Below are 71,512 nucleotides of genomic sequence, written 5' to 3'. Positions count from 1 at the left end.
AAGAGCTATTAGGTGTAGTTCCATTAAAATTCCATTCTATCTTATCTTCTGCTGAGAAGATAGAAATGTTTATTAGAAGCTAAACATTTTGCCAGCATTATGCATATTTCAGAGCATGCAACACAGATTTGCAGTTTTAGGCAACAAAGACTTCAGACTGAAAAGTGATGGGTCTCAATATATACAAGAAAGGCATGATTACCCATTATGGAGGAAACTGGAAGTAATCTCTCTTGTGACTAGTTATAGTTCTAATTCACATGTTAGTGCCCTAACTAGGTCTGAAAACTCCAGTCTCTGTTTGCACTGCAGGTTAGGGGTTTCACTGGTGTTCCTGTGTGACAGCCTGGTCCAATGGGCAAGATTTACCCTTTGATACTGCCAAGGTACAAATCAGTGCTTTAACACACCTTCACACTGACTGCAGCATAACTTTGCATCTTGAAGGACCCTGGTTACTGGTCAGGAACTTGTTTGTCTGGTTTCTGCCTCCAGAATTGTACAAGTATTCTATGTTTGTTAGTGATTAGGGACAGACATCTAGAAATCAGATACAGTATCATCGTGGTGATGATATATCATCCTATCTAGCTCACTTTGCACTTCATAGATTCAGCTCTTAGAGATCATAACATGAACACTTCCACATCTAACACAAGCCTTACTCGTGTTATTTGTCTGTTTAGTACTTCTCTTTAATAAGTTGGGTGAGCTTTTTTGAAAAATCAGATTCAGTTGTCACAACAATTCTTTATTTGTTTAGCTGGCTTAACATCACCATGAATTTAATTTAATTCCTTTGAGAATCATCTCTTGATCATTGTCTTTGATCAGAGGAAAGTAAACGTGTTTTTCTCAGCCTAAGCTCCAGTGATGAGATGCCAAGAAATATTTCCATGCACTCACAATCTGGGAAGTGAGATAGGCATCCCTGTAAGTTATTGCTATAAAAATCAGTTACTGCTGTAAATTCAGCACTCTACATGTTGCCAGGGTGGACTCACTGAACAGGTCAAAGCTGCGTGGTTCACTTCTCCTCAAACAGGCATTGCTTGGTCTTGTGCATTGCTGAAGGATAGGGCTGCCACAGCCAAAAGTACCCAGGCTCACAAAGGTACCCCTATTCCAGCTGTTTGGTGTTCCACAGCACCCAAAATGTCTGCAAGTCTGACCACAGAGGCCCATACCTGCAGATGTGGTACAGGTCAGGACTCCATGCAGCACATGTGAAAGCTTGCTCGTTGTTTTTCCATGCAAATCTGCCTGAAAAAGAATAGAAACCTGACCCCATCCAATGGAGCTTTCACTCCAGTCATTGCCTATTGCCTGCAGTCAAGCCTTATTGCTCCTCTTCCTCCTCCCTCCCTCAAATGCAACAAGTGCAACTTAATTTTTTTTTTCCTAGTACTGTGATGGGGATGATATTTCAGAATCCTGTGTTGATGCCTTGAGGCCTTATTTTAATACTAGCCTAAATATATTCTTGGGCATTTTATTTTGTACCTGTATTGTTCTTTTTTTAGAATAGCCTTCCCTCCCCCCCTTTTTTATCCTCTGACAAATATATTTTCCCTTATATTTCCTTATATTCTTCTTATATTCCCTTTTTTAATATTTTCACACCAAGATATTTCCAGTAAGATAGCCTTCTTCATCCTCTTCATTGCTCTAGCAGTACCTCTTGCTACCTGGTCCAGTCTGAAACATTCTTTTCCAGACATATTTGACCATGCTTTACCACTACAGATTATGAAGATATTATTGCACTGCTTTCTCTGCATCACAGGATCCTTTGCCTTCTTGCATAGAAGTCTGATTATATCACATGACTAGTATACCTAATTATTTTTGCTCCTCTGCTCTTACAGAAATTTCTTTTGGCTCATTAAGATCATCACTTTACATTATTTGCTAAAAATTCCATCCTATTTCTGTTACTGCAGTCCTCGAGGTTGTGAAGGTCTTCCTGCGTGATTCTCCAATCCTCTTCTGCATCAGAAATTTTTTGGTTTAGCAGATTTTTCTTCCTCATTCACCTCCTATTTTTTGTGCCAAGATCATTAATGAGAAGATTAAATAAGATTGTTTCCAAAGTGAATCTAGGAAACTCCATTAATAATTCCCTTTCTCCTGACAAAGACTCCTCTTCAGTCAGTTTCTTGTATACTTTACAGTTCATATGTTAGTCTTGATTTTCATCTTAATTAATATTATACAAAATACCTTCAGGAGTCCAGCAAGATTAGGTCTAGAATCTGTCTCTGTAAAAACACAAAACCATTTTATCAAATAAATATATAAAACAAGTCTAGAATAATTTATCCATGATAAGTGGTGTACTTTTATGCTACTTCTGAGCCTTCTTTATCTTTTGTGTCATTAAATCCTGATCATTATTCAGCTCAGAGATACGTCATTTAGCAGCTACTGAGCTAATTTATTCTCTTTCTTGGTTAAATCTAAAAACTAATATTAAGAGATTGATATCTCTATTTTATTGTTAATAAATTAACCCCCAAAATATTTGGTAATTCATTCAAAATTAAAATGCTAAAACAAGAAAAAAATATTTTCTAATATTTTGTTAATAATTATTAAAGTGTCTCAGAAATGTTCAAAGAGGGGAAATATGAAAACTGTGAAACAGCTATAAATGTTATTGTGGATGGCATTAAGAAATTCTGCAAACATCATATAGCCAAATTTCAATTAAGGACCATGCTGTTATCTCACTGTGGAGCCCTACATGACTGCCTTGTCCCCCAGTATGAATCAGACTCAGCTGTGACATTGCACGTCCTTATAATAAATTTCAGCATTGATGTGTTTTAGATTCAGAACCAGATGTAAACAGCAGGTGACCCAAAGAGGAGGGGGTTAGAAGAATTGGTAGAATATTGGGATGGGACTTAAGCTGAAAATGTGTAGATTTAACAAAGAGCCTTACTGAATTTAATTGAACCTTACTTGCTCTTCCAATTTGATTTAGTTCATCACAAAGTTTACAGGTCAGACACAATCTGAAGCAGCCAAAAAAGCATTTTATGATTGGTGTAAAATGAGTCAGGCTGTGTACCTTAGGCCATTGGTTCAGAGGTGCTGCAGAGGAAGTGTCACCTCATGAAGCACCCCTATGGCACATGTTAGTGTTCCTTCCCACGAGCTCGTCCCACAGGTACTGACGTGCTGTCACTCACTTTTGGTTTGTCTGCAGGATTCAATACAGTCTTGTACCACTACAGAACATTGGTATGTTTTATGCATCAGAAATTAATGTACACACCGAGATAAAGTAATCATGATTAAGTAAAATCCTTAGCTGTTGGTGGCTCAGAGCTGATTTTGTGACTATATGCCTGGGACACAGGATTACATGAAGTCCAGAGCTAAGAAAAGTCAGCCCAGACTGGAGGGGGAATCCATTGCCAGGACATATTATTGTAACTCCTCAGTCTTAAGTGCTACAGCTAGATGATTATTTGAGATGTAAAATAAGAAATACAGCAAATAAAATGTTTTTGTGAGAAGTGAAAGGCAAAATTTAGCCAAGACCTTTATTAGGTGCATTTGCAATTGAACTTTATGCTGTTTTGTAAAGGCCTACCTTTGTCCTAAGCACTGATTCTCTGGGTGGGGAGATTTCAAGGTTTTAATTCCAAAAATAGCATTGCCTTAAATGCTGGGAAATAAGCTGCATTGCAGGTTTGGTAAATCTGAAAGTTTTGTTCAGCCACTTAGTCATAGCTGCCCCCTCAAGCAAAGAGATAGCAAGAGAATATTTTTTTGAGAAGGTGGGTCTAGAACAAATATAATGACCTGAAACTGCATGGGTCCTTTGTATCTTATAAAAGAAGCAGAGGTAAAAGATTTCCTATTGTAGAGTATTATAAAATTGCTAGAGCAAATAAACTGTACATAATGATTTTGACCTCATGTAATCAGCAAAGCCCCATTGACTTTAATGGAAAAACATTCATTTGCACTAGCAGAAGAGCTGAGTGGAAGGAGGTGCATTACTGCTTGTCTTGTTAATGTGGGTAATTTTCCTGAAATAATTCTCAAAAATAGAGATTATTAAGGGTTTGTGTTTCTTTTGTAGCTCCATTCTGCAGGTCCTTACACTTTCAGTGCCAAAGCTGTAACAGTACTACTGCACAAAATGTAAGGAACACATTCCAGAAGGGAGCCTGAATTTATTGTATTTTTTTTTCTTGGTTTGGATGATTCCTCACCAGTCCTGAGGCACTGGTACCTCAGGAGAGCTCCTCTCTCCAACTGCTGGTATGTATTACTTTGTGCACTTTTATAGTGTCTACCATGGGGGCAGAGTGAGGTACCTGAGAATTCAGCAGCATTGAACAGGACAGTCAACTCCCTACCTTTTGCAAAGATTCAGACATTAACCTGATTGAAGATTTTTTTTTTTTTTTGAGTCCATGTTATTTCATGTATCAGCAGGATTTGGCCCTACATGTCACAGTTACTGGGATAATTGTGGACAGATCTGGACATGGCAGTTAGGATAACACAGCTGAGATTCCCAAGCCCAAACTAATGTTTTGGATTTGGTTTCATAGCTTGGGAATGAGAAATTTTCATCGAAGTGCAAGGACTGGCAACATTTCCTAAGCTGGTTCAGTTTCTGTTTGCAGAGCCACCCATGTGGCTTTGGCCACGTGTAAAATTCTCACTTAGGCTGGTTCACCTGTTCACCATCAAATCCACCCACTCAGATGCAAAAATCCATAAGTCAAAAGGCATTAATGTGGAAAAAGAAAAAGAGAAACTCAAAGCACCGGTGCTTTCTTTCCTTCTCTCCAGTGCTTTCTTTCCTTCTCTGTCCAGATGGGACAAAAAGCATCTTTAACACTGCTTGGTTCTTCACTGAAGAGCTGATCCTGAACCTGTTCATAAACATTACAAGTATCTCTCTGTCTGACCACATGCAGTACAGGTCAGGGGCTTAAATACCAAACATTTCAGTTCCCCACATTGCAACACGAGGCTTGTTTGTGCTCAGGTACACAGTTACAGTTTTGATTTCTACATACAAATATATAATCTCTCATAGTATCATATTATCTTTGCCTTGACTATGGGGCTATTGCAACTCAATAAAGTGCTAATGGAAACCCAAATGTTATTTCATTAACTTTCATTCCAGATTATAGCCTGGCCTGGGCAACATCACAAAGTTGTGCTGGCTAGAGGCTGATGGACAAGTGCATTTGTTATCTTTAGCCATGCATGCTTTGTGCAGACTCCCTTGTCACACAAACTATCCCAGCTGAATTTGTGCTTAGATGGGTTCAGTGTGTTTGCTTATTGGCATGTCCTGTCCATCAGTGAAAACCACTGCACTAAAACATCACAGCAGAAGCCACAAAATTTTTCCTGGTGTGCTTACTGGATTTTCACAGTAGGGTGCTTTACTGTAATGTACCTGAAGTGCAGGATGAAGTACTGTACTAGCAATGCCACAAGAGGTTTCCTGATTGGTTTGAGCCAACCTAAAACTGCACTGCTGCTAAAAAGTGTGCTACCCTTAATACCCTCTCTATGCTCTTATTATGCCAGCCTAAGTGAAACTGATCCTTCAAGAAAAACAGGCAAATTGGATCAGCTCCCTCACCTCTCTGCCCCTGGGGCTGCACTGAGGGAGCACTGGGACAGCAGAGGCATGGGGCATGACATGGAGAGACATGACTTAGCCCTTAGCAGGAGCATGGCCTTTGATGTGTGTCCTGGTTTCAGCTGAGATAGGTAAATTTCCTTCCTTTTATAGCTGGTACAATGCTGTGTTTCAGATCCAGTATGAGAATAATGTTGGTTACACACCGATATTTTAGGTGTTGCTAAATGGTGCTTGCCCCACGTCAAGGATTTTTCACTGTTTCATGCTCTGCCAGTGAGGAAGCACACAAAAAGCTGGGAGGGAGTACGGTCAGGGCAACTGACCAAACCAGCCAAAGGGATCTTCCATACCACAGAATGACCAGTATATAAAGTGGAGGAGTTACTTGGAAGGGCACTGAGTGCTGCTTGGTGATGGGTTGGGCATCGGCCAGCAGGTATTGAGTGATTATATTGTGCATCATTTTTTCTAAAAAAATTTAATTCTCTTTATATTTTACTTAATTTGAAGTATTAAACTGCTCTTATCTCAACCCTGTGGTTTTACCTTTTTCTGATTCTCCTCTTGACCCCACTGGGGTGGGGGAGTGGGGAGTGAGTGAGCAGCTGTGTGGTACTTAGTTGCCAGCTGGAGTTCAGTGATGATAATGAGCTTAATCCAAACTGCACCCTTGGTTGTTTTACATTCATCATCTCCAGATTGAGAGACCTGGTCTGTCTGGAAGCATGGGCTGCAGCTCAAGTGCTGGTGGTTGCACTGTGGGAATCAGTTCCTCATGAAGCTATTACGATAAACCTGCACATCTTGGCTGCTTGCAGTGAACACCATCAGTTGAGTCAAGCTGTCTCAGGAGATGTTAACTCAAAAGCAGACAGCTGGAAGAAAAACTGCAGTGAAACTGAACAGTGAGTGCTTTCTGTGGCTGCACTTTCATCCATGCCTCTTATTGCAACTAGCTGTCCAACACAAATTAAAATTAACAAATATCTCCATCTCCATAGACATTAAGTCAGAAAAAGAGAGCCAAGGAGGTGATTGGTTGGCCAGCTAATGTCTCCATGGCCCAATTTTTTGTTTTCTGACTACCCCTCAAGTCCTAATGCCTCTGGCTCTGCAGATACTACATAGAAAGGAACACATTTGGATGTAAGGTAGAATTATTTTTTTTTACTGGACCTCTGAGCAAGCAGGAGTTTGAGACCATAAATGAAACATAGGATGTATCTTAGGATGGCTACTCCCATGCAGCTGTGCTGTAATTTGAATGTCAGAACAGATGGAAGCAGCTTTGCTTTTGAGTCAGATATCATCACATTTGAAGAGATGTTCCTGGCCATTAAATAATGCCTCAGTTGGTTTAATGCTGTTTGATGGCATCTATCAAACAAAGATTTTTCTCTAGTAAACATGTCAGAAGCAACATGTTTGGGTTTTTTTCTTATCTTTGACCATTTTGAATGAGACCGTTTTGGTCAGAAAAACTGTTAGAATGCTGATCAGGTAAGGTTCACCTGATATGTGCAGGAAGACAAAGAGCACACAGTGTTTGGCTGGCACGTGAATGTTGCCTCAAGCAGAACATGTTAATGGTCATCACATCATCTCACACTGCAAGTGATGCCCTACTACTGCTGGCATTCAGAGGAAGCACTGGGAGACATCTAAGGTTTTCAGAGAACTCAGAAGAGTGTCTCTTTCAAGAGTACAACAGCAAAAAACAGTGACCAAGAAGCCAGTGAGGAGCAGAATAGGACAACAGAAGACTGGATCTAAGACTGAGATTAAGAAGAGACAAAAATGGAATGAGCTGATTACACAGAGGACCTAAAGGTTTGGGAGTGAGGGGAAAGTAGCAATTTTACAATAAGCTGGAGGAAACAGACAGCTGCCCTCAGTCAAGACCAAAGGAAATTGGCTTATGGAATGGGGTGGTCCAACAAAGAGAAAGGAAGAGACAGACTGGAAGGAGAATAAGATAACAGGAAGGAAAAATGGTAGCTATTAAAAAAGAGGGGAAAATAATCAAAAAGAAAAACAAAAAAAAATAGGATAAAAGTAATAAGATAACAGGGAACAAAAAAGTAGTAGTCCCCAAAAACACTGATACATACTGAATTAGGCAGAAAGTGTTATTCAGTCTGGTCTGACAACATAAGCAACACTGTGCAGTCCTTCCTGATACCCACTATTGTACCAGTGACAAGACACAAGAGCTGCTTTGTCTTCCCTGCCTGGTGCTGTCCTGCTGGGGCAGAGCTGGCCTTTGAGGAATGACGTGTATGAGGTCAGTCTTAGCAAATCTGCATTTTATCCTTCTTGGTCGCACTTTCATCAACAAGGCCTTATTTATACTGAGGAGTTCTTGTCAATTTTACTATTCCCTAGCTGTGACACGCAGTACCGTAAAAGGTCTTCTGGTATTTTTACCTCAGACTCATCTCAACATCTGACACAAAAAGAGCAATAACACTGCTTTGGAGAAGTCTCCCATAATGCTCTTACCACTGCAGTTACTGACTGACAGAGTTAAGGCTGTCGTGAGGCTGATATCCCTAAGCATTCTTATTGCCCTCCACAGCACATGGATTAAACCAGGCAGCTCTAAAATTAAAACCCTGATATTTGACATGGGAAAACAATCTCCCTGTTTTCAGCTGTCACGTTACCAAAATGGTTTTTCTTTTTCTGTTATAAAAATAAATTTTGTTACAATAAAAAATTAAAGAATTTTGTGCTGTACTTGGTACAAGTAAAACCCTTAGTATGGAGCAAAGGTGAGGCAGGAAATTTTGGCTTTCTCTTAAAAAAAAGACATTAAGAACTGTGAAGAATGATCAAAAAGAGTTCTCTGAGAATGTTCTCTGAAAAACTCCATGTTTCAACTGGTTTATAAAGAAGGGACTGGAGTTTAGGGAAAGAGATGAGTTCAATTGTTTTAAATCCAGAGTAGGCAGCTGATGCTGATCAGTCTGTGACTTGTTTATAAACATTTCTATGCACCCCTGTGAAACAGGGAGAACTTCTTTATAGGCTCCTTCCTAGACAATCCTATAGGAGCTATGGGAGATGCAGTCTCCTTTTGCATCCATTTCTAATGAAGAATTTGTGCAGATCCATGATCTCCAACAACCTGTTACAGAAATATGACAATTAAGTTAATCCAAAGAAGAAAAAAAATGTCAATATGTTCAGAGCTCAGAATAAGTGAATTTTACCTGTACTGCATAATATATTCTTCCCCTTATAGCTTCTTGGTGTTAGTTCAAGGCAGTGGTGAAAAATGAGGCTTTAGATAGCTCAAATTTCTGCATCAGTGTAACTGCATATGGCCATTAAGTCATTCATGGCAGACAGTGTCTGTAATGCCATATAAATAAATTTTAAAAAGAAAGAATTTGATTCTTTCCTAGGGAAGAAGTGTGATGAATTTCATTACAATATAGCTTCATACATAGAGTCAGCATCTTGCACAAGGAGACCAGGATTTTTAAAACTGCGCAGCAAGCCTTTTCTGGGTCCCTGCAGTCTGAATAGAAAACCACACATCCTTACTATTTGCATATGTCCCCATTATGCTTTGGAATTCACAGAAGACTACTCCACACTGAGGAACAGATATTTCTTTTCTTTTCTTATGGAAATTACTGTTCTTCAGAGTGTCTAGAAGTTACTGAGCAGTACTAAGCTATGGTTCTCTTTCTCTTATATAATATTATACAATTTTTTTCTGTCTTTCTTGTTCTTTTAATCCTACATATCACATCCTCTTTGTGTTTCTAAGGAAATATGATCAGTTTGATAGTAATTTTTTGCTATAAAGTGATCTATCTCCATAACAGGTAAAAAGCCTCTATTGCTAACTGAGCTTTTTAGACAGGTTTTATAAGGTTTTGAAGCCTTTTTCTCATTCAGCCTTAAACTTTTGAGAACATTACACTTAAAAGCTGAGTTTTCATAGAAATAAAAGGTAAATATTTATTAATTTTTTACAAAGTGTAATAATCTGCTCTGTAAGAAAAAAAAAAAAGAAAAGAAAAGAAAAAAGAAAAAAAGAAAAAAAGAAAAAAAAGAAAAAAAGAAAAAAGAGAAAAAGAAAAAAGCACCACCATAAAACTTTAATGATATGGGTCCTTAATACAGTTGCAGTTAGCATCAGTAGAGAAAATTGAAATGAAGTAGGTTAGGGAATAAAGTTTTTTTATTTCAAAGACAAAACAAAACAAGGAATCAGTCTGTTACTGAGATACAGGAAAGCTGGTCCTTACAACCACAGCTGGACTGCAAGATGCTGTAATTGAGCTTCACATGAAGTACATGAGGTAGTTTGGAGGAAACTTTGCGTAATTAGATTTAGAAAGAGAAGTCGAGAAACTTCTCAAAAAGAAAAAAGTGCATGAAGAATAGCTCCTCACACTTAAAAAACCCCCCCAACATATCAGCTAATGAAATACCAGAACTACAGTTCCTGCCTATATCAGATGCTTGCATCTATTGAATCACTCCATGGTGAGTCATCCAGGGCAGACAGTACTATATGACATGATGCTATGGAGTGGGAAGACTGAAGATCTCCCCAGCGATTCTTTGATAAAAGCCAAATACTTCTTAAATTGTATGGCTTCTGATTTTCCAGGGATAACACGCTCAAACACAAAGGAAATGCAATTGGCTGGATAAACTTCGGCCGAAAAGAATTCCGAAAAAATATGGATATAGCACCATCTACTGACATTACGGGTCTTCGCAGGGGGATGTTTTAGAAACGGGGAGACCTTACAATAACGCGGCAGAATTCCCCTAACTTGCACAGGTTCGGTTCCTCCTTGTATTTACAGCTCTGCAAACTCAAGATAATGCCGATCCTTGCCTCAAGGGTTTAGCAACTGAAAATGAAACTAAGAAAACATGGTATCTCAATAGAAAAAATGAGAAAAATGGGAGGAAAAACGAGACCAAAAATGAGTATCTGAGTGAGTCAAGGTGTGTCCTGGAGCTAAAGGAGGATGTTGCTAGCAAAGGGAGTGAGTTCTCAAGATGTCATTTGAAAGCCCCAACACTTTTCTTCTTTTTGGTTTTGAACTGCATTCATATGGGCCATCCATACAGTTTATTAGAGTCAGTGGAACTCACTGTTGAAAGAGTTTCCCCCTCCTGTATCCCATGTAATTTCCGGCTGGTGAGATAAGTTGACAGGACTAAAGGCCTGCTTGAAGACCAGAGTTGGTGTAGACAGCCAGGTGTGTGGAGGAGGGTAGGAATGCGTCAAACCAAAAGACTGTCAGATTGTCTCGACTGCACCTTGTAATTTCATTATTCCTAGGTTATATTTAGTTCATTAACTTGATTTAGATATAGAAAATAGTGTGCAAACAGCCAAGATGGAAACATGTTAGGTAGGGTGAACTCAGCTCAGTCAAAGAAAACTGCTGCTGGAGCTGCAGAGCAGGTTTATTGTGTCTTAACAGAAGAGCATGGAGAACCTCTTCTCCCACCTCCTAGCCAGGGTGTCCCCATGACATATGCCATCTGTCCCTGCTGCTGAAGCAGAAACAGCAGGCAGCGCGCCTTGCTCCGCCACTGGAGAGCAGCATGGGGAGCAAAGCAAGGCGAGACATGGACCTGGGATAAGCTGATCAGGACAGGATGAAAGGTTAATACTTTTGGTGTCAACGTTTAGAGCCATAGCACTGCTGCTGTTTTGGAATACCATAGAATCAGAGAATCCTAGAATGGGCTGGGCTAGAAGGGACCTTAAAGATCACCTCAAAAATCAACTGTGGGCAGGATACTTTTCACTAGACCAGCTCCCTTATGAACCTCTGTACCAACCAAAACATGACCAGACCACACTCCCAGAGCCACACTGGAAAGCTATATAACCTTTTATTTTTTGTAGCTGCAACTGAGATGGTCATCCTGCTAGATTAATACTAGTCAGCTGATCTGCTTAGCTCTCCCCTGTAAGAAAAAATTGTGTCATTATTCCTTGTGAAGCACTTCCTCAACTTTTTGACATGGATTATTTGGTTCTAATAAAATGTATCTGCAGTAAATAATAAATATTAAGAAAGCAAATGATCTGTGACCGAATTTTTTTTTTCCATAAAAATAGATGTTTGCTGAGTGGAATGGTATACAATACTGAACCCAGAATGTGCACAGAACAGGATACTAATGCAGCTGAACACCCCAGAAATCAGTTTCCTGTGTGACTTTGTCTTTACGCCTTCAGAATGACAAAGTTGGTGTTTAACCAGAGATCTTTCATACTTCCTCCGTACTTCACAAAGTATTTTTATTTCTCAAATAAGTCAGTATTTTGGATGATGTTGCACATGCCTGCATCAAGACAGGAACAGGCTGTATACTTGAAAATTGTTTGAAGAACAGCTTTTAAAATTATTTATAAAATGCATATTCAAATGCATAAAAATGCACATGTTTCTCCATACTAATAACAATTTTCAGGAGATTATTTCCTTTTCTGAATCCTAAAGCAGCCTTCTAAGCAGTGTGGAGTTCAGAAAGCATTACCTGCACTTATATTGAGGCCAACAGGAACACCATTATTCAAGGTGCCGTTTCCTGATGGGCTTAATTCCACCTAAATACATGGTGCTGCTATGGCAAGTGGTGCTCCTATCCCACTCGTGCTTTTAACTATGGACTTGGCTAGGGCACCAGCTAGGATGGAAACTACGAATTTGTTGCGGTCTTAATTTGCAGGTGAGCAGGTGCCCTTCTCTGTGGGGGTGCAGCCCACGGGAGCGCTGATGTCCACACCGGCCCGCAGCCACACCGAGATCGGACTGTGCAGGTCATGCAACCCTGCTCTGAGGCTGCTTCTTAGCCGTTCTAGCCCTGATTCACACAAAAATGCAGTCTCAGGCATAGACTCCCTCCATGCTCGCATCTGCTTTAGTGTGCGAATGCTGACCTTTTCCGCTACATTAGACAAAGCAGCATCTATAGGCTCCACTCCTTAGTGTGAGACAGGCAGCTGCCAATCTTAAATCACCTAACTGCCCAAAAATCGAAGCCATATTATAATCCTCGTAACTTCACGCACTGTCATTTCACACCAGGCTTGCACAAAGCCCGTCTCCCGCACGAACGCTGGGCAGGAGCGCAGGGCAGGGCGGAGCGGAGGCCGCGGCCTGCGGACGGCGCGGCGGGCTCGGCGCGGCGGGCTCGGCGCGGCGGGCTCGGCGCGGCGGGCTCGGCGCGGCGGGCTCGGCGCGGCGGGCTCGGCGCGGCGGGCTCGGCGCGGCGGGCTCGGCGCTGCCGGCTGCTCCGCCGCGTTCCACCCAACAAAGCCGCTCCCCGCGCTCGGGCACGCCCAGCGCCCGCAACACCCGCTCCCGGTACTGGCCAGCCCAGCAGCGCACGGCAGCACCGCGCGGCTGCGGCACAAGCCACCACCGCCCTGGCCACGGCCGGCCCCGCTCCCCTCCCTCGCCCGCAGCCGCCATCGAAGCGCCGCCCGGCGCCCTCCCCTCTTCCCCTCTCTTCCCCTCCCTTCCCCTCTCCTCTCTTCCCTTCCCCTCCCCTCCCCTCAGCGGCCGCTCCCTCGCGAGAGGCGCCGCTCGCCGCCGCCCCGCCCCGCCCCGCCCCGCCCCGCGCGCCGCAGCCCCGCCCGGCCGCGGCTCCGGCGGGCGCAGAGCGCCGCGAGCAGCCATGATGGTGGGTCCGGGGCGGCCGCGGCGCCGGGCCGGGGCGGGGCAGGGCGGGCGGCGCGGCCGGGCACTCGCTAACCTGTGCGCTTTGTCTCCCCTCGCCCTCCCTGCCGCCGGCCGTGCCTTTCCGTGCCCCCTGCCTGCGCCGCCGCCTCTCCCCCAAGCAGGAAGGCTCGGACGACGGCCCAGATTTCCTCTCGGAGGAGGACCGAGGTGTAAGTGCCGCGGGGAGGTGTCGGGACCCGGCGCCTGGGGCTGGGCGCGGGGCAGACGGGGTCGGCCCCTCTTCGGGGGCCTCCGGGCGCTGCTGGCCCGAGCCCGCCGCGTGGGTGTCGGACGGAGGCGGGATGCTGGGCAGCGACCGTCCGGGCTGTCCGTCCGTCCGTCCGCCGCGATCTGCTCCTGGCACAGCCTCCCGCTGATATCGGCGTCTGTGTGCGTGTGCCCCTCATTGTTCTGCCAGCCAAGTTTTGGAAGGACAGTCGTGTCACGCTGTCGTTGGAGTAGCTGGGGAGGGGGTTGTGGCGGAGGTGGCTGTCCGCTCCCCGCGGCCCCGCTCTCCCGCTGCACACGCCCGGCGGGCCGGTCCTGCCAGGCTGACCGGCCCTGGAGAGCGCCAGGTTCCATGGCCAGCCGCGATCCAGGGCTTGGGGGATGCAGTCCTGGCCTCCCTTCTCCCTTCAGGCCCAGGGGGCTCTCCCTTAGATAACAGTGGGACATTTACATTGCACACACATGCTGCATAATAAATTCTTTATTGAAGAGAAGTTCTGTTGTTGGGACAGGACGCCACAATTACGTTTCTTACTGCGAAAACCTTTTCCTCTGCCTTTCTGTTTCTGGCCTTAGTTTCTCTTCTGACTTCTGTATCCATCTTTATTTAAGTTGCCTGCCTCACTTAAGCAACAAATCAGCTAACCTAGTATAATTTAGTCAGACTGATTATCCATGTCACTTAGTATCTTGAGAAAGACCAACTGTGAGCAAGGTAGGAGAGCAGCTTCAGGGTTGCTTAGGTTCCCTTGCCTGTTCGTGGTTATTGAAGTGACTGTATACAGCATATTATTAAAAATACAAAAATCTGAGAAACACTATGTTGGTATAATGTTTTATCATGCACACCATAGTCAGATGTTAAACTCGTTGCATTTTATGTTCCAGTTTATGGCCAGAAATTTAAAAAGGCATTCTGATATTGTATCAGGCCAATTCTGGCTACTGTAAAGCTTTTGTCTTTACCTATATAGCTACTTTACTAATGATATCAGATAAAAGAGAGAGGGGAAGTTGTAGTTGTTGTTCTTTGAGTATCTCAGAATAAGGACTGAAGAGCTTAATAACTGTGGAATTTTATTTACATAGGTATTTTACATGGGTTGTCCCTGGTACTTAGGAACAGCCTTTGATGTACACAGTTAAGTTGCCTTTATCTGAAGGTGCAGGTAGAATATAACCTGTGGATCTGACCTCCTGTGAAACTTGTTTGTTTGGCTGGTTATTAGTTTTCCCTCTAAGGCTACAGGTCGTTAAGCGTTCACAAGGTAATTTGAAAACCGTAAGAAATAATCTCTTAGCAGTCTTGTTTGTACTGCTGTATGACTTACCATCTCAGTTGGCTAAATGCAGTCTTTTTTTTTTTCTCTCCTGCATCTTCACCCAGTACTGAGGAATTAAACTAGAACAGTGGCCTTCTCATTTCCCTGAGTTTTTTTTTAGGGTTTCTTATTTTCAAATGCCAATCACTATGGGGGATTAATTTTTCTGTTCTGTCTGAATGCCTGGGGTTAAAACACAGGTTGTTATCTTCATGATTTTGTTTGTGAAGTTAATCAAAAGCAATATGGCAGACTGTTCATGGATGGATTTGCTGTGCTTTAATCTTCAAAACTGTAATACTTTTTGTCTGAGTAGGAGTAGTAAAAATAAGCATCTCTTCATAAAGTGATTTCATAGTTCTTATTTGTTGCCTTTCTCTGCAATTAAATAATGAGTAGGTCAAGCCTTTATTTGAAAGCTTGGATGGCAACTTCTCGTTGGAGTAATTGAGCTTTTAGTTTTGAAAATCAATACTCTTGCCTCTGTTGAATTCAGATATCGCTGTGACAACTGTACTTCTACTGCTGCAAGAGCATGTTTGTTGGCTACAGCTGTGTTAAGTTTAATCTTGGGGTGGTGGGATGAAAGAGGGCTGGAATTTATGCTGCTGCCACACAGAAGAGTAATTCTCAAACAATGGTGTTACACCATATGAAGCCTTTTCTGGAGAACTGTAAAACAGAGCACTGAGAATCATCTTTGAGGAAGTAGCAGTGGGTGGTCTGTAGAAGGAACTTATTATAAATGGTCTACATAAAACGAACTTGTGGGAATTGCTTTTCTGAATTTCACTTAGGAAATGGAATAGGATTGAGTTTGCTTGGTGTAACTTCGGTGCTGTTAGTATTTTGTGCTCTCTCTAACATAAACAATGCATGCTTTGTAAAGTGTAGTATTGCTCCATTAGTACTGCCTTGTGTATTTTATATCTATAGAATCGTTAGGTAACATTCAGTGGAAATGAGCTATCCTTTAGAACAGGTCTGCTGGAAACTTAATGCTGTGAAAACACTTCGAAAGCTTTTGTTGTGAAAGTATTCTTTGTCCCCTTGTTTTGTGTATTTGACTGCCTGTAAAGAATCAGCTGAAGAAAGGGTCCTTTTACTCTAAAATTTTTGAAAGAGCTTAGAGCAGGGAAGTTGCTGTTAATGGATGACATTAACTAGGAATGTAACACTTGGTTGTTTCCCTTGTCTGTACCAGATTCCTGCCATTATCATTTGAAATATAATTGATCCTTAAGCACGAACTTAGATGTTAAATCCTCTCCTTGCATTATGTTCTCAGTTAGTACTGTAACACCTCTTGGCCTGGGTTTTGGCTTCTGGTGTTTTCTAGATCCTTTGAATAGAACAGGGACTTTCTTGGTATAGCATAGGAAACTGTAAAGTAATTAAATCAGGTTTTGCTTTGCAAGTTGTTCAGCATGGATGTAGATAACATATGTAAGTGTAAAATTATTATGCAGTATTGTATGTATTAGACTTGGAGGGGGGTAAGATTAAAAGACTACCTTATTTCTATTTTTCCACACTTTAAGGTACTTTCAGTTTTTATCTGTATCAGACTTATTTTATTTTTTCATTTTCTACTTCCTTTGTCACTAGAAAACCATCCATTGGTGGCAGTTTTATTTTGGAAATAGTGATGCAGAGTTTAAGTTTGTGGTGTGGTGATGTTGTTTGTGAATTTAATTTCCAGTAATGCAATGTGATTCGTTGTGTCACATGAATACATTTAAAGCCCTTCAACTTTCTGATTGTCTTTGACACCTTTCATAAATGCTTCATTACCATTGCAGATGAAAACATTCCTTGTTGGCAGTCAGGCTGCATGGCATAACTTAACATATGATTTAACACTTCAAAACTGTTACAAACTTAACTCAGTGTAAATAAAACAAATAGACCTTTACAACTGTATGTCATGGGTGAAGTTGTCATATCTAGTTCTTAATTTTCTCAGCACAGATAGGACTTTGGTATCTGAAGTTGTGAATAGTGCATATGATAAGGCATTGCATTGCATTGGATATGCTCTAATGGCAAACTTGATCAGCTGTTATACTGAATTCTAGAATTTTGTATAGTACCACTTTGGAAGAAAAAAAAGGACATGTGAAAGTATTTTGGTAGAAATATTTGTGACTGTGAAAGATTACAAAAATGCCATTTAGATAATCCAGATTATTTTCTGAGATTACTCAGTCTGTTAATTTATTCTGGGGGGACCAGACGAAAACAAACAGTACCCCAGACAGGGTAACCACAAAAACCTTTTTACACGCTGAAAAATGTGGTGTCATGACATAAGGGAGACATTGGTATGTCATTATATTATTCTTTCCTAAATTAGATGGTAAGCACTTTGGAAACTCAGTAGGAGCTGGGAGATTCTGCCTCTAAGAAGCGATCTGCAAGAAACCATTGCGTGATAATACATACGCCTTTGTGTGAGGCAGTGACCCTCTAAACCTTGGCAAAACAAAAGGCGATGCCTGAATCACGTGTGTGAATATGTTACTGTGCAGTCATTTTAATGATTTCCAACTTCACTGTAAGGAAAAGCTATGTGTAAGAACTTTTGAACAGTTACATTTTGCTAGCCTTAGCAGAATATGCTAGACTGCATGGTGCTGGTTTACTTTAACACACTAATTTGAAGATCCATGAGTCTGGTTGCTGCTACATAGACAAGAGCTGTGCATGCATCGAGGTTAACAGCAAGACTAGAGTGGGATCTGACCACTGTGATTCAATAGAAAGGTAACTTTATATAAAAAACAAGATGTGGCAGTTGATGCTTCTGTCCTAGAGCTTTTCCAGTGCCTCACAGTGTTACCTTCAAAATCTGCTCATGTGTAACCTCTGTACTATGTGTTGAGAATACTTAGAGCATTTTTGTACTTAAATATTGACTTAAAAATACAATCCTGAAAAAAATGTGTGGAAAAAAAGTCAAAATCTATGTATGGTAAAACACTTTTTATACTGTAGAATGGGATATTTGTAGAAAAAAATGCAGCATCAGAGAAAATGCCATGTCTCAGTAAAGCGTATGCCTTGTGAGCATGATGTTGAAATATTTTTTGACAGTGTGATTGGAAAAGATTTCAGGGTTAGCATTAGTGCTTGTAAAAACATTCCAAATGTCTGTTGGTCATGATGATGAAATTGTCATGGGGCAGATTCCTCTAGAACAGCAAAGGGTGCAAGGGTGAGGGGACTTGAATTTCCAGTTGGGCTCTAGATGAGGTTGCACCAAGTACTGAAGCTTTTGGTCCAGTTACTGCCAAATACTGTGGTGCTCAGATAATATTTCAGTTTTGCTATATTAGATCATTGCCTTTTTTTTTTTTTTTTTTTTTTTTCAATGTGACTGGAATTATTTTGTGAAAGAGTTCAGGTTTCATGTCTTGTAGAAAAAACCACGTGTATTCCTTGCAATTTTGCCATTTCTCATGCTCGTTTTGAAGACCTCAAAGTCAGGTTTGAATGTTTTGCCTTGGGGCTTTTCAGAAAAAAAATATTTCCAGGAAGACTTAGCTCTGTGAAGTTCAGGATATTCTTTTAAGCTTTTTCATTATATGATGAGAGATGTTGAACAGAATAGTCTAAGACAGTGTGAGTAAATCAGGTCTATAACTGCTCTTGCTTCTTTGACATACAGAACCACTTTTCCCCTTAAAAGTACCTTTCCAATTTTTAACATCTTTATAATTATCTTTACAAGTATATTTACTTTACAAGTATATTTAGAGCAGCTTATCAGTTCAGAGGAATGGAGACGATAAAGAGAAAAACCTACCAAACTTGTTGCTATCTGTAAATGTACTTTGTCTTGAGCATCTCAATTACTAGCAAATTAAGAATCTACAGAAATGAAAATAGTGCACTAACAAGGCATACTGTTAAAGGAGATTACTATTTATTTGGTGGTTCATAAGGAGTACTACTGGAATGTCTTTTTCTGCTGTTTTTTTATTTTAAGTATTTATATTTAAAATAATCTTTTAATATTGAGGGGTTTTGTGATCTGTCTTCAGTATTGCAGCATTAGATTTGATTTCAAAGGAATAATAATGGAAATAGTTTACCTTTTTATTTTTTTTAATTTTAAGCTAAATATATTTTTCTTCAGCTTAGAGCAATAAATGTAGATCTCCAGACTGATGCTGCTCTGCAAGTGGATATCTCAGATGCACTCAGTGAGAGGGATAAAGTGAAATTCACAGTCCATACAAAGGTAAAACCTGGGTTTGTACATGCAACAGTTCTTAATTATGTGCAAAAGAGAAGTTTGCTTAAACTGTTTGTTGAAACAAAGTGTAACACAATCCAGAGGAAATGAGAAAGTAGAATTATCTCATGTTTATGAGACTGTTTTAAACAGCTTTTTAAATCTTAATTATCTTTCTCTTATGCACTGCAGCTACACAAAGTTATGTTCTTTTTTTTTTCTGTATTGATGTGTTATTATGCCATTCCCATGCTTATTAATTAGCCTATTTGCAGGTAGAATCTTTAATGTACATGAATATACTTCAGTATGGTTTTTTTAAATTTGATTAGATCTTGTTATAGTTTCAGATTCTAAAAGCATATTTTGCAATTGTATTACATTCAGGGATCATTTTAAATTACTGTTTATGGCTTTTTTGAGATTCAAATGTGTATTGATTGCAGAGTGACAGAATAATTGAAGTTGAATAAAATATCTGGACATCATTAATCCTATCTCCTCCCTCATTCTCACCATTAAATTAGAATGCACAAGAGGACATTGCTCAGGATTTGTCCATTTGGGTTTCGATTATAGAATCATTGAATCACTTAGGTTGGAAAAGACCTGTAAGATTGAGTCCAACCATTACTCCAGCACTGCTGAGTCCACCATTAAACCATGTCCCTAAGTGCCACATCTGCATGTGTTTTAAATACCTCTAGGATGGTTGCTCAATCATTTCCCTGGGCAGCCCCTTCTAAAACTTGACAGCCCTTTTGGTGAAGAAATGTTTTAATATACAATCTAAACCTCCCGTGGTGCAACTTGAGGTCATTTCCTCTTGTCCTCTCACCTCTTACATGGGAGAGGAGACCAGCTCCCACCTGGCTACAGCCTCATATCAGATCCTTATTGAGAGTTATAAGGTCAACCCCTGATTTTTCTCCAGCCAAAACACCTCCAGCTCCCTCAGCCACTCTTCATCAGATTTGTGCTCCAGAGCTGCCACCAGCTCTGTTCCCTTCTCTGGACATGCTCCAGCACCTCAGTGTCTTTTCTGTCATGAGGGGCCCAGAACTGAACACAGCACTCGAGGTGTGGCTTCACCAGTGCCCAGCACAGGGGGACAATCACTGCCCTGGTCCTGCTGGCCACCTTATTTCTGAGACAAGTCAGGATGCTGCTGGCCTCCTTGGCCACCTGGGCACAGACTGGATCATGTCCAGCTGCTGTTGACCAGGTTCTTCTCCACTGGGCAGCTTTCCAGCTGCTCAGTCCCCAGCCTATAGCACTGTCTGGGGTTGTGACCCAAATGCAATCCTGGCTCCTCACCTTGTTGAACCTCCTGCAGTTGGCCTCAGTCCATGGATCCAGCTGGTCCAGATCCCTCTGCAGATCCTTCCTGCCTTCTGGCAGATCAACACCTCTGCCCAACTTGGTGTCACCTACAAACTGACTAAGGGGCACTTGGTTCCCTCATCCAGATCATTGATAAAGATACTAAACAGAACTCCAGGATTAAATTGATAAAGATATTAAACATGTCAATGAGAGCAGACACTCTACAACCTCTTATGGGAACCCATGCCAATTGATTACTGCACTAAGATGAGGGTAATTATTGTGATGTGAACTTCTGGAGACTTTTTTGTTGTTCCCTCAAGGCTTTTTCTCATGTAGTAATGAAAAATCTTGTTTTTTGTTGAGTTTTTCTTCCTCCCTACCTCCTTCATTGCCATAATTCTACCTCCTTTTACCCTTCTAGAGTTCCTTACCAAATTTCAAACAAAACGAATTTTCTGTTGTCCGGCAACATGAAGAGTTTATTTGGCTTCATGATTCTTTTGTTGAGAATGAGGACTATGCTGGCTATATTGTAAGTACTGGTATTCTTTTGGTTTATATGTACCATTTTCTGTGGGCTGGATCAAAACTACTCGAGACTGCGTTTAAATGCACTGGAAACAGCAGGTGTTCAGTCCTTATAAAGTCAGATAAGCTTCTCTAATACTTCAGTTTATGCAATTATACAAAATTAATGGTTGAAGCAAGCTTGAAAGAAAGCTACAGTAGCTGTCGTATTTTCTTGCCCTTTACTTCTAAGAATTGAGTAGTTAAATTTGTCTCCAAGTGTATTTTTATGCCACTGTGTTAAAAGTGTGGGAGCGGGTTGAACTGTATAACTTGGTGGTATTGTTTCTGCAAGTTAATGTTTAACTTAGTTACAAGTTTCATGTTGCCTTTGTTTTAAGAGTTCTCATTATAAAGATCAGAATCATTTTTCCATAAGTAAGAGGAAGGAAAAAACAATTTAAATACCATGTAGAACTACAGGGAACCTCAGTATATAATAACTTATAATTTGAAGTTAATTTCAGGCATTCCAGGAGCAGAGGTCTCAAGACAGGCACTGTATGATACTGCATATTAAAAATGGTACTGCTTTTCATATGTTAATTGCAAATAGGAATATTTTTCACCTTGGTATGAAAGTTAGGTGTTTGTTTTGTGTTTGGGGGATGTTTACTGATTCAGAGGGTAAACAGATATTTCTAATTGATTACTGGTAAATTATAATGAGTATAATCAGTGATGGTCATACCATTCTTGAGCTACTCTTTTCCTAGTCGGAAAAGCTATTTGAAGTGACTAGACCTTCAATGTTGTCATAACTAATTTCAGCTACAATTTAAACATATTTAGTTCTTTGTTCCTTTCCTGGCACTGGTTCAGGTTTAGTTTGACTCTGATGTTTTCTCTTCAGTGTTAATATACTGTGATACAAAATTAACATAGACCCCTGTTGACTGGGGCCTTTGTTACTTCAACACATATGTCTTTAATGTCAGCAGAGTTGTACGAAAGAGCTAGTGCCTGCAAACAATAAGGAATGGTTTTCTTGGTTTAAAGTTTTGGGGAGTTAGAAATGGATGGTGTGAAATTCTTTTTTTTTTTCTTTCTTTAAATAAGAAATAATCCTTACCAAATAAGCTACACCAAAACTAATTAAGAATAATTTTTTCAAGTTTTAAGTCATTGTCGTAGGAAATGAAGTATTATTTGGATTCTGCTGTAATTAAACTGAAGCTATTAGTTAATACTTTAGTAATCTTCAATGACACTTGACCGAAATTGGTGTAGTAATGCAGCACGAATAACTCCTGAATGAGAGACTTTATCCAGAAATGCTGTAATGAATGATGAAAGAGAGAAACATGTATTAAAGAGCTGCAGGCAGTCTACAGTTCCTGTACTGTGAATGGGTGTTGTTTGACTGCAAAAATGAGAACTTAAAAAAAATTGGATTCAATTCCAGATTCCACCAGCACCACCCAGGCCTGACTTTGATGCCTCCAGGGAGAAACTGCAGAAACTTGGAGAAGGGGAAGGATCAATGACTAAAGAAGAATTCACCAAGATGAAACAAGAACTGGAAGCGTATGTAAACTTGATTACTACTTTATGAATTTATTTATATTCCAAAACTTTTAATGCTGATTGCTGTCCCATGTTTCTGATCTTACTGTAATGGTTCTCTGTGAAACACAGACTTGAAAATCCAATTGTTATATAACCAAGGTTAATCTTAGTGATCATGATCAGTGCCATTAGGAAAATTGTAGAAATAATTTCATGGAAGGTCTTCTAAAACAGGAAATAAATCAGCTTGGTTTTGAGCATTCCTTCATAAGAAAGAAAGTACTTAGATCCTGTTCTTCACAGAACATCTGCAAAGGGAGGAGATAACCTCTATCTTTTTTAGTTCTGGTGTTCCACGTTTGATAAGTATAATTAGACTTTAGGGTAATACACGCAGTGATTGGGAATAGGGAGCTGTGCATGTGGTTGGTACTGTAAACATAGATGCCAACCTTTTGTTCCCCAAGTAATATGAAGATTACTAGAAAATTCCTTTTTTGACACTTTTAAAAAAACATTTTTGCGCAAGGAGAATATACTTCCTGAAAATACTATTTTCTCTTACTATGAATTTAATTTATATTGAAATAACTGCTCTGAAGCTTCTTGTTCCATATTGAATTACACAGTGAAGTTTCTCCTTGCTTCGTCCATTTTCTTTATCATGCATTCACTTCTTTGATCTTTTTCCTGTCATTGGTTTCAGTTTTCAAGTGTATATTTACGCTGCTTCTAGACTGCTTCTATCAAGAGCTCTGAATTGGCAAGAAAAGTACATAGAACTCTTACAACTGCTGCTTTCTCTCCGAACTTCAGCTGCTGTGAGCAAATGTCTTAAAAAGCTCTGTATTAGTGAGATGTACAACATAATTTATAGCAGAGTAGATATACACTTCATATGCAGAAAACTGGAAATTAGCAGAACACTATAGATTTTAAAGAATCTGGTTTTCCAGCGGCCCTGATCATGATTCTCTTGTGGTCTGGTTAGGGGTTGGATAACACAGAAAACTTTGGGTTTCTTCTACTGCCACCTCCATCCTCTGCATCCTCCTTTTTTGTCTTCACTGAATGACTACTACTCTCACTGAGATCAAACATCTCCCAACACTGGCCCTGCTGGTTTGCTGGTATGTAAATCTTAACCTCCTTGCACATAGTGGAAGGAAAAGCACTGATTACAATTTCACTGTTTGACCTCAGAATGGGAAAAAGAGCCCTTTTCTCATTTTTAGATGAGTTGCGTCTTACTCTTTGAATTTGCAATACACAGTGAATTCTAGCAAACCTTTATTGATAAGAGTGCCTTCCTCTTAATTAAATTGCAAGTGAGTAATTGCTTTGAAGTTGAGTTGGCTGAATGGGGCAACTATGTGATTGTCATGGTTAAATGTGTTTTTTTGTTGTACCTACCAAATGTAGCTCTTAATTTCACTTTTAGAATCACTATGAAGCGAGACAACAATGTAAGCTTTGGCTCAAAAAGGCTAGGTGTTTTAACATGAAATAAAAGACTGTCTAAACAGCTAAAAAAACGACATAAACATGTAAATATGTAAGGAGGGTGCAAATGGGCAAGGGGATGGAGATGGGGAGGAAGGAATTTGCACATCAATACACAGTGCTAAGGGACTGTAGTCTGTACCTTAGTTTCTTGATTTTTGGGTTGCTGGGGAAAGGACAACCAAATGAGGTTACACTTTCAGCAAACCAGTGTCTGTTAGCTAATCATAATAAAATTAGAGTGTATTTGTTGACTCTTTGTTGAAAGTCTCTCTGTAATGTGTTGGGCTTCAAATTTCTCCCTAGTATTAACATTGCAGTATTTATTTATGTCTATATCAAGCATTGGAGTGATAAACTTCAATATATTGGCTTGTAATTTTGTACCTTTACCGAGGATCTCTTAAAGCTGCTCACTAGGTTTATCTTAAACTTACTTGCTTCATATGAAATTCTTATGTCTGTCTTATTTCTTGTTTTTAGTGAATATTTGGCAATATTCAAGAAGACAGTTGCAATGCATGAAGTGTTTTTGTGTCGCGTGGCAGCACATCCTATTTTGAGAAAGGACTTAAATTTCCATGTATTCTTGGAATATAATCAGGATGTGAGTATTGAAATCTGAATTACTGGCAAGAGAAATCGTGATGTGCTTTTATGGTAGGATGGAAAACTGATTAAGAGGGAATTACCTCCTGAAGCAAAAGACATCAATTCCTTCATGCCAGACATATTTGTATTGTAAAAGTTAGAAATTCATTTAGTCTGTAGGAGTTCATTTTCTGCCAGCTGGGGAACCAAATGCACTATATGCTTTAACTTCAGCATCAAAAATATTACTGGAAATCCAGTATATTTTGGATTAAAAAGATGAGCTTTTGGTGGTGATTTTATTTGACAATATACTTTTCCACTCTTGGAATTATTTTTATTTGCTGCAGGGAAAAAATTATGCAACAAAATGGAACACTAATTTTTTAGAATTTGGAACTGTGGTATAAATTCTATTGCTAACAAAACTAGAGAGAATTTCTGATGACATATTCTGATAATGTTAATGATGTGAGTGAAAATGTGGTTAAAGTTTTCCTGAGTATTGGACTAGTGGGGCTTTCCACATGTGACATACTGAATTGAGGTAATAGAGTACTTTTGGACTCGTAGCTCTTTGGTGTTGGAGACAGTGGTTGCTCCTATTCTGCAAAGAGTTTCAGTTACTTTTTAAAATTGCAGGAATCAACATTGAGTGGAAGAAATTATTACAAAGACTGGCTCAGCTTTATACAAACTTAATTGAAAATATGTTAGAGGTTCCTCTATTGCTTGATGTAGAAATCCTTACCGGTTCAGGCCCTCAATTTACATAAACTGGGAGAAGTTAGATGGATAGGAAAGCTGAGGAGGCTTAAACCAGCATGATCTTCTGGAAGTCAAAGATCTCCTATTCACCAAAGAGTGAAACATGGTTGTATCAATTCAACTATCATTACATCAACTCAGCTATACTGTGCATGATAAATACTGTTACTGGTAACTGAAACGTACATGCTGTACATTTGGTACTATCTGTAGGTGCTAGAATGCTTCTGATCTCTTTCCCTTTTTTTTCTCTAGAATGGTATATTAGGTGATAAACTATCTAGTAAATGAGGTAGTCTTCATTCTGTATGCAAGGTGCCCTGTCTCCATTAGTGCAGAGTATAAGAATAAACAGAGAGCAGGAAAACTGTTTTAGGTATAGCAAGTAGGTGTATGTAGTTGTGTTTAAATTTTTTTAAGCTTGTATGGCCTCCAGAAAATGAATTAACTTGATAAATTAATTTGTTTTTCAGTTGAGTGTTCGTGGTAAAAACAAGAAAGAGAAACTTGAAGATTTCTTCAAAAATATGGTTAAATCAGCAGATGGTGTCATTGTTTCAGGAGTAAAGGTGATTACTGCTTCAGATAGCAAGACTTAAAACATATTAACATTTGTCCTTTTTTTATGAAGCAGAATTTTACATAGGTACAAAAATGGGATGTTTATAGTGATATCTAACTTAAGAATTAGTGGCCAACCATGGGTGAGAACTTGTGGCCTGGATGCAAAATAACTGAGAGCTTTCTCGTGGCCTTTCAGTATTCTATGAAATTAAGCACCCTTTTTTTAATACATAGATAATTGATAATATGGTTGGGGGTTTTTTTGTTCAGGCCTGCCATTTTATAAAGTGGAAAGGAGAACTAGGTCTGACAACGGCTTCTGTTCAGAAGTTCCTAATGGAGTGAATTTTCCCAGTCCTGTAGAATCTGTCTCCTGTTTCAAGGAGCAGCAGTAGAGGTTATATGACTTTTCCTAGTAGATGTAAGAATGTAACCAAGGAAAAAAGTAATGAAAATCCCAATTTAATTCTTACTTTTCCAAAAGCTACAAGATCAATTTTATAGGAATCAAAAATTCTGCAGAGGGTGATTTTTAATCTCTTTTCTTTCTTGTGGTAACTTTCTGTTTGGTAGCAATTTTTAAAAGAGTTAAAAGTTTCTAGGGTTAAAGTTTTTTTTGAAACTGCTGCAAAGTGAATATAACCATTAATTATGATTTGGAGAAAAAATATAAAGTCTAAATAACTTTGAGTTTCATAAGAACGTTGTTCAAAGCCCATGTTGTAGGCTATTCCATGGTATTGAGCATCTATGTTATTTTAGAGGGTTTTTAAAAATAAGTATAAACCAGTTATCTCAAATGACAATACAGACAATATTAACATTTACCATAGTTTACCAAATTGAAAGAAGTCTGTCATTAAGATCAGTGTTCTGAGCTAGGAGTTCAAATCATCTTGTCTGAGACTGCAGCCTCTGTGCTACTGGGTGACTTTCATCCCTTCTCCCCTTTTTCTAAGTAGATTACATGTATTCTATTTTTCTGTCTCCCTTTGTGACCCTTGTTATTCCTTCATGTTTAGTTATATAGACCTTTAGGATATGTGTTGCAAATTCTTAATTCTTACTTAATTCTTAATAAAGCTTAAGGTCATTATATAAGTGGAGAAGAAATCAGTTCATATAAATGGTGTTTTAGGCAATAAAAACAGATGCATTTCCTGTCATAGCAACAGTGAAACATGTAACTTTACTCTGAAATTTCTCTGTAGAGAGTGGGTGAAATCCTCTTTTTTTAATTGTTCCCTTTTTTTTGTAGGATGTAGATGACTTCTTTGAACATGAGAGAACATTCCTTGTAGAATATCACAACCGAGTCAAAGATGCATCTGCCAAATCTGATAAAATGACAAGATCACATAAAAGTGAGTTTTTTTCCAGGGTGAAAATAGTACTGGTTAAAGTGTACAGAAGTTGTTAGTGAGGAGAAGTAATTTTTTTTGCATGTGAAAAGTGAATTCATTTCTCCAAGTGTAGCCTTCAGAGTCTAAAGTTCAATCTGGCTTTCTAAGTTTAGGCTTGCTGCAGTAGACTGGATGGAGTAAGAATGGCCTGGTGCAAGACTGAGGATATGTTTATTCTTCATGCTGTCTGCTTGAAAAGAAATACACTTTAAGTATTAATGTTTTTTGAAGCCTGACTCAGTCATTTAGGTGTAGAGTTTGGTAATATGGCAGTACACGTGACTTTATTCCTAGTGCAGTTGTTCTTGATAGGATGTGGTTGATTTGACTGAGTGCAATCTCTTGGCAAACCGGGCCGTTGCATTACCTTGCTAACAAAGTTACCTGGAGCAAACTCCTGTCTGGGCCATTGGTTCTAGACTAGGTTTCCATTTTTTAGCCATTTAGAGTGGAGACAGGAAGGCATACATTGAGTAGCTTGTTTTGCAGGATCCCTTTTCTTAATGAGACAAGATTTACCACTTGCCTATTGATTTGTCTTCATGAGCTGAGTGCTAGCCAACTTGATTTCTGAAAGCTCTAGATGGGCTTTTCAAGTGCAGCTCATTTATTTGAGAAAATGGAAAATATTCAGGTTAGGACTATTGTGTTTGATTTAGGATTATTGTGTTTTGAGAAACTCAGAAGAAATTGACCTCTGTTGCTCTTGCTTTTTAAGTTTTTCTGCCTAGATAAATCATAATTGATCTTCCATATTCTGTCTATTCCTTGGAGTTTGGGTCTGATTTCTAGATACTGTTTTTGCTGTCTACAGTAATATAGTTCATACAAAACAAGGTCACAAACCTTTTATGAATCTCCATTGATAAGATCTCTAAAATGGATATTGGATAAGATGTTGAACTAAGAATTTTGAGTTCTTCAGATGCTTTTCTTGCAGTTGCATGAACACTGAGTCTTTTGTAGTTTTAGTATCTATGCTAGAGGATGGAAAGAGTCAGTTATTGCTAAATGAGCTAAGAGCCCTGTATCTGCATTCAGTTCCCACCTGAAGTGGTTCCTGGTGGTTTTGGTTGCTTTCTTAAAATGAGAACTGAAATTCATTCATGATAATGAGGTGCCAAGATTTATTTACAGAGTGAGAAAGGCGTTTACATTGGTTGTAGAAGTGGGGAAATCCTTTGAAATGAGGTTGTAGAGGATCTGATGAGAAAGGATTGATCAAACTCATGACAAAGCTTTCCAGGCTCAAATCATGTATGATGTTTACTGACAACTTCTGACAAACTGTGAATTGGGACAAATGGCACCTTTTGAAATTCTGTCTAGAGGAGTAGAGCAGTGACCTGGGAAACCTGTTTTGGAAATGGGCAATGTGTAGTTTATGGATAACATGATCAACAGAGAGATGCAGGTCTTGCAAACACACTTGCTATTTCCAGAAGAAAATAAATTTTTATGTTGAAATTGGAGGAATAGAAGGGGATATTAATTGCTTCCTAATACCACTCTTCACTGTAACCAGCTGCATTGATGATGTATGGAGTAATGAATTATGTGGAAGCTAACCCACTCAATCTGTTAAGGTTGTGTTATTAAGAAAAAATAAGTCTGCTTAAATGCATATAAACTTCAGAAATAACAAACAAATGTATTTTCCTGTTCATTGCTTGGATCTATTAGTTTCCATCATTCATTTAGTTAATACTTTAAGCTTTTTTAAAAAGCTCTGTGTGAAAAGATTTAATTTTTATGTTTTTTATGTTATATAGCAATACCTAACTGGTCAAATTATGCATCCTTCTTAAAAATACTGCTTTTAATTTCATTGTTTAAAGTGATTTAACACTAATGCTACTTTAACCAGTGACTGCTTGTTGCAGATGTAAGGGTTTCCTAGAAATGGGGATGTGCTAGAAAATGTGTTGTGTATATAGTGCTGTATTTTTTGTAGCTTGGGATTTATAGTCAATTAACTGCTCTTAAGCACACAGACTTTTTGTTACTGTTAAACTGTGATTTTTTTTTCCAAAGAGTTTTAAAATAAAATTTAATTCAGACTTTAACCATTAAGTTTGTACATCTTCCATCAAAATAAAACCTAAAAAATTTGCACAGTAAATTCACCTAGCAGGTTCTAATTGCATAAAATACTCCTAGGTAAATTACAGATTGTGCAATTTGGTGACAGCACTGTTTTTACTGTGTGAAGTTCTCCTTCCTATTAAGTGATGTTATCACAATTTTATTTCTACTTGTGTGTTAAAGCATGTCCTTTTACCTATTTTTGAAGAAAGTAATTTCAAAATTTTCAGAAAGAAGAGGAATGAGGTAGTAAAACAAGTGTTTGTTTGTTTTTGTAGATGTGGCGGATGACTATAATAGAATTGGTTCTTCCTTATATGCATTAGGAACGCAGGACTCCACAGATATATGCAAGTAAGATATTGTTAATAACCTACGGGGTAATTTGTTGTGTCTTAATGGTGGCCTACTGAGATTGGTTAACTATTGTTAGGAGAAAAAACCAGAATTTTACAGCTCTATCACATTGAAACATTTTCTTCTCTAGTATTTTATTTCCTTAGCAGGCTACATTTAACAGTTTTGTTTTAATATTTGCCTGTAAAAAAATGCTAATTTCTACAGTCTGTAGAAAATTGCACAGTTGAGATGGAAAAGTCCTCATCAAATAAGGAAAAAAAAAAAAAACCGCAATTCCTTCACCATTTTAAAAAGTGTTCCAAATGCTTTGATATATGCAGGAAGCACATGTCTCAGTCTGAGTACATGGATTTTTTTTGAGTGTACCAACATCCTGAAAAATAGTTCTGCTGTTCTGGCAAGTTTACTGCCCTTAGGAAAACAAAGGAATCTACAGAGATCCCCAGAACTCAGAAAGATGTCTCTATGTACAGATGTTGGTCCTTTAGCCTTTCAGTGATTTACCTGAAGATGAAGTCTGGTGTATCTGACAATAAAACTTAGTTAACTAGCTTAAAGGTGTCAGTGCTTGTCAACATACATACATAGTTTGATGTTGGTGTCAGTGTGACAACAGGTAGGACATGAAAGTTAACTTTCTAATTTACCTGAATTACAGTGATATACTTCCAGGTGTGGTGATAGCTTATATACCAGATAGTTTGATGATAGTATTGGTATTTGTTGTAGTCTGTTAAAGTGTGTCAGAAATCACATCTGTCTTCTGTCAAAACAGTATCATTTGACTGTAATTCAGTCTTCTGTAAGACTGAAGATGTGTATTGTCTCCTGCAGTGGAGATGTTTCCATGATGTTGCTCACCATCCCTGAATTCCAAGTAAGACATATGTCATGTTTACTGTGTGAAGAAATTTGTGTAAAGGACACTTGATAATAGTGTAAGGCTATTGCCCATGGTGCTGGTGTTAGGGATTTAATTCAGAGAAGCATGAAGAATCCTTGAGGCGCTGAGAAATTACTCTTTACTTGAGAATATCCATCTGTTACGCTTTGTTTGTCCCTTGCCTTTCTTATATTGCACAGTTGCCACATGTTTGAAATTTGAAACTAGTATGTTCTCTGAGTTCTGTGAATTGTAACTGTAAGCAATGCCTTTGCAATCTTTATTGCCAGACACAGACTATAGTGTGAGTTCTAGAAAGTAATTAGACTGTTCAAAACAATGTTGTAATATGAGTTGTTTCCTTTGCACAGGTTTTTTCTGAAGGTGTCAGAGTTATTTGACAAAACAAGGGTATGTACTGTGAAACAGACATCATGTGTCAACAAGGCATTAATATGTAGATTAATATGGGTGCTTTTAAATGGAGTGTTTAAGCAATGTGTAGTATGGGATGAGGAAGCCTAACATTTCAGTCCTGTGTTTTGTAAAATGAACCCTAGGACTCCTCAGTCTACCGAACATTTCTAGGCAGTCTGCGGTAATACTCTTCTGTTCCTCTAAAATGCATAGAGATCTTCCATACTTGTTACTGGGAATGACAGAACTTGTTATGGATAAAAGAAATGAAGAAATGGAATCCTTAATTTTAAAAAATGGTGGTCATGCTGCTTTTTTTCTGGAGCTGAGATCTGTTTTTGTACTTATTTTACTCAAAAGTAATGTTGCTTATGCTTGTAACCAGTTTTTCAGATATCTTCTCTTTTGCTTTACTTGTTTGGCTTGGTAGAGAGAAGATGTTTGTCTTGTATCAGGAACACTTTCAAATGAAAAATGTGTGCATCTCCTAAACTGACAATTGTATCTGCATAAACACATACTTTAAAGAAAATTAACAGAATTACTTGCTTTGACTCAAAATGTTGCATTTCAGAAATTATCTTTTTTTTTTAAATTAAGGTTTAAAAAATGCAGTTGCAGACTGTATTTCTAATCTGTTTCAAATGCAAGCAAGTTAATTTGTTTTTTTAAGCCGTTTAGCATGTGCAGTTACACAATTAGTCTGCAAAGATCCCTTAACAATTTGTTTTCCTTTGATTACAACAACAACATAAAACTGCATGTGCAACTCTTAATGTAAGTTTGTTTCTCTACATTTTTTCTAGCATATGATAAATATAATTGCTATTGGGGAAAAAAAGCAGTATTTAATATAGAAAGCCAGTTGTCAACTACTGCTCACAGAGTAGCTTATTCCTTACATTTTAATACAATAATTTATTTTTTTTAAACAAAAATCCTAATACTACTTCTCATTTTGCATTTTTAAGTATCCTGTCATTAATGCCTGATTTTAGTTTTTGAAAAAGACCATCTGTTAGGTACTGCATATTTTACATTTAATTTGTATCATACAAATGAATACCCCAAGTCTGGATGCTTTTAAGTTGATCCTTTTGCTTGCTGTTTCTTTTGTTTGATGGTGGTGTTTTGTTTTTCCAGAAAATAGAGGCTCGGGTATCTGCTGATGAAGATCTTAAGCTTTCTGATCTTCTGAAATACTACCTTAGGGAATCTCAAGCTGCTAAGGTGAATCTATGGGTTTTTGTTCAGTGAAACTGTGGTTTTTTTAACATAAAAAAAAAAGTGATATGGGATCATCAGCTCACAATATAGATAGATTAAAGTGCTGCCTTCTCTAGCCTGCAGTTTTTCCCTTAGCTGTAAAACCTGTTTCTGTTGAATATAAGAAGTAATAAAGTAGTTGCTGATGTGGGACTGACTGTGTGGAACTGAGTAAGCCACTTGTCAAGGCCAAATCATGCAGTAACAAGAAACAGTGGAAGGGCTGTTCTCATGTTTGCAGTGTGTTTGGTGTTTGTAATTGCAAGCAATTCTGCATTATTTTAAATACTGAAATTGGGTATTCCGTAAAATCTACTAATGCTGATACAAGAACACATAGGCTGAATTTGATATTCTGTGCTTACAGAAAATTTAATTCTTACTATTGTTTGATGTGAGATGATTAAACAACATCACAGAATGATCAGGCATTTGACAGTAAATGTGTGTAGTTAGAAGATCATGAACTGTTGCACAAAAAAATGTTACTACTGCTTCTTGGGGTCTGTGTGTATTTCAGATGCATAATCTAAATGTAGTTTGTTTCTAATCTAAGAAGCTGTGAAATTTCCAATGGTTTGCCTTCTTTGGCTTCATGAAGTTTGATCTAAGCCATCTGTTGCTAGCTTCTGTCAGACAAGATGGAGACCAAACAGTATTAATGTTGTGGATCTGATCTAGTATGGACATTCCTGTGACCTGGGGGATGAAGTAAAGTGAATGCAAATAATTTACTAAGTACTGAAATACAGCAACAAGGACTAAAATTAATTTGTTTTTTTTAATTACTTGGACTATTATAAACTCCTTGGGTAGAATCTTATAAGCTCCATACAACCTTTGTTTTCTTAATAGGATCTCCTATATAGAAGATCTAGGTCACTAGTGGATTATGAAAATGCTAATAAGGCATTGGATAAAGCAAGAGCAAAGAATAAGGATGTGCTGCAAGCTGAAACTACTCAACAAATATGCTGTCAGAAATTTGAGAAAATTTCTGAATCAGCAAAACAAGGTATTTGGGTGGTCCTTGGTCCTATGTTACTACTTGAAAATTAACATTTTAGTATGTTATTAATGAGAATTAATCTAAATAATAAGAATAGATTTTTGTACTGTTTCCTAAGCAGAAATATTATATTTTATTTATTTTAGAAAGTTCAAATTATATTTTTCTTTGGCTTGTCATAGCTCTGATAGGTAGAGCAAAGTCTAGGTGCAAATTACTTGTTAAGCTTTTTTTCCACATACTTAAGCTAGGATACGAAATTATAACTGTTAGCAGTAATAGCAAACAAATATTTTAGTGTTGTTAAAATTCCCCTTTTGGTTTTATGCTTTCTTTGAAGGCACCAATCTGTCACAGATAAGATACTACATTAGAGGAGGGAGAAATAATGAAATGAGATTTCACTGAATTACAGAATTAATAGAGAAAATGAACCTTATTTACATGATACTTTTCTTCTGGAAACTTACTGTCATTTTTAGGTTAATACTTCAGTGAGTTAGTAGTGTCTGAGTCATCATTTGTGGCAGATCTGTTCAAGGTTTAAACACCATGCTCTCCTGTTTTTATCATTGAAGAGTTGTTTGAGCCTGTAAATCTGGTTAATGATTCCTATGAGGCAGTGGAGAATGAGTGATCCTGTTAGCCACAATGGTATATGCAGAAGGCATACTGTTGTTCTGCCCAGTTTTAGCTTAGTATTCCCTGAAGACTTTCAAGTATCAGCCTTGAAAAAACAATGCAGATGGAATAAGAGAAATAAATGAATGTTAAAAGCATCCACTTGGCAGTCTTTTTTCTAAAGAGCTTAGTGTCCACAAAAGGTCACGTAGAGGTGTGGAACTGCAATGATGGTTTGCTTTCTTCCAACTGAGTTGCAGTTTTGAGCCCAGAATGTGCTGAGATTTTACCGGAGGTTTTTCTTTTTTTCTTCTCTCACCCTTTACCTCTTCATCCTGAAGGAATGTCTTTTAATAGCTGAAGTCAGTAGCCGGGATACTGTTAATGAGTTCATTTTTATTTTCTATAGAACTGATAGACTTTAAAACAAGAAGAGTTGCAGCATTCAGAAAAAATCTGGTGGAATTAGCAGAACTGGAATTAAAGCATGCTAAGGTAACTGTGATCCTTTTGGGCCTACATTTCAAGCGATTTTGAACATTATATGCTTGATTAACCAAAATGGCTACAGTTGAAGTATAAGTGAAGTGTCTCTGAGAAATTGGTATGCTTGAGGTGCCTTTGAAAAATTCATATCCTGGAAGACAATTTTGCCTTCAGTTTTATGTTTATTTGGCTGTTTGGTATTTACATCTGCAGAATTTGAAAACTTCAAATTTTTAAAACTTCATCTCTCCATTTCACTATGAGATAGGAAGTGGTTTCTCCTGTTAGCCAGATTTTGGGACTTGATATATAGGTTATTAAGCATGAAATCACACTGGCCTGTCCATTATGATGACTATGCTTTTTGAACCTTTTTGCCTTTCAGCTTTAAACCACTAATGAAAGAGACATGTTGCAGATAGTCTTTCAGGAAAATAATTTTTTGTGGGAAAAGAACTTTAGGAGGCCTGTACTGTCCTTAAATTTCACAATGTATTTGATTTCCTGGATGACTACAGCAGTCTCTTATTTGAACAGTCTTATATCTGGAGGCAGCTTCATTTTAAAAATCATTTCTTTAGCATTTCTTTTCAAATGTGATACTGCATTGGTTAGGAAGCTATGAATTAGCTCAGAATATATCAGTTGAAAGGACTTTTTAAGAGGTGTATTGCTGCTTTAGTTTCTTTTTCATTCTGCTAAACCCATTGCTTGTAAAACCCATGTGCAGTAAAAAGGGTTGTTTGGGGGACTTTTTTTTTTGAAGATCTTTGTAGGTGTAAGTTCAACTTAATGAGATATTTATGTCTTGCTGGTAAAGCAATCAGTAATGTATGGAACACATGACTTTTTTTTTTCAGGTGAACAGTCCTTACTTTAAATAGTCCTAACAATCTTATTTGAACAGTTTTTATTGATTTGCCATATTGTGCTTTAGTAAGGGAATACTTATGTCCTGCTTCAATCCTTGACTCTTCATCATCTCTTGTAACTGACTCTTGCTGAAGTCTCCACATGCCTTGAAGCGGAATGCTTTGACAATGTCTCTGTTTTCTGTTAAAGAATCACTTCTTTTAACTATGCAAGTCACAACGTTAGAATAATATTCTTTTTGACAGCTAATAACTGTGGAATGCAAAGGGAAGATGCTTAAGTTCTGTAGCTTTCAACTTGATATATGTTTCCTGTGTCCTCAGTACCTGGAAGTGCTTGAAAATTTTTAGCTTTAGGTTGTTGCTACAGCTTGTGTTTAACACTGATTTCTTTGAATAGTCTGTCTGTGCCTTACCTTGTCTTAGTAAATTTAGTAATAAGGAGTCCATGAAGCTGTAATAGAAGCTTTGAATTGTAGTTCTGCTTTTGAAGATGAATTTTTTTTGCTGACCCTTTTCACCTACTTCATCATGGAGGACAACATTCACCAGACAGTTTTGAAGCTTTAAAGCTTTACAATAATAAAAGGTCATTTGACTAAAAATGATAAATACTGAAACATTAACAAATACTGTAACCTGTTGAATGAAAGGATGTTTCATTTCTCACTAGGTTTGAAAATTCTCTTTCAATGCCACTGTTTCATACTTAAAAACAAGCTAAGCTGCTACAGATGGATCAGTTTGGTTGCTGTGTTTTTATTTCTGTGAATTCTGGGTTTGATTATTACAAAATTTATAAGTACAGTCTGTTGTATTTTTCAACATTATATAATGGGGAATGTTCTTACCAATGCAGTAACCAAGGTATTTGAAGAGAGTCTTATGGGTAGGTTTTTATTCGTCTGTATGGACTATTGAAGGATTAAATGGTTTGGTGGACACTTCCTGGTTTAATTCCATAAAAGGAAAAAATAAGATATTAAAAGACTTGTTTGTTGGGTTTTTTGTTTTTTTTTTTTGGATGTAGTATTGCGCCCTGATGTGGGAAGAGCAGTGCTAAAGGAATATGGCTGAAAAGCAAGGACTGGGTAGCCCTGGTTTTGACTGGGCTAAGCTGGGCTGTTTCTAGACACCTAATTCCTCTTGAAGTACAGCCAGAAGAGGACTAGTAGAAACATAAAAGAAAGCCATGTTTCTCACATAGGCAGTCAATTAATTACAGCAGATCAAAAGCCCCCTGCTTCTAGGTTCTTGGCAAAATACTTTGCCTGATGCTGGCGGTCTCTCTGTGCGTTTGCACTTGCTGGAGATAGGCATGTGAAGTTTAGTAGCAAGAAAATGGCAATTGCTTGGTCAGTCAAGTGTGGCGCACAGCGCTGACAAACTTTGCAACATGACCTGTTACCAAATCTAAGTATTTGCTTCCAGCGAAAATGCTAAGTAGGGAAGAGGTGTGGGGACAATGGATACCCACTGCCACAGCCTTTTGCTAGAAGTCTTCTATTAGGGGTTTTCTTTTCCAGTAGTGAGTGCCTCCAGACTAGATGCCATGCAGATGCATCTGTTTCTGAATCAGTCTGGCTATGTGTCGTCTGGACTTGGAGCTGCCTCACACAAAAAACATAGAGGTGAAATATGATGTACCAGTGGGTGTTGAACTCACCTGAGAGAGGCTCTTTTGGAGGAATTCAGACAACAGTGAAGGCTGCTGCTTGACTTGCAGTTTAAAGTTACTTGCTCTGTGTGGAAAGAAAAACACAAATCCTAAAATACAGAGGCTGGTGCACAGAAGAAGTCAGAGTGACCAAAGAACTGAGAGAAGGTTCTGAGGCACAGCATGCATTTTGCGAGCTATACCTGCCTATAGCTCTAGAAGACTTGAGGGCCATAGGGAAATAATCTCAGTGAATCAGGGACACTGTACATGCACATTCTAAGTAAACCCTCTCTGCCCAGTTATGTTTGTACTACTTCCCTATAACATACTTCTTGTAAGTCTTGTTAATATCCTCTTATCCTTTTGAAATACAACTCAAGACTTTTGAAAAAGCTAAAAATCAGGCTGTGGGTTGAGTTTGTTTTCAGTTGATGAAAGGGCAGACTGCTACCAGGAAGGATGATGATGCATGACTCTTCCTTTTCCCTTATGTTGGCACAATTATGTGTGCAGCTGCATAGTAAGAAGGCACTGAAAGTTGCTGTGGGTTTTCCTAAGCTTTACTTTGTCTTGTTTTCACAATATCCCTTGTATCAAAACACAGTTTTGTCTGGGAAGGTCAGGAAATAAAAGAGAGCTGCCTTCTTTCTTAGCAGCAGTGTGTACCCTAGATTTATTTAGAATAGCTGCCAGATTGAAGCTTTAGATAATCATTGGTCAGTGGCCTACTCTGAACATACTGATGTTTCTTTTTCTGTGGCCATTCTGGGTGATTATTCCCCTAGGTAGTGCTTACCTTCTGTTTTGTTAGTTCTGTGTTTCTTCGTAATTAAAGCAGCTGTAGTTAATGTAAGACCTGTGTGTTTGGCTGTTTTGATGCAAAAGCTGCATTTGGTGTACTGTTCAGTATTTTAAATGGTTGGATTTTGAGGTATTTCTGTGTTGGACTTCATGTTCAGGAAGGGAGGTTTGATAGCTGGTGAAACTGCTACAGTTATAATCATATACTTAGAGCATTCAAAGCCTTGGCTGTACATTTGGAGTCTTTTGACATGTGAATTGAAACTCAGTAAGACAGCCACTTCCTTCACATAAAGAAATAGAAACATACATTTTCCACAAATATTAATATATACACTCTTGCCTCTCTGGGTTTTTTGGTAAAAGAATTTCTTGTGTAGTAGCAACAGATGTCTGTTTGGAACTGACAGAAGAAAGAAGTAAGCAAAATGCAGTGCTAAGGGATTTGCTGAAATGTTTTGTCAGTAATTCTTTCTTTCCTGAAAAGGATGTTTCTGTGACTGTGGTTCTGCCAATAATTTTAGTATCCACAGCTTAGGAGTGTGAGCTGGCAAAGAAAGAATTTTCTGAATCTGAATGTATTGGACTTTCTCAAGCTATGGTGATGTAAGTCAAGTATGTCAAGTATGCAGCCACAAGGAGTAATTGCTCACAGTTTCTATTGTCCTTGATTTATTGTAACTTAAATAAGGTGGTTCTTGTGTACTTTGTAAATTTGATCTAATGAAAATTAATTATGTGCCTATTTGGAAAATTTTAGTACACTGGCTGGCTTAGTCTGGAGACAAGTGAAGTAAAAGGATGTTGGTTTAACAGGATGTTGGTGTAAAGGATGGTTTAACCTCAGTTGGAAACTAAAACTGAAAAGTGAGAAAACTGGTGGGTTGAGTTTAAGACAGTTTAATAGGGAAAGCAAAAGCTGTGTGCTCAAGCAAAGCTAAGCAAGGACTTTATTCACTGCTTCCCATGGGCAGGCAGATGTTCATCCATCTCCAGGAGAGCAGGGCCCCATTATGTGTGACAGTGACTTGAGAAGTCTGAATGCCTCCCTCTTCCTTCTTATTTCCCCCCCTGATATACTGAGCATGATGTCATATGGTCTGGAATATCCCTTTGGTGACTTGGGGTCAGCTGTCCTGGCTGTGTCCCCTCCCAACTCCCTTGCACCCCCAGCTACTTCTCCAGCGTGCCAGTACAAGCAGAAAAGGCAGAGTAAGAGCTGCTTGGCAATAATGATGTCATCTCTGTGTTATCAACATGATTTTCAGCACAAATCCAAAACACATCCCCATATTAGCCACTGAGAAGAAAATCAATTCTACCCCAGCTAAAATGAGCACAAATGTCCTGGTAACTTTTTTTTATTTTTTTTTTTAGAGTGCTACATAATGGTCTGTAAATTACAAATATACTTCATGCTTCTCTAATAAATGGCCAAAAGATTATTGTCACACTTTAGTTACAGGCAAGGTGTGCAGTCCATAAGTGTACTTCACTTTGAATTCCATTTGAAGACTTCAGACTGAAGTATTCCTTTCAATTCGTTAGATCATTACAATCAAGAATCAGCTTTTCAGTAGCAGAGACCTTAAATTTATGAATCCTGTACACCACAAAGATGAGCCACCAAGTCTTCATGTATCTTGCTTATATAAAACTTATTCATGTCACCAAATCACAAGCCTTCTAAAAAATAGCTTGTGACTGTCCTCTGCAAGTATAGACATAAAGAAACAAAAAAGCTGTTGAAGCTGTAACTGAAATTGCTGCCTTCTAGACAAGACTAAAAAGTATTTAGTAGGCATAACTGGGCATCTGCTTTCAAGCCTTTAAATCAGTTAATTGCTTAATCTGGATAATAAGAACCTGAAGGGGGCATAGATAAGCAGGACATCCCTCAGCCCCAAAAGGTAAAATCATAATTCTATCACAAGTCACTTGGAGTGCTTTTAAGTGAAAAAGTATTTACAAATTCTTAAGGACTTCTTATGAAAGGACTGTTTATGAAAGGCACGCAAATCACAGATACTTACATGCTTTTGTGTGTCTCAAATTTTCTTTATATGTTTCTTTTTTAATCCAAATTTTTTCAAGTCAGCAGTTTCTTCCATGTTCATAATTGGGCATTCAGACTGCTTTGTTCTTGCACTTTATCTGAACCTGATAGGAATTACTCTTAACACTTTCAACAGCATGACATTTTTTTCTTAGAGATTCCAGATTTGGGAACAAATATAGTACAGGTATTTAATGGTGAATAGCTAGTAGTTTAAATTGAAGTAAGCATAAATGAATGAACATATGAATACTGAGTTGTTTTGGTGAGTTTTTTTTTCTGCAAAGTAAATTCTGGCTTATCAATCACATTTGCTTAATTCACAGCAATATCAATTCCCTAAATTCATTCAGATACCTGAAATCAGCCTGTATATTTTTATAGTAGAGTCAGAATGCTTTAAATAAGATTAACTCAACTTTAAGCCAAGCTCTGGCCACCTTTCCACAGTTTTTAATGTTCTGATAATCACTTCAGTAGCTCCACCTTTAATGGCTAAACTCAATTTGATGGCTAAATCACCTGGCTAAGCATGTAAATCAGTCTGCTGTCGTTCTAACAGGGCCTCCTCCTTGAGCAAAGCTGTCAGCTTGAATGGCTGCTATAAGCAAGGAGCTCCTGAGTGCTATGAATTGTTTAATATTTGCTGATGAATACAGTATTCAGTGTAACACATTAATACTTACACTTAGGGGGTTTCATTCTAGAGACAGAGCAATGGTCCTGCTATATAAAATATTTTAAACTTTACAACTGTGAATTTCATTGCTGAGAGAGTGCTCTACAGTGAATAGTTTTTGTAGCCAGACTAGACCTCTAGGGAGAGACGTGGAAGGGTATTAAGTGCTTATTTTTGAATCACAAATTGGCTCTCTTTATTTCCATGACACTATATTCTTACATTCTAAAAAACTTTTAATACAAAAGTTACACATGTTTTTCCATAAGTTTAAAACCTGTCTATTCTTCTTTAGTGATGTCATTGCTATTTAAAAACATTGTTCTGTCACAAGCTTAAAAGAAAAAAGACAAATGTGGTGATATTTTTCTTTATTTTTACAGGGTAACTTACAGCTTCTGCAGAGCTGCCTGGCAGTGTTAAATGGTGACACATAAGCTACGTTCCGTCCTCCCACTAACAAGGGCTGCCCTCCTCTGGATTTTGTTTTCATGACTTTAAATAGGCATTTACAATTCCCTGGAGAAAACATTTGACAAAGTGCACATAAGCAAGCTTCTTCTTTCAAAAGAATTAAACATGTGAAAGTAGCTCCAGACTATATGAACAGCATACTTGTTATACATACATATTCATGTTTATTTAATCATTATACGCTTTCATTGTTCAGAAACCAAATGCTTGGGTTTTGTGAAAATAGCCAATATAATAATGTTCATGTTATGAATACTATGATACGGCTGAAATCTTATTTACCTTTGTAAGTAATTTCTGAAAATCACCATTTGAAGCACATTGTTCAAATGGCTAAATATTACCATTAGATATTTGAATATTGTTACTATAATGGCATTGTATACACTGTCTTAGTTTTTTTTCCCCATGTACTTCTATCAAAAAACTTTTTTTTAATTGTGAACATTTCTTAGAAATTTTGGAGAACTTTGTGTAACCTTTATAACTATGATTTAAAAAGAAAAGCAGATGCATTAGTATGTTTGCCTTAACTTGTAGACTAATCCAATTATTGTAAAATAAACCATGAAATCAGTGATTTTTCTAAAATGATGCAGACACTGTATAATCTATAAGCTTAGTATTTTCTAGTAAATGAGATTAATTTTTTTTTCCTCTATTCATAGTTTAAAAACCATTAACTAAGTATTGGATTGGTCTAACACTACTCGCCCAGTACTTTTCACTTGCATTCTCAGGTTTTATCTGTTTGTCTGTGACTTTCCTGTCCAGTGTACTTAAATTGTTTTGAGTCTGGTGGCTGACTCTGCAATTTCTTTGGCAGAAATACATTTGAGAGAACTTCCTGAGTTTCTTCCGAGAAAGGGGAAATAAAGTAGCAGAAGGGAGTTCAGAAGATATCAGTGAAAAGTAATACTGCCCCACTGTCATACAGATAAAATATTTTACTTCAGGAAAAAAGTGAAGATATCCCCTGTAAAGGAGTGTGTTAAGAAGATCTCATTTTGCTATCTGGACTTAAGACTTAGAGCTATGAATCCAATAATGTTAGTTGTATTGATTGGTCTCCCTTCCTTGAACTACGACCCTTTTCCAAGAGGTGCTGCTATGTTGTGTAATTTCATGATGTCATAAAATGAGGCTTTACTTAATGAACTGCTCTTCACAGTGGGATTGCTGCTTTATAAGCAATATATGCTGTTTGCAGGCCTTCAGTGGAGCAGTGAAGTTTGGGTGAATGGTACGGTTGGAAATGCAGATCAGTGCAAGTCAATGTCTCTGTGATTACAGATGCCCTGTACTGCCGCACAGAGGTGTGTGGTTTGTTTTGCTTTTCTCAGACAGGGTGAATTGCACAGTGTCGTACACTTACCCTGCTGCCCTGCACATCAAAACATTGCAAAGGCAGAGAAGTTTGCATTGTGCTTTGATTCATGTACCCATCACCTCAGGCTACGATGCCCAGTGCCCAGTGGGTCTTGGCAACTTACCTAGTACAGAGAGTATTCCCAGCAATGCCTACTACACTAATACTGTGCTGTTCATCTTCAAGGTATAACAGGTATAATTCCTAAGGAACTCATCTATAAATAGACTACAAGGGACAACGCTGACAATGTATATATAGTTAACAATATTGTAAATATTTTAAGTAGGATGTGGGAACAGTTTTTAGATTAGTCCTCGCTGTTGAGTGTCACTAGCTCATTAAATTTTTTCCAAGCCTCTTGGTATTGGGTGTGTCTCTTAAAGCTCCAACTCTGGCTCGGTAACTCTGGAAAAAAGTGCTTAAAACGGACGCGAGGCCCTGCAGCTCCCGGAGAAAGGGGAGAGGAGCCGTCTGCCCGCTGCGGGCCGGCCGGCAGCCGCTGGGCCGCGCCCTGCCCGGGCGGGCGGGGCTCGGCCGCCGGAAGCGCGGGCGGCGGAAGGGGCCGGGCCGGGCCTGGCTGCGGCGGCGGGCGAGCGCGGCGGCGCCATGAGCCGCCTGCGGGAGGAGGATGATCCCTACGTGGTGGAGGAGGCCAGCGACGAGGAGCGAGCGCTCAGCAGGTGCCTGGAGCTGCCGGCCGGGGGGAGGGCTCGGGCCGGCGGCCCCGCTCCCCGCCTGGCGTGCGCTGGCGGTGCCGAGCCGTGAGCGCCGGGGCTCATCGGCCCCGGGCTGCCCGCGGAGGGCAGGAGGGTCGGGCACGTCAGCCGCGGCGGTCTCCTTGAACCCGCGTATTTATATTTCTGCCCGCACACTCCCTGCGCGGAGCGAGAGCAGCCGGGACAGTGTGGCAGGCTGCACGCAGTCGGCTGAAGCTCCTGTGCGTTTAAACCAGAGTTTTAATACTCCTAAGCTAATAAAGTGTTTTAATATGTACATTGCCCATAAACGTAGGAGTGCACCCACACAATTCACATATTCATTCTGCAAGTGACTATGTCCACGTTTTAGCCTGTTTGTAGCAATCAGGTGTGTACCACTTCGATGTTTGTAGCTCAGAGGATGAGGTGGACGTGCTCCTGCATGGCACTCCTGACCAGAAGCGGAAGCTGATACGGGAGTGCCTGACTGGTGAGAGCGAGTCTTCCAGCGATGATGAGTTCCAAAAGGAGATGGAAGCAGAACTAAACACCACCATGAAGACCATGGAAGGCAAATGGAAATCACCTGAAATGGGTAAATCAAGCTTAACATTTGCTTGCATATGAAATAATGAATTATGTATTGGTGGCCAAATCATCTTTAGGTTTTGGTTGTATAGTTAAGAATATGTAGCAGTATTTGCATCACCACATCCACACAGCGCAGAGTAGGAATTAAGATGCAGAGTGGCTGTGACTGCTTGGCAGTTCATCTAGGCATTTTTGAACTTCAGTGCCCCTGAAATTTTGGGGGACTATTTTAGTGAATTTTATTATAATCAAAATTTGTGAAACAATGTGCCGCACCTGTTTTTTTTTCACATGAATAAAGATGTTCTGTGTGTATTCTGTAGGGCACAGACAGGCATATTTGATGTGGTGTCCTCTGTGTCTGAAGAGAGTGTTGGGAGAAACTTTCCTTCAAACCATACCTGAGGTTCATCTTTGAGGGAGAAGGGAGCAGCTTTGCTTTGAGAATGCCTGTAAATGAAGTCACACAAGTGATGTGAATTATAAGGGTGTGGGAATAAACTGGGAGAGATGCTATTTAGCACACCCAGGTAGAACACTCTGAACAGAGTAACTTGAAAGTAAGTTTGTTTTGGGCTATATACTTGCTGTCCTTTTAGTGGGGTGTTCTTACCACTTTAAATTTCACTTGTAGGTACTTCCTCAAGTACTGGGCTGACTGGATCTGCTAGCACTTCAAAATACTATGATGACATTTACTTTGATTCTGATTCAGAGGATGAAGATAAAATAGGTAAATGACAGAGGAAATACCAGGGCATCTTTATAGTACCACTCATTCTCTCAGATCCTGTAAAATCCTCTTGCGGGGAGGTGAAGAGGCTGTTTTTGAAGGCAGCATTTTTAAAGGGAATTACTAGCCTGTATAATCTCAGTGTAGCTCCTGCAATTTCATTATGTATTCCAAAGTAGTGCTTTGGGGTCATGCACTTGGAGGAGAGATGAGTCAGACATTTAAGATTTATTGCAAGAATGGAAAATCAAAATTGGAAATTGCATATTGTATATTTTGATAATCTGACGGATGTAACATATTCTTGCATAAATTTTTCCAGATACACAGGATGCCCGGAAAAACAGAAAACATCAGCAACGTCGGATTCTCTCCAATGATGAGCTGCTGTATGACCCAGAAGAAGACAGTAGAGACCAAGAGTGGGTAGACTCACAGAGGAGAGGGTAAGCAACCATGAATATTTGAATTGTAAGATGCTTAACATCAGCTGAAAATTTTAAATTAAAATGGTAAATGTAGAGAAAAAGCCAGTGCTGTCAAATCCATGATCTGAAACTAGTTTATATATATAAACTTAAAGCATAAGAAATGTAAAAGCCTGTAAAATGTTTTGGCTGTATATAATAGAAGTTGAGTCTTCAAAATGACACAAAACTTCAAAATATTTGAAATCAAGATTTCCAAATTCTCTAAGACAGTTTTATCTGTAGATCTCATCTAAACAACCATGCTATGAATTAAAATATTTCAAGATAATTTGATTGCAAATTAATATTTGTTCCTGATAAATACTGAATTTCTGGTTTTGGAGAACTTTGAACTTAGCAAGCCAAAAAATGTGCAGAGAAAACAGAAACAATACAAAGCTACTTTAAGGAGGGTTTTTTGAGGTTTGAAGTAGAAAAATGGTTCTTACAGCAGAAGTAAAATTTCCATGTAAATCTATTGAATAAGATAATAAATGTTGCCTGCAGAGATCGTACTTGAGATATGCTTTGTCAGAGGAGAGGGTTGTTAGGCACAAATTGTCATGCTAGATCTATTTGTCTCACCAAGTGAAAATACTCTGTAAATCAAAAGATACCGGTACGTGTTTTCCCCTCACCTTCTCATTTATGTTCTTTGAGTTAATGCAGAAGGTGTCCAGAATGATCCAAGTATTAATTGGTGTATTTTAATGCAAAGAAAGGTTTGATATTGAATTGATACGACCACCAGCAAGGGCATGTAATTTCAATTTTTGGCTCTGCTTCTTCCTCTCTCGAATTGGTAGGTACCGTAACCAGAGAAGAGCACCCCAGCAGCGGCAGACAAAACCTGCAGCTGCTCCAAATAGTGATGCTGTTCTGAACTGCCCTGCTTGCATGACAACATTATGCCTGGACTGTCAGAGGTAACAACAATGAACAATAATTGGTCTTTTTGTAATTTTTTTTTTTTTTGGTCAGTAGTATTGTTAGTATACTCAGTTTCGTCTATGGATTTTTATCAACTGTCTTGCAAGGTGGCCCTAAATAACGAGAAGGCAGGTAGATGTGAGTCAGATTTAGGGTTAGATGCTGGTTTGTAAGAGTGATGATCAGTTTAACCTGCATTGTGGAGATGGGGAAGAATAGGGTAGAATGTTAGCAAAGTGGAGTAGGTAATTTTTTTTTAAAAAATAATAATCATGGAGACTCAACAGGTATTTCAGGCAGATTGGGGATTTTAGAGATATCTGGCTATAGATATTTTGGCTTGATATTTAGAGGCATAAAATGATTCCAAGCTATCTTTGTCTAAAAATGTCTTGTTATAGGAGGATTAAGCAAAATAAAATATAGTGTATTCTTACTTGGTTTGAGTCTCAGCAGTTAGAGTTTTGAGTGTAGTTACATTTAAAAGTGCCAGGAAGGTATTTAGGTGAAAGTCCACAGTGTGTTCTGCTACTCTTCAGTATCTGACTGCATTGCAGGCCTAGTTAGTGCTGCTAACCCATGCTAAAGAAAGGACTTGAGTTAAGTAGAAAGAAATCTTCTGAAATGAGCAATAAAATACTTGTAATTTATTGAGTATTTTTGGTGATTGAGGATGAAATTCCACAGCAGCCTGAAATCATCTAAGTACTGGGTGCTGTTTTTCTCTGTTTTTGCTTTTCTGGCTCTGGTACTCCTTGACCTTTTTCTGTAGTTACGTATTTCAGTTGCTAAGCTAACAGAAAACTGTGTTAGTATTGTCAGACTGGTCTTTCCTGGGTTTAATCCACTGCACAGTAATAGCTCAGCACAGTCATACAAGCAATAAGCCAGCAGAATTCTAGATTGGACTTCTGCAGCCACTGTTGTGTTCATTTAGGCTGCTGTAAAATTGCAGCCTGAGGGACATTGTGTTAAATTGAACTACAGAACTGAATTTTGCTACATACTCCAGATACACAGTTGTTAAGACTGATGACAGCTGAAATTTTATGTCTTATTATAGACACACTGCTTCTAGTGTGATATGTCAATGATATTACTTATAAATAAGGAATTTCAGACTTGTGTGACGTTGTAGGATGCCAGTGCCAGTAGATGAGTATTTACACTTAGAGTTTTTTGATCTTTTACTATTATGAGGTATATGTAGCAATGCATAATTCTGCACTACCAATACCATTGTACTCCAGGGTGTTTCTTTCAGCAACAGACAGTATTTTTTAAAAATGCCTTAAAAAACAACAGATGGCTGCAGTTCTATGTTTTTATTATTTTTCTAGCTGTAACTTCTGTTTATAAAATTCCTACTTATTTGGCTTTCAGCCCTTTGGCATGTTACTTCCTGTCTTTAATCCCACTTTCAGTGATGGTAAACAGATTTCTTGGAAGCAGAATTGTATGAATGATATGACTTGCATTTTCTCCCCTTCTCCATAGACATGAATCTTACAAAACACAGTACAGAGCAATGTTTGTGATGAACTGTGTTGTTAACAAAGAGGAAATACTGAAATACAGAAAGAAGGTAAAGAGAAGTAAGAAAATGAAGCACAGCAAGGAAATTGGCTCTATACAATCAAATCAAGAAGAAGAGGAAATATATCATCCAGTATTATGTACTGAATGCTCAACTGAAGTAGCAGTAATGGATAAAGATGAAGTTTTTCACTTCTTCAATGTTCTGGCCAGCCACTCCTAATGTGTAAATGCAGGGGGGAAAATCCTGTGTTGTTTTTAAGAGTGTGGGAAGTGTTAGAAATGCAGGCACGCTTGCCTTTTTGAAAATGTGGTGTTATAAATGTGCATTTTCATCTGAGAACTTTATAATGGTTGGACTTTTTGCAAAGTTTATAAAAGGCATACAGTTAACTACGTGTATATGAGAGTAATGTTCTTTCCCACCATCAGGCAGTTGTATCATTGGGGATTAAATATTTTGTAAATACCATGTAATATCTGTATATTACGATCATTCCCTGTATATATACTATCCCTTCATTATCTCAGTGTGTATTAGAACAGCTTCTTGGAATAAATACTTTATAGTAACTGATTTTCCATAGCTGCATTGGTAATTTTATAGCATGGGATAAACAACATTCAGTCAGAATGTTTGATGTCATTAGGCTGTTGTTCTTGGTAGATTTGCAGATGTGGTTTGTGTTAACGGTATTAACCCAGCTGGCAACTAGGCCACACAACTGCTTGCTCACTCCCCCCCACCCTCTCCCCCAGTGGGGAGGAGAATTTGGACCTGCAAACCCACGGCAAGAGGAGCCCACACTCCTTGGCAGGCCCATGTTGGAGCAGACAGCCTGGAGGACTGCACTGGAAAAATGACCCACAAAGGAACAGTTTGGGAAGAAGTGTTGCATCTGGGATGGACTCACATTAGGGAAGTTAGTGCACTTCTGGTGGGGGAGGGAGTAGAGCCCAAGAAGCAGGGAGAGTTAAGGGAAAGTCAGATTTACTGTACTTCTCATTATCCTGCTCTGATTTTGTTAATAATGAATTCAGTCATTATCCCCAAGTTCAATGTGATTTACCCATGATGGTATTCAGTGAGTGAGCTCTCACAATACTTAACTCATGGACCTTTGTGTGTGTTTCCCCTGTCCATTTGCAGAGGGGAGAGATAGAACTGCTTTGGTAGGTGCCTGGTGTGCAGCCAGGGTCAACCCACCACTACAACACAACTGCTCACCACCTGCTGACCGAGAGCCAGCTTGTCTGTGAACAGTAACCATCTGCTTTCCAGGTAACTCCCCCAGTTTATATACCAGGCATGATATTTTAGGGTATGGAATATCCCTTTGGCCAATTTGGTCACTTGTCCTGGCCAGGCTCCCTCCCCTTTTTTAGTGGTGCTCCTCACTAGCAGAGCATGAGACACTGAAAAGTCCTTGACTTACCCTACTAAATACCTCTTAGAGTGTTTTGCCAGTGAGCAGGGTCAGAGAGACAGACACAGACACCAACTTAAGGAACAATGTAATTTACTATAATGCAAAGCTGCAAAGAATCACAAAAGGATAGGCTATGCAATGCACATAATCCTTAGCAAAGAATTACAAAAGGGTAAGGTAAGCAATGCACCTCATCATTACTACAGGAGAATGCCTACAGTGATTAAGACAGATACATCACTAGTTACCCTCATACTTCACCATCATCCAGGTCCTCAAAACATCAACTGTGAGGGGGAGGCTGTCACAGCAAAGGACTGGAGAATCATGCCTGTCCACCTTGCAGGCCTCCAGGCTTCCCTGATTTTGCTGTGAAAGTAACCCAGATTTTATACTGTTAAACAAACAAACGGACATAATTTCTAATTTCACTCTATTGGTTTTTCCCTAAAGCCTGACCAAGGCTCCACGAGGAACCAAGTGTTGTCTTTGATCTTATGTCCCCCTAGTAAGGCCTTCCCATGTTTCTATATATGGAAAGGTTTGCAAATAAATGAATACATGTAACAATACTTTATTAATGACTGAATATATACATAACATTTGGCTGGAATGTTCATCTAGAGGTTAACTTTTGCCCAGGGCCTTAGTAGTTAATGTAGCAACAACCAAAAGATCATGGTATTAGTGAGAACATTATTCTCAGACTAAATCCAAATTACTGACAAGAATATGAACTCCATCCCAGCCAAAACCAGGACACTGATAAAGAAGGAATTGTCATGATACTTGGATTTTTGGAAACTTTTTGAATTTTGAAACTTTTCTTTATACAGAGTGGAAGATGAGCTTACATTGATTTGCTGGCATGGACTGTTCTACCACTGATCATGTAAATCAACATGCCTAGTAATACAGCTAAATGTTGTACATGTAAATATGTATATTTACATATACATAGTAGAAGAAAGTACTGGACTTTATTGTCATTTTTCCTTATGATGATACATTTTAAGAAGAAATTTATAGTCAGATCTATTACCATAGAACCACTTTGCTTTTTCTGTTTCTTTAGTACATTTTTATTCTTTATGGGAGCACAAAGAGCTTCTGTACTTGGTATTTATGTCTGTGAAGCCACTGTATTGTTAATTCTGGATCCTTCCCTGTGTTCATTCAGGTGTGTGTTCTAGAGGCAAACTCTTGCTTTTTATTTGTAACATCTTTTATAGCCTGATATTTTTTAACTGTACCTTGAACAAGGGTCTGTCTGGAAAAAAAAATCTTTATGTTTTTTCTCATAATAGTACTAGGAATAACTAGCTATATGTGCTTTAAGGAATTGTCAGAAATATTTGAACTTTGGAGGTAGAAACCTGAATAACATCTTTTGTGCCTTAGATTATAATAAAATCTCGTAACTCTTTGGTTACCGTTTGTAGTCCCTGGTGTGGTATTTGACTGATCTACACACACATTCTATGCTGTTACATGAGATTAGGAAGAAATAAACATGCTGGTTCTTCTGTCAGGATTACATAAGAAAAGCATGGAATTACTATTTTCAAATCAGCAGAAACTGAACCTCTGCTTGATGAAGTAGAGAACTGTTGATGCAGCTGCTGAACATGTGGTTGGTCAGTATGATGTGCGTCCTCTGCATATGCAACCTACAAACAAAATGGAGCTCTGCTGGTTCTGAGGCTTGGGGTATGTATGCATGAGACAAGATTTCAATCTCATCTTTGCTACTACCTACATTCAGACTTAATATTGAAGTATCTAACTTGCAGTATCAGATAGATGTGGGATCATGTGAAGTGGGATAAATTCTTATGAGGTGTTCACAATAAATTTTGAATGTATGAAGAACTGTTTCTTGGTAGAAGTGTGGAGAAATACATGTAATAGAGAATATGGTCTGTGCTCTAGAGCATGCTGGCCTTGATTTACTTCTATTTACATTCCAGATGAAACAGAAAGGCTCTCTGTAGTGTCAGATTAAGGATGTTTGCACTGACCTACTGGAAACATGAGCACGTGAGAATGTAGTTCAAGGCCTCAAATGTCGATGCAGGTGGTATCAGGAAAAACAATTACGTGTGACAGTCCCTAAGCAGGGGCAGAATGGAGCTGGTGAAGGAAGGGAAACTGTACAGAGGAATAATGTCCATTTCCATAAGGGGCTAACTAGCAAAAAAACTCTCATGAGTATGCACCATACCAAAAAATGTAAGGGGATAATTATCTGATGACTTAGGGCAGATGTATGAGATTGTGAAGTTGTCATGCCTCTAGGCATTGCCTTTCCTCTCATCCCAGGTCCTTTATTGCTGTTGCATTTTGCCTGCCTTACCACTTGAATTGCAGAGCATTTTGTTAGGAATCACAGGAACAGAGAGTACTGGATGGATGCCTTTGCTCCATGTTGATACCATTCTTGCAGCTTTGAATGGGAAATGCTTTCATTGTGCTGAATACCCTACTTGTCCTTGAACTTTGGACATGTTTATACAGAAATGCACCTTTCATGATTACCACTGTTTACTCAAGCAACATCAACACAAGACTCCTCCAGCAGTGACTGCAACAAGCAACAGCAAACTTGGATAGTGGCAACAGCTCCCACAGGCAGTTATGTCAGGATATTAACCATGTGAATGCTCTCATTTCTCCTTGTGTTCAAATAAATCTGCATAGATAAGGTGTGTCTAAATGTCTTCAGGATGAATCAAATCCCATTTCAAATTCCAGCCACACAAAATAGTACAGTCTTATGTTTTCGTTGCCAGCTGCTTTTCTTTTTCACAATTACCTCCTGTTCCTGTAGTTGTATTTTGCAGCTGTATAAGTAACTCAAACATTAATTCTCCTGTGGTTGTACTTCCTTAAGTTTTCATTGTATAAATAGCACAGGATAAGGTAGAGGTGGAACAGCTACAAGGACCAAATCACATTGCTAAGTGACATAAGTGCAAATTGATTGACTAAGCAGAGTAAGTATAGTGGGTCAATTCCAGTTTCTAATCTATGCTGTGCACACTTGGAATGTGTGGTCTGGACTAGTGGCCTGGACACAGGGCCTGGAAGTTGCAACACACACTCTGCTCATTTAAGGTGCCTGACGATTGTGCACATCCCCTTCCAGCGGGTTTTGCCAGCATAAACTGCCCAGGGCCTTCCTAATCACGAAGTCCCAAACCGGCCTCTGGGAATCTCTGGTTTGTGGCTCTGAGTGCCTTAGGGTTGTGCAACGTTAGGACAGTCACAGTAAACAGCTGATTCGTCACCTCTTTGTTTTTCCTATACATATGGATTAATCTGGCCAAAGCTGGCCTATCTTAAGGTCGCATTTATCTGAGCTACGTTTTTGGGTAGGCTTTGCCCTCCGACAACTGAACCAAGTTGAAGACTCGTGCAGATAATTTTTAACATGTCTCCCTTAGGCCCTGCCAAACACAGGCTTTGGCTCTTCCGTGATTCCAGCAAGGTCAATTCAGATCAAAGAGGCCGAGAGAAAGCAGATGCAGCACCATCTCCTCGGTGTGACTCGGGTCGGGAGGTTACCAGCTTCAGAGTCAGCCGCGTATTTTAATCAGACTGGGCCCGATGTCGGCGTTCAGCGGGAGAACCGGGGAAGCGGTGCGCATCGCCGCCGCTCTGCCCCGCTCCGGGAGCGGCGGCAGCGCCCCGAGCCAGCTCCACGGCCCGCGGCGCCCCCTCGCCGGCGGCCGCGGAGCCTCCCCGATGCCCCCTCGCCGGCGGCCGCGGAGCCTCCCCGATGCCCCCTCGCCGGCGGCCGCGGAGCCTCCCCGGTGCCTCCTCGCCGGCGGCCGCGGAGCCTCCCCGGTGCCTCCTCGCCGGCGGCCGCGGAGCCTCCCCGGTGCCTCCTCGCCGGCGGCCGCGGAGCCTCCCCGGTGCCTCCTCGCCGGCGGCCGCCCGGGCGCAGGGCGGGGCCGGGGGAGGGCGGGCCCGGCTGCACCGCCCCCGTCTCCGCTCGGCCTGGCCCGGCGCGGGGCCGCTGGCGGGCGGGGAGCGCCATGGCGCTGGGCTCGGCGTGGAAGCAGATGTCGTGGCTGTACTACCAGTACCTGCTGGTCACCGCGCTCTACATGCTGGAGCCCTGGGAGCGCACCGTCTTCAGTATCCTTCTGCCGCGGGGCCTGGCGGGCGGGGGTGTGAGCGCGGCGGGGGTGTGAGCGCGGCCGGGGGTGTGAGCGCGGCCGGGCTGTGAGCGCGGCCGGGGGTGTGAGCGCGGCCCGGGGCTGTGAGCGCGGCCGGGGCTGTGAGCGCGGCCGGGGGGTGAGCGCGGCCCGGGCTGTGAGCGCGGCCGGGGCTGTGAGCGCGGCCGGGGGTGTGAGCGCGGCCGGGCTGTGAGCGCGGCCGGGGCTCTGAGCGCGGCCGGGGCTGTGAGCGCGGCCGGGGCTGTGAGCGCGGCCGGGGGTGTGAGCGCGGCCGGGCTGTGAGCGCGGCCCGGGCTGTGAGCGCGGCCGGGGCTGTGAGCGCGGCCGGGCTGTGAGCGCGGCCCGGGCTGTGAGCGCGGCCCGGGCTGTGAGCGCGGCCGGGGCTGTGAGCGCGGCCGGGGGTGCGAGCGCGGCCGGGCTGTGAGCGCGGCCCCGGCTGCCCGCTCCCTGTCGCGCTGTGTCCGGCGGCGGCTCCGGCGCTGCCCGAGGCCGCCGGGCGGGTGTGGCGGCTCGGCCGGCCCTGCGCCGTGCTCGGGGAGCTCTCGGCCGTGGTCGTGCTGAGAACGCCGCCGCCGGCGGGGCTCGCTGGGCACAGGAGAGTCGGGCGGGGCGGGGGCAGCCGGCCTCAGGCGCTGAGCGCGGCCGGGGCAGCGGCAGTCTCCGCCTGGGAGCCAGGCTTGACCCCTCCTTGCTGGCGGGGACTCGGCTCCTCACCCTTCCAAACTAACATCCTGCCCGGGCTGGGAATAAACCCCGCTGTGCTGTTTCGCATGCTGTGTCGGGCGTCTGGCAGCCTAGTCCGTTTTCTCCTCCGGCATAAGTTTGTAGCTTTGAAGTTATGATGGTTCTGTCTTTTGCATTGAAATCCCGTCTTTTATGATTTTTTTTTTTTTTTGTATTTTGCCTAGAGGAAAGTAAATATGCACGCTGCAAAACCTTGCAAACCTAGACTTTCATGCAGCTTTGTCATATGGCTTTTGTTACATGGGTATTTAATCCTCGAGCTGGTGAGTTTTCTTGGCTGTTCTAGAGTGGAAGAACTTGACAGATGCTCATGTAAAGGCGTCTCTATAAAGACTGTTTATAGGTTTGCTTCTTTATCTTGCCCTTTTGTACAGGCAGTGCATTTTTTTTAAGTATTGCTGTTACATCACAAGTATTTTTTTCTGACTTTTTGATCTTGACTTAAAATGATCTCTCAATATGAGTGCCCCTGAGCCATGTCCAGTTAATGCTTAGTGGTAGAGAGAGAAATTAATTAAAACATTGAGAAGGGTACGAGCAGTAGCAAGAAGCTGCTTTTACTGAGATTCTTCTTAGTTTTGTAAAGAAACTCACATTTGTTATGTAAAAGTGGTTGTCCAAGTTACAGTGTTGTGATCAGTCATTTTTTTTTTCCTGTGTCTACTCAGTAGAAATGAAGATTAATGGAAAAAAGAAGTAGTAAGTTTTATAGACTTACTTTGCACAGTTTTTTGTGTAGGGGTTCTTACGTTGTATTCCATGTTAACATAACTTCTTCCTTTTATGCTATGCCTGTATCACTGAGGAAGCCTAATTTTTCTTTTCCTTGCAATTACATATCACGTGTATTTTTTTTCCTTTTTACCTTGTGCAAAATATTTAAGTAAATGAAAGCGTGTGCACATTTACTTGCATAAAATGTTCATATTGTAATTGCCACATAACATACAAATGTAAAGAGCAAGCATCGCTTCTGATCTCAGATCAGCAAAAACGTTTTTTGTCCTCAAACTGGATGCTTTGGCTGTAGGTGGGTCATGCCTGCCAGGTGCTGTATGGATGCACTGCGGACACAGTGGCCTTGGGAACTAATGGTGCGTGGCTGTGCTCCAGTACCAGAAGTGAGCACTGATGTGGAAACGTGGATTTATGAGTTGACCTTCATTTTAGTATCTCTTACTGTATAATCCTCTGGGACTGTAAATACACCGAGCAGCTCTAACAGGCACACCTCATAGCTCTGCTGTGCCGTGGGCGAGTCGGCCATGGAGCGCTTGTTACGCCTGTGCTGTGCAGCCTTGATCTCAGGAGAGCAGAGTGCGCAGCTCCTCTGGTTTCACCTGTGGAAGCAGAGTGCTGCTGCCTGGCCTTATCATGCTTGTTAATCTCCAGTGTGTTTTACAGTGTTTCAGGCTAAGTTTACTGAATCTCTGCAGGTAATTGGATGAAGTCAATGGCTTTCTTTATTCATTTTGCGTACTTCTGAATTTCTGAAACCATAATCTTTATTAATCTTGATGCCTTGTGAAGGCTGACCTAGAACAGAGGCTAGGCTGAGTTAAAGTAGGTATTAATTAAAAGGCCTCAATGGATACACCTTGGGCAGTACAAGAGCCCAGCCAGGTCTACACCCAAGATGAACCCAAAATGGTCACCCAAGATGAACCCAAAATAGTCATGAGGTATCTTACTTTTTATAAATTCTGGTCCATTTGTATATTGGAGTTAATTGTCTAGTTATAGCTTTAGTTTACAAAGTCCCACCCTTCTTGTTTTTCTCTCTTCAGTCCATGTTGTTTATGGACTTGGGCTTGAAATTTGGATCAGTCTTTGGTACCAAGCTAGAAAAGGAATTGTTTTGTCTAGCTGTTCTGTGAAGAGAGCTTACCATTCCTTAAAATGAAGCTGAGGCACTAAAGTAGTGCAGAATCTGAAAAATATAAAAGTTAAAACCTAAGGCATAATTTCCCCTTTCTCTTTTTTGGGGGGGAGGGGGATGTTTCTTGTCCCCTGCGATGCCAGAATTTATTTAGATAAAGCTTCAAAAGCCGTAGCGGTTGACAAAAGTCCAGCTATACTTGTACTTTATAAGCTATTGTCTCAGTTATCTATATAAGTTTTACAAATGCTGTCTGTTAGGAGTTCAGCTAATAAAGTGGTCATCTACAGATTTTTTAGCAGATAGCTTCACATGAAGTTTATTTTGTAGTGCTGTTTCCTATAGTAAAGTACTAATGAGTGTGTTTAAGTACACACCTAGACTCAAAACTATGCTCATGCTCTGAGGCATTGTGAGTGAAGTAGTTAAAAAACATCTAATCCTGTGTGCTTAAAAAGGTGGTCTACAAATAAGAATGGTGCTACTCTTATTCAGTAAAGCTGCTCATATTACTGTAGTTTTGTTCTGTTTTGTATTTTTGTAGTGGTTGACTTTTTTTCTGTTTGGCTGAATGGGGCTGGCATCTGCAAGACTTGCTCGACATCTGAGAAGATGATTGTGAAAACATGTTGTTTCTCAGTGCCAGTTTTCTGTTCTCCATCACACTTCCCATGCTTTTGCCTGTCCCCTTGTGTCACTGACAAGACCATGGATAGCTTGCAAGGCATCCTTGTAGTTTAGCTGATTGCTTTTACTGGCATTCTGTTTCTCGGTGTTCAGGAGGTTCTTCTGTGGCTTATAATTGCTGGATACAGTTAATCATGTCTGTTTCAGAAACATAATGTTATAAGATAGTAACCACTAAAATTTTAATGCTATAGTTTGTGATGTCTTCTGTTGTTTCTATTTCAAATGCTTTTTTCCTCAACTGTAGTTCAGATTCCATGCTAGTTTCCATTGTTGGAATGGCACTGTACACAGGCTATGTGTTCATGCCCCAGCACATCATGGCAATATTGCACTACTTTGAAATTGTGCAGTGATGAAGAACATGTTTTCAAGAAGTAACCGGGCTTTGAAATCTGGTCTACAAAGAAGAATGAACCTCTTAGTTTTACCAAGATTTCTACTGATGTCCGAAAGACACAATTATGACTCTGAAGATTAGGAAATGAGATATGTAGAGCAGGGACGTGAGATGTCCCCTATGTTGTGTTCATTCCCTTTAATTTTACAAGATATGCCCTTGTATAGTAGTTTTGTCTACTTTAACATTGTGATTGTACTTTGATATCAGTATTTTCTTAACTTTGTGACAGTTTCAATATTGCACTGTGATAGCTTTTCTTAATTGTAATTTTGAGTAAATCTTAATTGCCTTCTATTTTTAATCAGAAAGTCATCTTATTAAATGGGGCTTAAAGCTTTTGCTATTGTATGGTATGTATTTGCCTGGATATTTCTATTAATGCGTTTTGTAAGAAAATACATCTAGATTCATATTAGAGACATGGATATATTCGTCTAATGCTATTTACAAAAGTTAGTTTGTATGACTGAACTCAGGTGTACTGTTCACTGTCCAAACTTTGTTCAACAGTATATTTGTGCATATCACTTAAATTTGGAATCAGCAATTATTTCAAGTTTCTGTATTCTGCCTGTTGGAGTAGGGAGGGGGAGATGAGCCATTGAAGTAGAGTGAAGACTGCATTCATTATGTTTGAAGGAGTGCTGTGGTCCTGGACTCTATCTGGGTGGGGGGGAAAATGGACTTTTCTTTACTGGCATTGGCCCACATACGGCTTTGGGATAGCACTTTAAATCAACCCTGTTTTTCTAGCTACCAATTCACTTTTACAGGATGCTTTATTATGTTCCAATGGCTATGGTTTCTGCTGATTTTCACTCAACAGTGTAACTTTGTCTAGGTTTTCAAGGGGTTTTCTATTGCTGCTAGTGTTCCAAACATGTTTTCGCTACAAACTACCAAAACTTAGGGATTTCAAGGGACTTGAGTTACAACTACAGCAATAAGTAGCTGAATACTTGGCTGAAGTCCTGTCTTTTTTTTTAATAGGGATTTTTTTCAGTTTTGTATTCTGAAATGTAAGAGGGCGATAACTTTCCTAAGTGGACAATTTTTTTTGTTGTTGTTGTTATTTAAAAAATAAAAGTTAAAAAGCAGAGCTTTGATGCAAAACTTTCTTGGAGAAGTTGATGTGTTTCTGAGTGCTGCTTGCTTTTTTCAGAACTTCCCAAAAGTGATACTTGACCAAAGGACTGTGATTTTAATGGCCCAATAATTGGTACTGTTATGTCTTTTATGCAGCGTCTGTTGACATCAGAAATTATAGATGTACAGTATCTATAGAGACATTGTCTTTCAGATTATTTCATTTTCTCTAATGTGTACTCATGTGAAGAGAGTGCTTTTTTCCATGTATTTAAAAATGTCATATGTATTTGATTAAAAACCCTGCTCTTGTTTTGGGAACTAAAATCAATGAGCCTTAAACTTCTTAGATGAACCTGAGCTTTACTGAAGTTGGTAGGAGTTTCCCTCTAATTCAGTGGTTTCACTTCTTAATAACTGGCCAACAAAACAGGTTTCTGGAATCATGTTTTTTGGGGTTATTTTTTGTGGTGTTTTATTGTTGTTTTATTTAAATGTATCCAGAGTTGTATGTTAGCATTTTAAGTGTATACATGGACATAATGATAACTTAATGTACTCATTTTGAAGTAACATAGCATAAATCCAGTCTATCTGTGGATTAAATCAATACTTGATTGTGATGTTTCTTTGCATACTACTACTACTATTGATAACCTCTTCTGCAGCAGTAGATAATGTTATTTCTATGAGGGTGAGTAAAAACCCTTCTGTGTCGTGGCATTAGGAATGTTAAGCATAATTTTTAATTGTAAAATGTTTTCTAAAAGGCCCCTGATAGACTGACTTTTATTAGCTGTCTGCTTTTTTTGATAAAAAGAAGAGTAATCATTAATTTCCAATTATTTGCCTTATGTTGGCTTGATTGTCACCATACTTGAATTCAATTTGCTAATTTGAGTACAGACTTTTTCAGTATTTCTTTTAGTGTAATTCAAGACTTTATTAGTCTTGGACAGTTATTTTTAGATTCTGAATACTTTGTTAAAGGTGGAGTAATTTCATTAATAAAATATGATGTGTTTACTGGAGTTTAAATTTCTAGAAGAAAGTTTTTGCAGTGTGTCCTATTGTTTAGGTTGAGCTAGTGAAGAAATGGTTCAAAGCAGAGATTTCTTTTTTAAAGTAGGAGTAGTGGTAGGGATTTAATTAATCATTACATTTGAATAATAATAAATTAATCAGAAGGCTACCAAGTTGTTTTTTACTGTAGTCTGCCTTATTGTCTTATCAGCTATCATATCCTCTATGATAGAATCATAAGCTTATTTTTTTTTTATGCAAGCTGGAGGTCAAAGACAGTTTGAATATCATTTGGAGACAGCTGGTCAATCATGCTTTTGTTCAAACATGTTGATAAAAATTGAGGCATCAGTAATTTAGGTAAAATTGGAAAAAAAACAATTGTGAGAAATGGGGAAAAAAAATTACCTGAGAGACATGCAAGTGGCCATATGTTAATCTTTTATTAGTAATAGCTCTTGGGGTTTCGATTGCATCATTAGAAATAAGCATTTAAAAATGCCTTAGGTGTGTCATACAGCAGAACTGATAACTCCAGTTTGTGAGACAGCAGACTGAGCCGGGGCACCTCGCTGTGCTGGGAGCCCTGGGGCTCCCAGAGCTCTGCAGAGGCTCCTCAGCTGCCTCCAGGGCTGGGTCCTGTATAATTATTTACTAAAAACCTTTGCAGAAGGAGCTGCTCTAACCAAAATGGGCATTGTATTGCAGGATGTCAGGCTGGAGCCAGAAACAGATCCTGGACCTATGTAGTGTATGGCTTGAATCAGTTATATCTTTTTATATATACACATATGCACAAACTCTGATTTTTCAGTATGTGTCTGTGTACATATATATATATATATATGTACATACTGTTTATTTCTTGTCAAAAATTAATATGTACCAATTAGTTTGGAGACAGAGGCAGTGAGGTTTCTTCCCTAGGAAGGAAAACACCAGAGAATCCTAAAGTAGGAGTTTCTTTACAAAGTTTTCTAAGAAGTGTATTTTGTATATCTATCAATATTAAAAATAAGTAGGTGTGAAAGTAGCCTAGCACTGCAAAGGGGAATCTTGTGTGATAGATGGGCATTGTGTTACTGCAGACTGGTGTGATGTGAGGCATTGCCTTGTTCCATTCAGGTAAAGAAATGAAGTGTGCATTATAAATGCTGAAGAAGGGGTCCTTGCTATTGATTAACAACAAATAAAGGTTATATTGAAGTGGAGAGACACATCTTGAAGAGAATTGGGTACCTTGGGCTGTGCACAAAGGTGTGGATAGAGCAGCCATCCTGTAAAATACCAGAGCTGTGGACTCTGGAATTGGCATCCCAATAAAGGTTTTCAGTGCCAGAAATTCCTTGCACCTGCTGATTTGCTCAGGTGTTCTACAACTGCTATTGTTGGAAGACAGTTTTTCCCCACTTGCTGACATATTACCCTGTTACCAGTGTGGTGCTTTTGTCGGGTTTTTGTTTTGTTTGTTTTAGTTTGGTTTTCTGTTTTGTTTTTTTTTTCCAGACAAAAGGAAACCGAAACCTTTATGCCTTGTTTCTATGTTTGATTTGCTAGGTTAGCCTTAAACAGTAGTCATCACTGAACACAATAGCTGCTGTCTTTTCTGCATTTTGTTTGTCTAGTGATGACTAAATAAGAAAATCTGGCCTAGATCTGCCCTCTTCTTGTAGTGGAGGGATGAATATCTAGGTCTGATCTAGATTTTAGTGTAGGATTTGGGCAGAAATCCCTCTGCTTTTCATAACTTTCAGTGCATCACCGCAAGATCTTCAATCCATCTTAACTGGCACTGCATGATGGATTACAAAGAAGTTATGAAGGTGTGAAGAACTTTTTCTGAGAGTTTGGCTGGATAAGAGTTGAACAGGCTTTGATGTAAGTCTTAGTCAAACAGTGATCCAATTTCTAAAGTAAAAGATCTGTCACATTGTTGGAACTAATAGGTGATCAACACTTCACTAATAATGTGTGATACGTCTGTTTTTTATTTATGTCTATAACTGCAGGTGAAATTGTCTCAGCATGTCTTGCATTTTGTGTTCTCCGCAATTTGAGATGGATAGCATATCTCAGACCCAGATTTTACCATGAAAAGAAGATACACTATATAACCCCCAAAAGAACTTCTCTCGGGGAAAAAAATGTCATGGCAATGATATTATTTGTCCTTTCTGTGAAATTTCTTTGTGTCTACTGAGGCAGAAAAATCATGTAGCTATGATCACATTGGAATTTAAACAAAAATCTTCTGGCCAAGGTTTTATGTTCCTTTCTTGCCTTTGGAATGATTGGCTGTTGTTGTCTCTTCCAAGAAAATCTTAAATATGTTCTTGCTGCACATACTTCAAAAAGGAAGAAACAAATCCCTCAGAACACGTTGCTCTGTTTTTCTATTCAATACACACTGGTAAGGTTATGAAATTCTGGAAGATGTCTTGGAATAATAAGATTGTCCTATTAGCTCATCTGAGGAGTGATCCACAGGCATGCATGCACTCTGAAATTGAATATCTAGTTAAAACTACTGACTAGTGCTAGACTTCTGACAGCTTATTATTTTACTTATATTATGTTACCAGATCAAAGTAAGCATTTTTGAGAGAAAGCCTCCTGTGCCACACTTCAGGATCCAAGGAGTTTCTATACCTAGGTAATACTTCCTGAATTTAATCGGAATTCGCGAGTAGTTCCCAAACTCAGGATAGAATTAGTGGATGATTTTTTGTTAGACTTGCATTAAAAAAAAAAAAACAACTTCAAAACCCTTTCTGTGTTGTAGAGTATTTCAGTAGGTTGGACAAAAAAGTAGTGCTCAGCTCAGTGTGGCTGAGGATAAAATGTGCAGTCTGTCTTAGACCACAAAGAGGGACCATTGAACTCATGATTTTCTAATCAAATGGAAAGGTTGACTTCACTGGAAAGGGATCAAGGGGCTATCTTTATGCAGAGAGTAAGTGACAACTTCTGTGGATGTGGGGCTTTCTAGGTCAGGCCACAGCTGCAGGGTCTGCCTGCACAATGTGATGGTGCCTAATGCTGAGATCAGAAGTACCCTGCAGAAGCACTTGTGCCACTTCTCTGCATCTCCTTGAGAAGAGAGTTATATTAAGCTATGCTTAGATTGAAAAAATTTCAAGTGTTTGTGAGGAATCATGAAGAAATTGAAGTAAAGCATGCCAGCTCTGGTCTATGCTTTGTGCTGTGTGGTGCGAGGCAGACAGCTTGTAGATATCTGCAGGACATCTTGGGTTTCCTTACTGCCTCTGCTCAGTGTCACATGCGTATGAGCACAAATGTTCTGTCTTGTTCCTTTTGAAAAATCTTAAGGCTTGTTCAAAAGGTTGGAAAGTGTAGTTCAAGCTTTTTGTTCCTCCTTTGCCTGGTGACTGCAGTTTGGGCAGTAGTTGTAATTACATTGATTGGTAATCTCTAATTTGATAGATGATGACTCATTCATTTTGAAACCAATGTATATACATTCCATGATATACCAATGATATGGATATCTCTATTTGGTGCAAGAAGCAGTCTTACTGGAAAACCCTCTTGTGTCTGACATTTAAGCAACATTGGAACTCTCCATCAGACTACTGATAAACCCTTTTTGCATTGTGCATTAGACTGGTTTCAGCCACTGTATGCTTTCTTAAATGGGTTCAGGCCTAGACAGGACAGCAGATAAGCCAAGCAAACAGGGATGAGAGAAACAGAAATCCATCCATGTCCATTTTATTTCACCTGCTGAGTTACCAGGTGTGTTTTGACAGTTGGAGACTGGAGTTACCAAGGGTAAAGCACGGAATTATATTAACAAAGGAAAACAAGACCTGGAAAGTATCAAAGTATCAAAGTATCAGTTGTGAGACTGTGGTGAGGGTCTGCTCTGTGAAGGCGATTTTTTTTTTTTTTTTAAGGCTTACTCATATAAGCAAGGTAAGTGTTAGTGAACTAGAAGACCAAAAAAGAAGTGGAAATAAGTAGGGACAGGGTATAAAGGAGATGTGTGAAAGCATTGCTTAGATGACCAGATGGATTAAATTAAATAAGATTAAATTAAATAATGTAAGATTAAATGACTTGGTTACCTCAGCAAGGGCACTGGTGGATATTCTAATTCTCATACATTGCCTTTAGAATGGCTTCTGACACATTCTCCTGCAATGTTTGCATGTGGACCAGGGGAACTGTGAGTAACATGAATGGACTGCTTGGTGGTTTGAACTGGATGGATCACTGTACTCAGAGCAGTTATTCAATGTTAATTTGTAAAGTGGTTATAAGTGGAGCACCCTGTAAGGTGATATTGGGGTTTATGTTCCGTATCTGCATAGTGGACACTATTTATGAATGTTCCTCTATGGGGAAAAGAATTAATATGCTGCAAGATAGAGTCTGGGTTCAGAATTTGGCTGACAGAAACCTCAAGCCCTTTGACAAGGAGAAGTGCAAAATTCTCAGCTTTGCCGAGAGTGATCCTTGGAATCAGTGGTGCATGAACATGAGCCAGCAGTGAATTCACAATACAATTATGGCAGCTTGCATGCTAGCCTATGGTAGGAGAATGTGGCCACCAAATTGAGGAACAATTTTTGTCCTCAGCATGTGCTAAAGCAGCTGCTGCAATACTGTGTCTGATTTTGGGCTCTTTGATTCCGGAAGGATGGTTAGAATCTATCCTGAAGAGACTATAAAGAAAATTAGGAGTTAGGAACATGTTTCCTAGAGCAGTTGTGAAACCTTTCTCCTTGAAGCTTTTCAAGACTTATGACTAACCTGATTAGAACTAGTGTTGCCATTAGTCCTGCATTCAGTGGGAGGCTGGACTAAGTGATCTCAGGAAGCACTTTTGAAACAGCTTTTCTATTGTTCTTTAAAGACCAAGGAAGAAGTCAGGTGAAGGAGTGTGAACAAAGTATTTACATGGGTCATAACAGGAACTGGAGGAGTAGGCATTAGGAGAATGATACAGAATCCAGTGTTAGAAACTCATGGGATGACAGAGTGAAAGTATAGGGAACATGCTGAGATGACAGTGGTGACAGGATTCCAATGTGATCTTTACAGCAGTACTGCATTTTCCTCAATGCTATTTTTAGTCAATAAAACATTGTGAGACTGAAACCAACAGAGCAAGCCCCACTATTTTCTGAGCTTGAAATGAGGGGAAAAAAAATCAAGAAAGGCATCTGCTGCAATATTTTGCAAGTATGTTTCCTATAAAACTGAATAGCTTGCAAGCTGAGCAGTTATTTACCTTCTCATGAGCTCTGTTTCCAGAACAGGTGTCTTATGGACTTGCCCTGTACTTTGTTGTTATTTTTGCCTTGGAATATGTGTCCTGAGTTGTCTTCTGGGCTTAAACATTGATTCATTCTTACTGACATACGAGAACTTTTATATTTGAGACTTAACATATCTTGAATGACTCTGCTGCTAAGAAATCAAAATATTTCCTCTCATTTTCTAGAAAATATTTTTCTGGACGAGAACAAAATGAAGAATCTAATTCCCACTCGTTCAGTTTGAGGCTGTTTCATGTGGAACTTGAAAATAGGTTATTTTTGGGAGCTTGTTCTTCTCCTGAAATATCCAAAACTGCAAACCAGGGAAAACAAGCTTGTTTTCTGCAGTGAGTATTTATGGAGTAATTTTTTCTTTCCTTTTTGTTATTATAGAATTTCTGTTAATGTTCTTTTGTGAATTCCTGAGTGATATGTGGTTAAGAAATGTTTAAAAAGAATGCTATTGTCTCCCAGCCCTGGATCTGCCTTAGCAAGAAAAAAGCACCTTGTAAGGAGCTCCTTTATTAGAGGGGTCAGAACACTTTAAAAATGCCACCTAGATGCCTTCTGTTAGAGTAGCCCTTTATATTTTTGCCTTTTGCAGTAGCTGAAAAGAGAGAGAGCTTTTCTTCTTGCTAGAGCTGACTTTTAGGTTCTTTGGACTATAAGGTCTCTGAGATCTTGGCAAACATGGGGATCCCTGTAACCTGAAATCCTCTTGTCTCGCTGTCCAGTCTAATGGGTGTGGGATGTGGTTACCTTTTCTAGCTGAAGTGAATGTCAGCTTTAACTTAGGTAGCTAAAATGCAGTAGTATGGTCACTCACCTGGGGGAAACCCAGCTTCCAGTCATTGCTTTCACATACAAATAAATTCAGGAGAGTATCAGGGAGACTGTGGCATTCTTCTTAGCATGTGTCCAGGCTAGGTATTCCTCAACCACACTGTGTATTTGGCCTCAAGTACATTAGCTTCCAGTTTTTCTTTACACCTTAATTGAAAATTTTACTCTGGGAATGAGACAGATTTTTCCATTGACAACTCAATTGATATGCCTCAGGGCACCTTCACCGTATCCCTGCAATTCCCCTAGCAACAACTCTAAATTCAGTGACTTGTTTTGAATGACAGCACTCAAAGGAGTTAGAGCTCACCTCTACAGTGTGGGGTGCAGCTTGTGAAAATAGTCCCTATTCTCCATTTAAATAGCCTGTTTGTCATACCATCTTGATGTACTGGTATAACAAGCTAGGATGTCAAGTGGATTAAAAACATCAAACAGCTGCTATGCTTCTAAATGAGCTGTAAGTCTAAGGTTTCTAGTCAAAACAACCTTCTCCCAAAGCCATAAGCAAATGACAGCCCTGCAAGAATTACTCTTTAACAAGGATGCTCTCAAGTGAGCCGTGGAGTTTCCACTAGTGAAAAGGAAATGGCACCTGTCTGTCTGCAAGTGGCTGATTCCCCAGCTGCTGCCAGCTGTGTGCTTTTGCAGAGCTCTGTTCCAATTAGAGATTCATTTTGGAGACTGCTAGCACAGCGATATGCAGTGCATGGTTTTGAAGAGAAAGGAGACTATTTTCATGATCAGCAGGATCTCCTGTAGTTTTGGAAGCTAAAAAGTGGTCTGATTGTTCTTGTTCCTACATGCCTTTTCAGTGTGCGTTTTGTATGTGTCATATGCTTGTCCAAATAAAGAAACAAACCAGGTAATCTCTAGTGGGGTGGGGCTACTACCCTTCCAGTTATAACTTGTCCTTATTTCTAACCATAATCCTGCTTTTCTTTAAGCATGTCCTGGATACAATGTGAAAGATTAGTGATTTTTCTTTTGCAACACTTTTGCAATACTGCAGGGCAGGAGGGAAAAGGCAGGGAATTAATAATCTTCCATAAATGAAATGCCTAAAGTATTTTCTGCAACTGGATGTGACCTCATCTGAGGCCTTATCATTGCTAAGTGAAATACACGAATTGTATCCTGAATCCCACATGAAATGATCCTGTTCATACTTCCCTGACCAATGTTTCTGTTTTCACGATGGCATTATATTGACTTGCCTTTTGCTTGGTATCTGCCGCCTTCCCCTCTCCTAAGAGCTGTTACCTTGCCAGCCATTTCCTGTCCCAAGTCATTAAATTGGGGGTTATTATGAAAATACAGTGCTTGACGTAAGTTCCTGCTTGGTTTGTGTCTTTTCACCTTCTCCCAGCTGCTTTCCAGTTTGCTTATGTTGAATTCTGTTTGCCATCCAGTGTACTTGCAGTTCTTCCTACTTTGTCCAGTGCAGACTTAATAAGGTTGTTTATTGCATTGTCTAAATTATTACTGAAAGCACTGAATGAAGCTGAAGTGGTGCAGGTATCCATGAAATATCCACCTCAATGTGTTTTATTTTATTTGAAAGGGTACCTCAGGTTATTAGTCCTTAGAAATAGTGTCTGATGACTTTTGCAGGCATCCTATGGTGGTTTGATCTAATCTTTGCTTCTGCAGATTACTTACTTACAAGTTTGTCATACTGGGTAATGTCAAAGGCCTTACCTGAAACTGAGCTTTGACATTGATTTCTTCTTCCCCGTCCACAAGGGCTGTTGGTCTATTCTGGAAGGAAATTAGATTGGTTTGGTATGATTTGTTCCCTACCATTCATCTGCTTTAGTACTTTTTGTGGGTTTACAGGTGGTATGATTTGTTCTAGTAGTTTTCTGATAATTGAACATGAGAGAGAACATGAGAGAGAACATAATTTCCAGCTCCCCTTCTTTTCTCCCCTTGTTAGAGATGTGCTGTAAATCTTCTGCCTTCTAGAAACTGTCTATGGGTTCTTCAGGATGACTACTGGCTTCCTCTGGGTTGTATTTGGTGTTTGTTATTTTGGTGTGTGGTTTTGTTTGTATGTGTGGTTTTTTTTTTTTTGTTTTTTTTTTTTTATTATTATCCTCGAACAGAAAACATCATGCTATACCAATATGAAAAAGGATGGCTGAGTTACCATAACCTATTGTTCTTACTGGAGATTTTTGGTTAAAATTTTAAGCAATCTTTGAATCTTTGATTTAATTTCTTTATTTTAAAGTGTTTTTCTTGGAAATACTTAATCAACAGTGCTCTATGTAATCTTCTACCTTTTTTGGTTTTGATATGTATTCTATTAACCATACTGCTGCTGTTTCTAGTGAAGAGGCTTCTGTGTTGCTGTTAAGCATTGTGGAGTTGTGCAATTTCAAAATATTTTTCTGTTTTGAATTCCTAAGCTCAATTTCCTATTCTAGTTGCCAAAGTGTATATGTTAATGTTCCTTCTTAGTTGTGTCTCACTTTGTCTTACCATTCCTGATTTTGTCTCTAGGCTGTTCTTTTAGATTAATCTTTAATAGTAAGGCCTAGATTGGTTTCCACATACTTCCCTGTTTTTATCTGAGGTGAATAAAGAGATTTTCTGTAATTTCTTTGAGGAACTGGCACCCTAATTCTTCTGTTATATATTTTTTTATTTCCTAAGTACAGGATGAGTTTGTAACAGTCGTCTTTCTTTAAATTTACCTTGCACTGAAGGTAATTTTCTTAATCCTTTTTACTCAGCCTTCCAAAGAATCAGTCGTTCCTTGGTTGCTGTCACTTTGCTTTCCCAGGTGATCCCTCCTTACGTGTTAGCACCAACTCTAGCAAGGCTTCCTCATGTTCCTGTACCTTGCAGGTCAGAAAGTATTTTTGTTACCACCATCCACAGGGCTGTGTCCTGCTGTGCTCCCCTCCCACGGTGATACAGCTTTGGGTACTGAGGCTGGCAAAATAGTCAGATTGTCATCAAAACTGGAAAACCCTACAAATTCCACAGGAACACTGGGTGGTTTTCTGATGCTTGCTGCTGAAAGTCCCCGTTTTGGTGACTTAAAGGAAACTGAGTAGAGACAGAGCAAACGCTACTGTAGGATACACAGATGATAGCAGCAGATAAGAATTTAGTGCCTCTTCCTTTTCTTTAGGTTTTATTTATATTCCATCGGAGAAAAAAAAGGTCGTAGCTTGTTTTGAAACTGCTGAAGCCAGTAGGGGTACAGCCTGTCCCTTCGGGCGCTTCTAAGAGGCTGGAGCGGCAGCGCCCTGGGCTCCCGGTGCGTGTGCGGGGCGCTGCGGGGCCGCGGCTCCGCCGTGTCTGCTGCGCACCTCTGCCAGCCCTGCCTTACTGCGGATGGCACAGCAACCAGCTGCAAGTGTGAGACCAGCCTCTGGCTGTCTTGAGGCAGTGCTCTTATTTCTCCTTTTCTGCCCCGTTTCCTAGGTGTGTTCAGATAGAGCAGGGCTTGGGTAGCCGTGCTGTTAGGGTAGCAAGTAGCTTGGCCGAAATGCTGAATTTTCCCAGCCTGTTCAGTCAGTGGCATTGGTATCACTGATGTGCCAGGTGCCAGGATTTAATCTCAGTGAGTCTGGACTGTTTGGAGATATTGTACTGTCTTGCTGTGTTGATAGCTGAGTGCAGTGTATTTAGCACTTACTTATTCTCCCTTTGTAAGTGGTTACTTAATATTCAAACCTTTAGCCAACTAAATCCATTGAAGTGAAGCTGAATATTTGTGAGAAATAAGTGAAAGTCTACTCTGAAAGCATTAACACTTAGATTTGCCTCGCACTCAGAGTAATTACTTCTGTAAAGTGAAGGTAGCATAGCACTTGGTGAAGGGTGCCAGTTTGAGGGTTTTAAAGCTGGAGATCTCTGCCTTTAGGTCAAATTGAACTGGGAACTTCTGATGCAAGGTCCTTGGCTTAACAGTTCAGCTCTGCACAGGGCTGAGAACTTCAGAAAGCCTGAGCTGACTACAGCACAGCAAATAGCTGTCTGTGGCAGCACAGAGCAGTTCCATGAGATTTTTTTTACCTTATTTCTTATAGTTAGGTACACTGAACTTCAGTGAAGAATAAAATTAAAATATGCTTTCTGGTGAGAGTCCATTTGCTGTACTTCATAAAGGGTGTATCTCTGCCAAACTGCCTTAAAAGCTGCTCTCAATTTAGATTGCACTTCAGACTATACTTAGGGAGTTGTGTGGAAAACGCTTCTTGCCTTCCTTGGGATGGTGTTCAAGTAGGGCTTACTCCCATAAGCTTTATGATACTGTTTGAGACTTCTCAAAGTCAAATGAAACTCCATCTTATCCTTATTAATGCTCACCCTTACCTGGGCATTTATTGCACTGCCACCTCCATGCTGTGCCTCTGCTGATGGTGCTACCCCATGCACACCCTGCAGCGCAACCCAAATGTGAGGGGTGGGACTGGGGCATGCCCTGGAAAACTGGGAACAAACATTCCTACTGCTCATCTTCTGCACATTGATTTACACTAGTTTTAACACAGAGCTTGGCAGCAGCTGAAGAAGTGGAAGGTAATGAGGGATAGCTGAGAAGAAGAAATACCAGATTTTTAATTCCTGCAGATTTGTAGTGGTGCTGAACACAATCTCTTTTGACATAATGAAGAGCCAAACAAATTAATTCCATACCATTTTCCCTGCTTCTGGTCAGGTAATAGGATGATTCAACCCTGATCTGAAGTATTGGCCATTTAATATGATATGATATTGAAAAACTGATGATAATCTGAAAGATGGGATTACCTGGTATTGAATGTTTTGGTCATTAAATTCTGTTTTCATTATGAGCTAATATATACATATACATACATACATACATATATATCTGTATGAAATTGATAATTGAAATTATTATCTGTGTCTGAGGTCAACAGTTGGTGTTCACAAACTGCTTCTGAGGGGATATGGAGCCTTCCAGAAGGCATTACTGAATCCTTTTCCCTAGAAGCCCCTTCTGAAGGCCGTGACCAATGGGCAGCAGAGGAAATTGGTTAACTAGGTGTGCTGAGTTAGAGCCAACCCTGTGCTGGCCAGTTTCTGCTGAAGGATTTGTGCATTGTCCACACTGCTCTGATTTGCTTTGGGAACAGAACAGAAGGGACTGACTTTCTGGTTTACACTGACTTATCCCAGGCTCTGTGTCTATTTTGTTTTTCCCTGTGGTAATTAATTTTTGCATTCTGTGAGAATACTATTTCTGTGCTGTATCCTACTGTACACATTTGCTGCCACATGCTGGCTGTCTTGGATCTCTTCTTAAGCACAAGAAGCTGAAATCATCCTTTTTCTATAGGATGTTTTTAGTTAGCCACCACCACCTTGCTGTCCCTGGCCAGCCTCAACTCCTGTTTTGTTTTCTAGAATTGGCTTCAGAGGCTCTTTGGGGACTGGGGAGCATGGGGCTGGTGACCATGCCAGCACTGCAGGTGAGAACTGATGGGCCTCAGAGCCAGACCTGTTGTGGTGTGTTCCTGACACCTGTGAAAGGTGGAAGGTGTGCAACATAACAGAACGGTGACTTAAGGTTGTTTTTATTATGGATCTACGTATTTGTGGTCAAGCCTGAGCAAGCAGGGAGTAACAAGAACCTAGGTGAGGGAACAGAAGTATGGGAGTGTGTAGCATTGCTTGGTAAGGAGGAGTACTGATGTGAGGAGTAAAAACCCTGGCTTCTGGACTGTAAGTTCAGGCAGACAGTACTTGTACAGTGCCTTTAATTGTGCTTTTACCACAGCCAGTGAAACCTCAGGAGGAGAATATGGAGTCATGTGAAGGTCTGTGCCCTGAGGATGGAGGACCTGAGTGAGGGTTGCCTGTGCCCACAAATGCACTCAGCTTTTGAGCTGTGGCAGAAGCACACTGTGTGTTTTATTCTTTGTGATGCACAGAGACCAGAAAGGTTATGATTATTTTATGACTTGTGGGTTTAATGAAAGCTTTGATAAACCTGGTCTTTTTTATTCTCACTTAAAGCTGACGTTCAGCCATTTTTTTGTTTGAAAAGCAGATCGGCATTGAAAACCTGTTACAGTGGAACAAACCCATGCTTTTAGATGGTTTATGTGTCAAGTCAAATCTGGACATAGCTGCAGTGCTTAAAGGGTAGTTCTGAAGCTAAGTGGAACATGATATTCTTTCACATCTTTCTCCTTTTCTTGACCTGTTAGGCAGTAAAAGGGAGACATAAGATTGATGATGCCTAAGCACAGCACAGAAGAAAATACTCTGATCTCATCATCATCTCCCTTTTGCAAATATATCCAGAGCATGGTAGTGACAAACTCTTATTTATCTGGTTTCTGATTCCCCTTTGAAATGTGTTACATGCCAAAGTTTATCGGGAGTCTCCAGTGCCTCATTTTAGGTCCAAACAGACATTAATTAGAGACATTAAGCTCTCTGCTGCTCCTAAGCTTTTCATGCATCACAGCTGGAATTTGTTTGTATTGCAACTCGGTGCCAAACAAGGCACACCCAAGTGCAGGCTCTGCACAGTCAAAATCGTTAATAAACAAAGTGAGGTTAAGCCGTTCTTAATT

At 39.7% G+C, this 71,512-nt stretch overlaps 3 protein-coding genes across 4 annotated transcripts; all 3 read left to right on the top strand.

The window, feature by feature from the left end:
- Nucleotides 1-13,279: 13,279 nt before the first annotated feature.
- On the top strand, nt 13,280-42,777 carry SNX6 (sorting nexin 6). Of its 2 annotated transcripts, none has more exons than XM_021542673.4 (14): nt 13,280-13,318; nt 13,479-13,526; nt 19,048-19,152; nt 20,897-21,007; nt 22,448-22,569; nt 24,538-24,661; nt 25,887-25,982; nt 27,236-27,341; nt 29,744-29,819; nt 31,080-31,119; nt 32,269-32,355; nt 33,247-33,406; nt 34,431-34,516; nt 40,959-42,777. In XM_021542673.4, the coding sequence occupies exons 1-14, from the start codon at nt 13,313-13,315 to the stop codon at nt 41,010-41,012; spliced, it is 1,221 nt and encodes a 406-aa protein (XP_021398348.1). In that variant the 5' UTR covers nt 13,280-13,312; the 3' UTR covers nt 41,013-42,777. The 2 variants fall into 2 exon arrangements, with proteins under 2 accessions (XP_021398348.1, XP_021398347.1); XM_021542672.4 differs by having other exon boundaries at nt 13,476-13,526.
- Nucleotides 42,778-42,990: 213 nt separating this feature from the next.
- EAPP (E2F associated phosphoprotein) lies at nt 42,991-47,956 on the top strand. Its single transcript, XM_021542671.3, has 6 exons — nt 42,991-43,101; nt 43,533-43,714; nt 44,345-44,443; nt 44,766-44,889; nt 45,720-45,839; nt 47,341-47,956. Exons 1-6 carry the CDS (start codon nt 43,028-43,030, stop codon nt 47,600-47,602), a joined length of 861 nt encoding a protein of 286 aa, XP_021398346.1. The 5' UTR covers nt 42,991-43,027; the 3' UTR covers nt 47,603-47,956.
- Nucleotides 47,957-52,808: 4,852 nt separating this feature from the next.
- Nucleotides 52,809-57,819, top strand: SPTSSA (serine palmitoyltransferase small subunit A). Its single transcript, XM_021542670.3, has 2 exons — nt 52,809-52,952; nt 56,556-57,819. The coding sequence occupies exons 1-2, from the start codon at nt 52,850-52,852 to the stop codon at nt 56,657-56,659; spliced, it is 207 nt and encodes a 68-aa protein (XP_021398345.1). The 5' UTR covers nt 52,809-52,849; the 3' UTR covers nt 56,660-57,819.
- The last annotated feature ends 13,693 nt before the right edge of the window (nt 57,820-71,512 follow it).

The sequence above is a fragment of the Lonchura striata genome, chromosome 5, assembly GCF_050655825.1.
Source record: "Lonchura striata isolate lonStrDom1 chromosome 5, ASM5065582v1, whole genome shotgun sequence".
NCBI lineage: Eukaryota > Metazoa > Chordata > Aves > Passeriformes > Estrildidae > Lonchura > Lonchura striata.
The sequence above is the reverse complement of the archived record's forward strand: the minus strand, read 5'-3'. Positions and strand labels throughout refer to the sequence as shown.

Bases quoted from the DNA above. Each gene is read 5' to 3' on its own strand.
- SNX6 (XM_021542672.4), top strand. The intron at 32,356-33,246 runs GTGAATCTATGG...TTTTCTTAATAG, and splicing joins GGGAATCTCAAGCTGCTAAG to GATCTCCTATATAGAAGATC. The intron at 33,407-34,430 runs GTATTTGGGTGG...TATTTTCTATAG, and splicing joins TTCTGAATCAGCAAAACAAG to AACTGATAGACTTTAAAACA.
- EAPP (XM_021542671.3), top strand. From the start codon at position 43,028: ATGAGCCGCCTGCGGGAGGAGGATGATCCCTACGTGGTGGAGGAGGCC. The intron at 44,890-45,719 runs GTAAGCAACCAT...TCGAATTGGTAG, and splicing joins GTAGACTCACAGAGGAGAGG to GTACCGTAACCAGAGAAGAG. The intron at 45,840-47,340 runs GTAACAACAATG...CCTTCTCCATAG, and splicing joins TTATGCCTGGACTGTCAGAG to ACATGAATCTTACAAAACAC.
- SPTSSA (XM_021542670.3), top strand. From the start codon at position 52,850: ATGGCGCTGGGCTCGGCGTGGAAGCAGATGTCGTGGCTGTACTACCAG. The intron at 52,953-56,555 runs GTATCCTTCTGC...ACTGTAGTTCAG, and splicing joins CTGGGAGCGCACCGTCTTCA to ATTCCATGCTAGTTTCCATT.